General features: G+C 44.4%; 5 protein-coding genes across 5 annotated transcripts in view; 3 read left to right on the top strand and 2 right to left on the bottom strand.

Moving 5' to 3' along the window:
- Positions 1-3,660: 3,660 nt before the first annotated feature.
- LOC129698543 (gamma-crystallin S-1-like) lies at positions 3,661-7,550 on the bottom strand (the record flags this gene model as incomplete). Its single annotated transcript, XM_055637623.1, has 2 exons — positions 3,661-3,936; positions 7,281-7,550. Coding segments are annotated over 2 exons (546 nt in total), but the record flags the coding sequence as incomplete, so codon positions are not given.
- A 15,357-nt stretch (positions 7,551-22,907) lies between these two features.
- On the bottom strand, positions 22,908-29,236 carry LOC129698542 (gamma-crystallin S-1-like; the record flags this gene model as incomplete). The annotated part of the gene is made up of 2 exons (XM_055637622.1): positions 22,908-23,524; positions 28,957-29,236. Coding segments are annotated over 2 exons (549 nt in total), but the record flags the coding sequence as incomplete, so codon positions are not given.
- Positions 29,237-36,112: 6,876 nt separating this feature from the next.
- LOC129698541 (gamma-crystallin S-1-like) lies at positions 36,113-38,963 on the top strand. The gene is made up of 4 exons (XM_055637620.1): positions 36,113-36,208; positions 36,935-37,256; positions 37,587-37,591; positions 38,671-38,963. Exons 1-4 carry the CDS (start codon positions 36,113-36,115, stop codon positions 38,944-38,946), a joined length of 699 nt encoding a protein of 232 aa, XP_055493595.1. The 3' UTR covers positions 38,947-38,963.
- An 8,204-nt stretch (positions 38,964-47,167) lies between these two features.
- LOC129698540 (gamma-crystallin S-1-like) lies at positions 47,168-50,119 on the top strand. Its single transcript, XM_055637619.1, has 4 exons — positions 47,168-47,267; positions 48,000-48,311; positions 48,642-48,646; positions 49,801-50,119. Exons 1-4 carry the CDS (start codon positions 47,168-47,170, stop codon positions 50,074-50,076), a joined length of 693 nt encoding a protein of 230 aa, XP_055493594.1. The 3' UTR covers positions 50,077-50,119.
- Positions 50,120-62,487: 12,368 nt separating this feature from the next.
- LOC129698567 (gamma-crystallin S-1-like) overlaps positions 62,488-63,290 on the top strand; it is a 2,566-nt gene continuing 1,763 nt past the window's right edge. The window contains exons 1-3 of the mRNA XM_055637651.1: positions 62,488-62,496; positions 62,596-62,838; positions 63,198-63,290. The exon at positions 63,198-63,290 is cut by the window's right edge and continues 1,763 nt beyond it. Coding sequence (XP_055493626.1) covers positions 62,488-62,496; positions 62,596-62,838; positions 63,198-63,290 — 345 coding nt within the window. The remainder of the gene's footprint in view (positions 62,497-62,595; positions 62,839-63,197) is intronic.

Genomic DNA, 63,290 nt, shown 5'->3' with positions numbered 1-63,290 from the left:
AGTGGCGTTCACTGGATTGATAGTCTTCCAGCAGCACACTGCCTGTTTCACAATACTGTATGTCCCTGCGACCAATCTGTATGTCAGGGTCCTCTGTTACACAGCTGCTTGGGATGAACAGTGACAAAGATCCTTGCATCTAACCACACCCTCTTAGGGTCAAGTACAACAGCCCTGAGAGCATCTCATACCTGATGACAATGTTTTTACGGTTATTGATGGGAGCGCTGCTCCCACTCTACAAATTTTGTTTGACCTTGGCAATCTGCTGCAGCTAATTATTGTTGTACGCTTTAAGCCCTCCGAACCCGATCCCGACACCTTCAGGTAGTCAGACCTGACTTTAGACTTTGGAGATTCAGTGTGGATGTAGGCCGGGCAGACCAGCGACCACCCCGTAAACTAAAGGGCCTCTCCCACTTGGGCGTCCCTTGCGCGTCATGCAGATGTACATCCCCAAATCCTGGGGCGTCACTGACTACGTGCATGCGTAATGCGCACCATGTGCACATCACGTGCACGGCACAATGTGCGCGTAAATGAGGTAGCGTAAATGACGTGCAAATGACGCCCAAGCGGGACAGGCCCTTAACACTCTCCTACACACTAGGGACAATTTACAATTTTACCTAGAGTGGGTAATCCTGCCTGACTCCAGCCATGACGGGGGAAGCTATCCCTTTCCGACTCATTGATTTGGACTGCATTATGGATATCTGTGTAGAGCAGTGGGATCCAGTTCCTGATTCACACCCCAGAGCCCAGTGTGGAGAACACTCCATCATGTATGTGTGCAATACATACGCGGGACTGTCAAAGGCCTTCTCCTGATCCAAGCTGACCAGACAGGTTTCCATCCCTCAGTCCTGCATGTGGGCTATGGTGTCCCTGGCGGCACAGGCAAGAGCATCACAGGTTTATTTTCCAGGTAGATCGTCTCTCTCAGAGCAGAGTTGACCCGGTTGACAATGGATCTTTGACAGCATTATATAGTCCACGTGCAGCAGTGAGATGGGTCTACAATTCCTGATGTCCTTCTTCTACTTATAGATTACCATCCGGTTTGGGAATTGCTCTGCCAAGGACAAAAAGGCTCTGCAGAGAGTAGTGCGTTCGGCCGAACACACTATGGGAACTTCACTCGCCCCCCTGCAGGAACTATACATCAGGAGGTGCAACTCCAGAGCAAATAAAATCATGGGAGACCCCTTCCACCCCTGCAACGGACTGTACCAGCTGCTACGATCAGGCAAACGCCTCTGTTGCCATGCGGTGAGAACGGAGAGGTTGAGAAGGAGTTTCTTCCCAGAGGCAATTCGGACTGTAAATGCCTATCTCACCAGGGACTAACTCTACAGAACCTTTTTCCTTCCATTATTTAGTATGTAAAAGAATATGTGTGTTATGATTGTGTTTATAATTTGTTTGGTTGTTTTGTTGTTTGTTTTTTGCACAAAAGTCCGCGAGCATTGCCACTTTCATTTCACTGCACATCTCGTATGTGTATGTGACAAATAAACTTGACTTGACTTGACTTGACTTGACTTGAGATCAGGGTGATGATGATACCCTTTTTCAGGGAGTCTTGCCAGACATTTTGCCAGAACAGTCTGCAGTTCAGTAGAACCTTTGACTGTGTTGATGATGGTCAAAGGATAGAATTACGTTAGCTCAGATGCCCAGTTTATGACACTGACTACAATGTCAATGGTGAGGGTTTTTTGACAAGTAGATGTATAGACTCCCTCAAAAACTATCCAAAAACACAAGGATGTGGGTGTGCACACACACATACTTTCACTGCATCACATCAAGAACCACCATGCATTCAAGAAAGCTCATCAACGCCTCTGCTTACGCAGAGGGCTTGGGAAGTACAGCATGTCCCCTACAACTCTCACCAACTTCTATAGATGCGCCGTGGAAATAATTTATTCGGGGTGCATCACAATTGAGAACAGCTCCATTCCGCAAGAAATTGCAGAGACTTGTGGATGTAGCCCAGACCATAAACCAACCTCCCCTCCATTGACTCCACCTACATTCCACGCTATCTCAGCAAGGCCGCAAACATAATCAAGCGCCGGCCTCACCCCAGTCACCCCATCTTCTCCCCTCAGGCAAGAGGTACAGAAGTTTGAAAACGTGCACCTCCAGAATCAGTGACAGTTTCTTCCCAGCTGTTATCAGGTGACTGAACCATCCTCCCATCAGCTAGCGTGTGGTCCTGACCTCCCATCTATCCATTGGAGACATTTGAACTGTAGTCGGACTTCAATGCCATATCTTGCACTAAATATCTTACCCTTATCCTACCCTTTATCCGTGCACTGTGGGCAGCTTGACTGTGTTCATGTATTGCAGCAATTCTACCGCTGCGCCACTCTGACAGGAAGTGCACGGAAGATCAGTCCGGCCAGTTGCCAAAGAGCATGGACTCACCCTTCATGCAGTTTATTCTGGATCTCTACACCACCTGAAACTGGTCGGAGATGCTGATCAACCTGTGACCGACCGTGGATCCAAGTAGAGTTCAGCGACATCATTCATGTGCAGGTTGGTTCTGTTCTGAGAACTCCCACTGCCTGGCAATGCCACCTTTCTTAAGCTCCCATCCTTCCTGGGTAGCATGACTGGGTAGCATGGCTGGGTAGCACGGCTGGGTCATATGACTAAGTAGCATGACTTGATTTGAGTATAGGAGCAGGGAGGATTTGAGTATAGGGCCAGGGAGGTTCTACTGCAGTTGCACAGGGTCTTGGTGAGACCACACCTGGAGTATTGCATACAGTTTTGGTCTCCTAATCTGAGGAAAGACATTCTTGCCATAGAGGGACAGAGAAGGTTCACCAGACTGATTCCTGGGATGGCAGGACTTTCATATGAAGAAAGACTGGATAGACTCGGCTTGTACTCGCTAGAATTTAGAAGATTGAGGGGGGGATCTTATCAAAACTTACAAAATTCTCAAGGGGTTGTACAGGCTAGATGCAGGAAGATTATTCCCGATGTTGGGGAAGTCCAGAACAAGGGGTCACACTTTAACGATAAGGGGGGAAGTCTTTTAGGACCGAGATGGGAAAAACATTTTTCACACAGAGTGGTGAATCTGTGGAATTCTCAGAAGCTAGTTGAGGCTAGTTCATTGGCTATATTTAAGAGGGAGTTAGATGTGGCCCTTGTGGATAAAGGGATCAAGGGGTATGGAGAGAAGGCAGGTACGGGATACTGAGTTGGATGATCAGCCATGATCATATTGAATGGCGGTGCAGGCTCGAAGGGCCAAATGGCCTACTCCTGCCCTATTTTCTATGTTTCTATGTTTTTATGGCTGGGTAGTAGGCAAACAAAAAGTACACGTGTCTATAATCTAAACTAAACAAATACAATTCCCCTCTGAAAGGTGTAATTCAGATTTAATTACACACCCGTGACCAATGCGGCCATTGAAATGGAGGAGAGGGGGGTATGAAATGGGTGGCAGGAAGCATAATCTATCTGGCAGGATATGCAACTTCCTATTAGGATTATCATTTTCACCACTTTTCATGGAAATCGAGTTATAAATGAGGCGATTACCAAAATAAAATCAAGGGAGTAGCATTTTATTTTTTTTTCAGAAATGATTCAACATGACAAATTCATATTTTCAGCAACAATCTAGAAGTCCCTCATGCGCCTGAAAGACCCGATGGTGGAGTTGTAGCCGCCCCAGTCATTGTATTTCCTGTACTCCCCTGGTCTCATGAAGTACTGTCGGCCTTTGTAGTTGGCTTGTTCATAGAAGATCCAGTGACCATCCATCACGTGGCAGGAGTGAATGTCACGGTTACGGAAACGATCGTAGACGGAGGGACAGTCGTCCATGAATTCCATCATCTGTCCTCCAAAGTCAGGCCTCTCGTAAATCTTCATCCTGTAGTTGCCTCCTCGGTTCTGGAATAGAAAGATAACAAATCAAAGCATTCAGCAAAATATATATTTTTTTATGCTCATTAATGTATCTACCTCCATTAGGTTATTGCAATTGCAGGTGAGATCTTAGCCCAAGAGCATTCAATAAGTGGATACTTCAGATTAATGATACATCGATGAAGATAAAGGCTAAGTTGAATTTGACAATGGATTATTATTAATTTATTAAACGCGAAACCTCTAAGATAAAATTGAAAAAAAACTCAAAACGTTAGAAACCATAATTGTTTTCTCAATAGTGCGTAGATTATCGGCAAGATTACAACTAGAAATACTATTTTTTTTTTTTTTTTTAAATGTTATTAGAAGTTAATACAGTACAAAACAGTACAGTGGAACCTAATTTTAGGTGCCAACTAAAATTAGGTTCCACTGTACTGTTTTGTACTGTATTAACTTCTAATTAAAAAAAAAATAAATAAAATAAAATAGTATTTCTAGAAATACTATTAACGGGTCTCAGCTTGTAATGTCAAAATATTTGAAAATGCTTTGGCGAGCTTTCAGAAAAAAATGGAAGCTTTCATTGCCGAACCAAGGTATGAAGAAAGGTATCCCAAAATCGAATATAGAAATAAATGACTTATTCTAGCTTTAAATGATCAATCATGAGTCATGAGTCACGAGTGTTTTATTGTCATGTGTCCCAGATAGAACAATGACAATCTTACTTGCTGCAGCACAACAGAATATGCAAACATAGTATAATATGACAAACGAGAGAGAGAAAAGCAAAGCCCAGTGTGTATATGTACACATACTCACAACATACCCACAAACAGAACAGTGCAACAATAATAATAATAGTCTATTGTAGTTCAGAGCCGATATGAGGTTGTAGTGCATAATAGTCCTGATGGCTGTAGGGAAGAAGCTGTTCCTAAACCTGGTCGTTATAGTTTTCCTGCTCCTGTACCTTTTTCCCAATGGCAGTGGTGAAATGAGTGAGTGGTCAGGGTGGTGTTGCTCTCTGATGATGTTGGCTACCTTTTTGAGTCAACGACTCTGGTAAATCCCTTTGATGGTGGGGAGGTCAGAGCCAGTGATGGACTGGGCAGTGGTCACAACTTTTTGCAGTCTTTTCCGCTCCTGGACATTCAAGTTGCCGAACCAGGCAATGATGCAATCAGTCAATATGCTCTCTACTGTGCATGTTAGGAGCGGGAGCAATCACAATGCAACAGTTCACATCAGGTAATATATTTAAAGACAACATAGGCCAACCAAGGGCAACTAGGGTGGTTAATTCAACCTTCATGATATTGCTGTCAAACAAATTTCCAGCAAGTACTGGAAGCTTCTAGCCCAGCCACTTTCAGCACATCCAACACACTGGTCTCCTCAACACTGAGTTGTATTCTGATGTATTCGAGAGAGAGTTAGATATACCTCTTAGGGCTAACGGTATCAAGGGATATGGGGAGAAAGCAGAAACGGGGTACCGAATTTGGATGATCAGACATGGTCACTGCCGCCGTGCTGGCTCGAAGGGCCAAATGGTCTACTCCTGCACCTATTTTCTACGTTTCTATGTTGTGTTGTGCGCTGTAACACTCCTCAACACTCCTGTACACATCCATATATAGGGGCTGTACATAAATCAGGCATTCATAATCTGGGAAGGACATGTATTCCAATATTATCTTGGGAATTGGAGGGTGCCACGGTGGTAGGACTGATCAGCGACAACGATGAGTCAGCCTACATGGAGGAGATCCAGCACCTGACAGCCTGGTGTGCCAACAATAACCTCGTCCTCAACTCCAAGAAGACGAAGGAGATTATTGTTGACTTCAGGCAGACCAGAGGAGGCAGTCATACCCCCATCCATATAAACGGGACTGAGGTGGAGCGCGTCTCCAGCTATAAATTCCTCGGAGTACATATCTCGGAGGATTTGGCCTGGTCCCTCAACACCTCCAAGCTGATCAAAAAGGCACAGCAGCGCCTTTACTTCCTGAGGAGGCTCAAGAAAGCCCACCTGTCCCCCCGGATCCTGACCAACTTTTACCGCTGTACCATAGAGAGTATCCTGACCACCTGCTTCACGGTATGGTACAGCAGCTGCACTGCTGCGGACAGGAAGGCACTACAACGGGTGGTGAAAACCGCGCAGCACATCATCGGTGCCCCGCTCCCTGCCATGGATGCCCTCCACCGAAAACGGAGTCTGAGATTCAGATTCAATTTTTTTTCAGATTCAGATTCAATTTTAATTGTCATTGTCAGTGTACAGTACAGAGACAACTAAATGCATTGAGACGGGCTGGGAAGATCATCAAAGACCCCTCACACCCCAACCATGGACTGTTTGCCCTCCTCCCATCAGGGAGGCGGTACAGGAGCCTCAGGTCACGTACTAGTAGGATGAGGAACAGCTTCTACAATAACACAATCACATTGCTGAACTCGGAGTCCCGACGATAGATTTCTCCGGTCCCTCCGTCCCCATTGTTTAATTATTCTGTATTTTTTGATTATTCTGTATCTTCTCTCTTTCTATTTTTTTTCTTTCTTTATGCACAACTACTACGGACTGACGCAAAACTGCATTTCGTTGTACTCATACTTGTATTTGTGCGATGACATTAAAGTTGAATTGAATTGAATTGAATTGAATTGAATCTGCTATATGATCTATTTTGTGAATAGAAGTTTTGATTTAGTTCCAAGCAGAATGTGCACAAGGGTTGGGTAGGGCAAAGGTAATGATGCCATTACCAGCAAATAATTTCAACACTTTCTAATTCTAAAAGCCCTTCATAAATAGGATTTGTCGGACAATATTTGCAACTCTGCATGTAGATGAGAAGAGTGCAAACCCACTCAGTACTGTCCATGCCAAGGTAAGTGCCATCCCCACTGGTTAAATCTGCCTCAACTTAGAAAACTCCACATGAAAACAATAAACTTTTGTGTAGCTTTTAAAGAGAAGTGTGCAGGAAGGAACTGCAGTTGGCGGTTTAAACCGAAGATAGACACAAAAAGCTGGAATAACTCAGCGGGACAGGCAGCATCTCTGGAGAAAAGGAATAGGTGATGTTTCGGGTCGAGACCCTTCTTCAGAAGAGAAGCTCCATTTAAGAAGCAAGAAGTGTTTTAGCAAAGCCTGCTGTTTCATGTTTCGTTTCAAACTTGAAATAGCACAAAGCAGGAAGATTAAAGTGTGGATTGTCATGAATGACAGAAAAAATGAAGAACAATAAAAATCTTAATATTATATAAAAAAATAGGTTACAAATCTCAAAGAAAGAACATTGTTAACAGTTCCTAACAAAAAGGAGTTACAGTAAATTAAAATTTACGTGTTTTCCACGCACCTGAGGGTAACTGCGGCATGACTTGACACAGTCGTTGAATCCCATCCAGCGCTGGTAGTCAGGATACTCCCCCCTGTTCAGGACATACTGGTACCCCATGTAGTTGGGTCTCTCGTACGCCACCCACCAGTCACTCTCCACACGGATGGAGTTACAGCGGCTGAAGTAAGGGGACAGGTCGGCACAGTCGGTGCTGCACTCATAGTGCCGACCCTGGAAGTTCCTGTCCTCGTAGAAGATGATCTGTGGGGAATTAAACAGGTGAGTTATTATTTTTCATCCGGTTGAAACATTATTTGCAAATTCTGAAAACACGGGGGCTGCCTTGCCTTTCCCATTTTGAGCTTCAGTATGGAATCCCACCTGTATACAACACTGCCTCATTCAGCAGGGTATTTATACGCTGAACCAAAATGCCACCGTAGGAAATACCTTTGTTATTCTAATGGTTTCAGTAGTATATATCAGCAAAAAGACAAAGTTAGAATAAAACCTTCCAGCACGGCAGACAAAGCCGCCTGATTCAGGTTTATAGATGACCTCTTTCTTTTTCATTCTGCTTTGATGCTGTTTAATTGTTCTGGGCCAAATGTTCATGAACAAGTGCTGAAGGTGCATCCATTGGTCAGCCTATTCATGGCTTTATTACCACTTTTTTATTACTTATCTTTTACAGAAGATGAAATGTGACTTTGTCCTGGATATCAAAGATGTCTTAATCCCAATGCACCTTACACTTGCATGCAGCATGTACTGCATACAATACCATGGATAGACGCAAAACACTGGACTAACTCAGTGGGACAGGCAGCATCTCTGGAGAGATGGAATGGGTGACGTTTAGGGTCGAGACTCTTCTTCAGACCCTTCAGAAACTTCAGACATTTCTCGACGCAAAACGCCACCCATTTCATTCTCTCCAGAGATGCTGCCTGTCCCGCTGAGTTACTCCAGCATTTTGTGTCTCTCTTCGGTTTAAATCAGCATTGGTAGTTCCTTCTTATACACTCCCAAAGGTCAATAAACCCTGATTGTGTTTATTTTCTCTGGCAATGTATTCCATATTTTTTATTAAATTAACATCAGTAACTGGTGAAGGGCACACTTGGTTAATGGCTCAGGTCAATACCCAATTCTCAGAACACTTTGCTAAAACAAAACATGAGTCTGGAGACGTTGTAGTAGGGAATTGTTATTTGACACTGTTGAACTATGTGCAAAGTCTAGAAGGCTGTAGTGTCTTTGATGACATGCTATTCCTTGACCTCATTGTCAACCTAACTGGCACAGTGAAAATTGGCTGAGGACGTAGACCTGGTGAGCTTCATGGAGAATGGTCTGAAGAAGGGTCTCGACCCGAAACGTCACCCATTCCTTTTCGCCAGAGATGCTGCCTGTCCTGCTGTTCCTCCAGATTTGTGTGTCTATCTTCAGAGAATTATAGCAACAGGCTCCACCCGTGCAGTCTTGTTTTGCAGACAGAATGGAGGTGTTTTACATGGTGGTCACTTTGTTACATTTGGACACTGTTGTCAAGGGTCCACATTGTGAGTTAAGAATTTATTCAAAAATTAAATGAAAATACACATGATCAGAAAACAAATAAAACTGCAAATGTTGAAAATCTGAATTCAAGGTAGAAAATCTTGAAATTCTCAGCAGATCAGGGGCAATGGCCAGACATGATATAAACTGGACAGGCTGGTTATCTGAAACCGCTGAGTATGTTTTTTTGTGTTAATATCCCAACTCGGAAGATGCGTTTTGGATCCTTTAGCCTGCACTGTGCTTTGTTGGAGCTGTGTAGGAGGCCAAACACAGAAGTCAGACTGAGAATGGAATCGAGAATTAAAAAGAGAGGCAACTGGAAGCCTGCTTTAAAAATGCTGGGAAGAGCATGCAGGGAAGTGTGGCAGTAGAGTTGCTGCCTTACAGCACCTACAGCGCTGGAGACCCGAGTTCGATCCCAACTACGGGTGCTGTCTGTACGGAGTTTTACGTTCTCCCCATGACCTGCGTGGATTTTCTCTGAAATCGTCAGTTTCCTCACACACCCCTAGGACATACATGCTTATATGATAATCGGCTTGGTATAAGTGTAAATTGTCCCTAGTGTGTATAGCCTTGTTTTAATGTGCGGGGATCGCTGTTTTCTTGTGGACTCGGTGGGCCAAAGGACCTGTTCCCGCGCTGTATCTCCAAACTAAACTGAAAAACCACATTGTGAGCAGCAAGTATAACACACTAGGTTGGAAGGAGTGAAGGCGATTTACTGTCTCACATGGAAAGAGTGTTTGGGTCCCAGGGTATTGGGAAGAGAATAGGTCGGTGGATAGGCACTGCATCTCTTGCAGTTGCATGAAAAGGTGCAGTAAGAAGGGGAGTAGGTGTTGCTGGAGTGAAGGAGAGAACCATGGAGTGGCATAGGATTCTGAAAGGGGAAGTAAGGGGAAGATGTGCCTGCTGGTGGCATCACATTGAAAGCTCCAGAAACTGTGAAGAATGAGCTGGGGTGGAAGATTGCAACCTTCACGTGGTCCGCCCTGTTTCGACTAATGCAATCAACTCGACGTGCACAAATGGAAGATTGAATAAATTTTATCCAAACGTCTCTCCCAGATGCGATAAATGTTTGTTTCAAAACGCTAATATAACACATTCATTTGTAGGATGTACAAAGTTGAATAAAGTTTGGAGTGATATATTTGATATATTTACAAAGCTTTTCAAGTCAAGAATAGAGCCCAAAATGGAATATATTATATTTGGAATAATAGGAGAAGATACCAATTTAAATAAAGATCAAAATGTTTTTTTAAATTATGGGTTAATAATTGGAAAGAAATTGATACTTACGTTTTGGAAAAATACAACCATACCAACTGTTAAAATGTGGATTAGGAATATGATGGACATAGCACGCCTTGAAGAAATGAGACTCCGACTAATAGATAAATATGACCAATTCTTAAGGAGTTGGTCTCCTTTCATCGACTTTTTGGAATCATGTGATGCAGCGGTACCGTAAAGATTGCTGATTTCAGTTCATGACGCGGATAGATCTACATCTCCGAATAAAGATTTGAAAAATTCTCTTTTAAGTGGCCTCTTCTATTTCTACTTTCCACTTTCTCTCTTTCTTTTTTATTTTTTATATACACACTTCATGCTTTTCTACTCTCTACCATCTATTTTTCTACTTTTTCCTCTTTCTATTGTTTTCTTTTTCTTGTCTTGCTTACTTCCTTCTCATAACATAAAACTAGAGGTTGTACATAGAATGGATTACGGTATGACATAGTTGGCACCTAAAATTAGTTTCCACTGTACTGTTTTGTACTGTATTAACTTCTAATAAAATAAACAAAAAAAACAAAAAAAACAAAAAAACAAAACAAATGGAAGATCAAATAGAACAAGTTGTCCAACAACTTTAGGCTGTGCAGGCCACATGAAAGAAGAAGAAGAAGAAAGAATATGAAGGCTTGCGGACTAAGGGAATCCTGCCCTTATTCACAAACGGATGTAGTTATGAGCCTTATTGATATGGTGGAGGGGTGACCCCCACAGTTAAAGGAAAAGGAAGACATCAGAGACATTGATATGGAAGGTATTGTGGCGCAGTCTGGTGGTTGAGTCACTTATAGATCGAACCTGATTTATTATTTTTCCAAACTGGGATGAACAATTGTTGTAGTTCATCCATGCAGCCTTTAAATGCCTTCCATTGCATATCCACCGTCAATTCTTTAAGAATCAATTGCCAGTCTATCTTGGCCAATTCATGTCTCATACCCTCAAAGTTACCTTTTTTTAAGTTCAGAACCATTGTATCTGAGTTAATTATGTAACTCTCAATCCTAATGAAGAACTCAACCATATTATGGTCACCCTTGCCCAAGGGGCCACGCACAACAAGACTGCTAACTAACCCTTCCTCATTACTCAATACCCAGTCTAGAATAGCCTGCTCTCTCGTTGGTTCCTCTACATGTTGGTTTAGAAAACTATCCCGCATACATTCCAAGAAATCCTCTTTCTCAGCACCCCTGCCAATTTGATTCACCCAATCTATATGTAGATTGAAGTCACCCATTATACCTGTTTTACCTTTGTTGCACACATTTCTAATTTCCTGTTTGATGCCATCCCCAAATCCACTACTACTGTTAGGTTGCCTGTACACAACTCCCACTAATGTTTTCTGCCCCTTAATGTTTCGCAGCTCTACCCATATCAATTCCACATCCTCCAAGCTAATGTCCTTACATTCTATTGCGTTAATATTGCATACTGCATTTCGTTGTCTCTGTACTGTACACTGACAATGACATTTAAAGTTGAATCTGATCTGAATCTGAATCTAATTAATCTCCTCTCTAACCAGCAACGCTACCCCACCCCCTTTTCCTTTCTGTCTATCCCTCCTGAATATTGAATATCCCTGGATGTTCAGCTCCCAGCCTTGGTTACCCTGGAGCCATGTCTCCGTGATCCCAACTATATCATAGTCATTAATAGCTATCTACACATTCAACATCCTTATTACGAATGCTCCTTGCATTGAGACACAAAGCCTTCAGGCTTGTTTTACAACACTCTTACCCCTTATACAATTGTGTTGAAAAGTGGCCCTTTTTGATTTTTGCCCTGGATTTGTCTGCCTACCACTTTTACTTTTCACCTTGCTACTTATTGCTTCTTCCCTCATTTTACACCCCTCTGTCTCTCTGCTCACACATCTTTCCCCCCTACATGTTGGGTCTGAGTGCTTCCCTTCTCTGCCTCCTGCCTCACACACTGTCTACTAGCTTTCTCTATTTGAGTCCCTCCCCCCAAACCATTCTAGTTTAAAGTCTCCCCAGTAGCCTTTGCAAATCTCCCCGCCAGGATATTGGTCCCCCTCGGTTTCAAGTGCAACCCGTCCTTTTTGTACAGGTCGCACCTTCCCCAAAAGAGGTTCCAATGATCCAGAAACTTGAATCCCTGCCCACTGCACCAGTCCTTCAGCCACACATTTATCCTCCACCTCGCTCCATTCCTACTCTCACTGTCGCGTGGCACAGGCAGTAAGGACTGCACTCTAGCTGATGAGAGGACCATTCAGTGGCCTTAAGGGGCTGTCCCACTTGGGCGACCTAATTGGCAATGTAGAAGACCTCCTTTGACTACGTTGAAGCCTAGCTTCGACTAGCTACGACTAGCTACGACTAACTTCGGAAAAATTGGACACCGAATATTGGAGAGTGATGACTACCTCCTTCGATCTCCTTCGACCTCCCTTGATGAAGACTATCTACAACCACCTTTGACTACCTTTGACTACCCTTGCTTACCTACAACTAACATGCCGACGTACTACAACCTACTGCGACTAAACATACGAGTAAAAAAAGTATAGATTTTTTTTCCATGGCGACCTATTTTTACTCGCGGGCATTTGAAAAAAACACCACGACCTAACTGAGGCCTTGAGTATGCGGAGACCACTCTCGAGCATGAAGGAGAGTTACAAAGACCTCCTACAACCTCGTGTCGACCAAGCTGCGAGTATAAGTCGAGGGCAAACTCACCAGAACCCGCGGATTAGGTCGCCCAAGTGGGATAGGCCCTTTATAACAGATGGGAGGATGTCCCCGGAGGTATGTGTTTTCAAACTTCTTGCCTGATGTGAGAGGGGTAATGAGGGAGTGACCGGGTTGAGACTGGTCCTTAGGAATGCTGCTAAGTTACTGTATGCTGGAGTCAATGGAAATGAGGTTGATTTGCGTCTGGGCTCAGTCCACAACTTTCTGCTATTTCTTGCGGTCTTTGACGGAGATGTTCCCAAGCACTGCTATGATGCATCCTGACAGAATACTTTCGATACGATACGATATGATACGATAAAATGTTATTCATCCCCGGAGGGAAATTGGTCTGCTGACCGTCACAACACACAACGTACACAAAAACTTGAAAACAAAAGTACAGGACAAGCAACTGTTGTCTGGCTGCCATGTACTTAGTGCCTATACCGGAACGAACAACAAACAAACAAACAAATAAACACAGGTTTAAGCCCTGGGCCGAGGATTCTAAAACTAGAATCTGTACAGATTTCAACAGCGTAATGGTAGAAGTTGGTCGTTGGAGGACATGCAATACTTCCTAAAAGCCCTGTCCCACGGTACGAGTTAATTCAAGAGCTCTCCCGAGTTTGCCCTGATTCGAACTTGGAGATTTATGGTAATGGTCGCTCGTCAGTACTCGGGGCTATCGTGAACATGTTGAAAAATCTTCACGAGTCTTCCCATGCTTACCTGCCGTTAGCGAGTCTTCCCGAGTACCTGCCGTTAGCGTTATGAGCCGCTAAGAGACGCCCTCGAGCTCCGACATACCCGCTACATTCATTCCACGTGCTTACCATGAGTTTGATTTATTTTTTAAACTCGGGAGAGCTCTTGAATTAACTCATACAGTGGGACAGGGGCATTAACTTTCTGAGGAAGTTGAGGCATTGGTGTGCTTCAATGTGGCTGGCCCAGAACAAATTGCTGGTGATTCCGAAGAACCTGAAGCTTTCGATCATTTCTACTTCGGCACCATCAATGTACACTGGAGTGTGTGTACTGCTTTGCTTCCTGAATCAGTCATAATCTCCATGTTATGTCTTGCTGACATTGAGGGAGAGGTTGTTGTTTTGGCACCAGGTTGCGAGGTTCTCAATCTCATTCCTGTACTCCATCTCGTCATTATTTGATATCCGGCCCACTATGTTGATGTTGTCTGTGAACTTGTAAATTGAGTTGGATTGGTATTTGACTGCACAGTTATGAATGTACAGGGAATGTAGTCGGGGGCTGAGAAGGCATCCTTGTGGAGCACCCATGTTGAGGAGTATCGTCGAGGATGATTTGTCCTCTATCCTCACTGATCGTGGTCTGTTGGTCAGGAAGTCAAGGATCCAGTTGCAGATCGGAGTGCCGACTCTAAATTCCACAAGTTTAGAGATGAGTTTGATTGGGATGATGGTATTAACAGCAGAGCTGTAGTCTATGAATATGAATCTGATGTAGGTGTCCATCCTACCCAGATGTTCCAGGGATGAGTGCAGGGCCAGGTAAGTGACATCAGTAGGTGAGAATGTGACAGAAGGAACATTATGTGTAATATGTGAAGTTATAGACTTTAATACACATAACAGAATAGAATAGTAAGATTAAACGAGAACTTACCAGTTTGAAGTTTGATCTTTATTTTATGAGGAGGAACGTTGAGGGAATACGTGAAAGAAGCCCGCTACGACGCATGCATGTCATCCTTCAAAACAGCGGTGTGAGGTCACAGATACACTATAATGACCTAAAATAGTAAGATTATTAAAGAGATACCAGTTTAAGATATGACCATTCGAGGGTGGGAGCGGAGGGCACGTATTCCCTCAACGTTCCTCCTCATAAAATAAAGATCAAACTTCAAACTGGTAAGTTCTCGTTTAATCTTACTATTTTACTTCGGAGTCACGTGAGTGACTACGTGAAAGATTTCAAAGCTCTGTGACCTCATGCCGTGGAAACGAGTCCATGCTTCACAACTGCCTTGGTAGTTAGGGAGAAATTGTTAATTATATTCAAAACATTCATACCAATTATTTAATGGAAATGACAAATAATATCGAATTAATTCAAATCATAACACTGTATTCTTCAGGGATAAATTATCATACAGAACTTAAAATGTTCCCCGAAAACGTTCCCATACTGCTAACTGGTTTGTTATAACATTTCTGAAAACGTTTTCTCCGACAACCATCCTGCAATCCTGAGGATTTGGTCCATGGATACATCAAGGCGTTTTGCTGCGGATGTAGCTGCAGCCCTGGTGGAGTGATAATTAAATATGTTATTGTCCACTCCCGCCTATCTTAACCCATATTTCAGCCACCGCGAAATGGTCTGAGTTACACTCTATGGTACAGTTTCTTATAGCTGATTAAAACGCCAATTCCTTGCCTCTGATAGCCTTTGTACTTTCACTGTATAACAAAACGTGCTTCACTATACAGAGGCGTTTGTCCTCCGGGTAGGCCATCAATTCTATGACCTGCCCCGCTGATCCTGGCCTATATTGTTTAATAATACGGTCCTGGATCACAAACCCCAAACTTCCTGCCGCCATAGTGAAGCCATCCAGTCTTACTTTTTGCAATAACTGGAGCTTATGCGCTGTGACTAGCGCCATCAGCATTACCATTTCTAGTTAGTTTATCCAGATTTAATGCTGTAGCCGGCGACCAATTCCTTAGCAAGGTCAAGACCACACTTACATCCCAGATATAGTTGTATCTTATTTTTGGTGGCTTGGTGTTAACATTGCCTCTTAAAATTTTAACTACCAGAGGATGTGATCCCACAGACTGTCTTACTGTTCCTTGCCACCAATAAGTTGACAATGCACTTCTGGCACTATTCACAGTGCTGTAACTCAGTCCTCCATAGTGCAGGCTGGTGAGAAACTCTAGCACCGCCGGAACATCCTTATTTCTGTGGTCCAGAAAGTTATTATGGCAGTAATTAGTCCATTTTTAATATGACCTAAATATTGTTATTGTGTAGACCTTCTTTGTGCTGCTGTGATCATGTCCACAGTTCTTTTTGATAGCCCCATGTCCCGTAGCGGTGTATTAGAGTCTACAACCTACTAAATCAATATATTCTATGACATGGATAGCTATCCTCAGTTACTGGATGCACCAGCAACTTAGGACTATGTCTTACCGTTATACATGGTTCCAGCACCATGTCCTGTACCCCGGAAAAACCATAGTTGGGTAAGCCAATCAGGTACTAAGACATCCCTGATGCAGATTCCTGTTGAATTTCCCTTAGTACCCCAAATTTATAAAGTAGAAAAAGGAGGTAATACATAAATGAAACCCCCTCCCCCTAGTGCAGTGAAACAGCATCTGTAGCTTCTGCCTCAGGATCTGGTACCAATGATACATACCTCGGTAACTGGTGATTTAACCCTGGATGCAATTCTAATATCTGGCCTTACATACTTTACTGATTTTAGCAAATACCGTTCTATCCAACATCCATCAGTACTTTCAATAAATTTTCGTGACCTGGTGTCTGCCACTGAATTAGTATCCCTGGTAGATACGTAGCCGATAACCAAATATTCCTTTGGACACACCATTGCCAAATTGAATTTGCCAATTCATCACAAGATTTTGATATCTTTCCACCCATATGACTTATATATGCCATCACCGAGGTATTATCTATCTACCATCTAACATGCTGCAGTTTCATTCCTGAGCAATAAGATTTTAGCCCATGAAATGCACTTAACATTTCTAACCCTTAGTGTTATGTAGGTTAGCTTCTTATATATTCCATCTCCCCCATAGCTCGAGATGGTATCAGTTGTACCGTAACCAAATGCACTGGCATCTGTTTGTAATAGCACAGACGGGTTGTGAATAACTATTGGGTTTGGAGCAATACTTAACATTGTATTCCCAACATTGTAATTCTTTTATAGCTTCTATCATTAGCTCCATTGGCCAAAATAAATGACCTCTATAATTATGAGCCCTTTGAACTCTATGGCTTTCCATATTAGTAAAGTCATTAACATATTAAATGTGTTAATGGTGTCAATTTTGACTTAAGTGGATGGACAATGAATCCCAGCTGTTCAAACAATTGTTTAGTGGCAACCACTGCCTAACATGCCGATTCATAAGTTTTCCCCCAATAAGGATATCATCCAACTATACCATTACTCTATGATTTTTGGTGTTGCAGCAGTCCCAACGCTGGTTTAAAATTCTTCCCCCTGTTGGATATTGAATAGCAAGGATCTTAAAGATTAATACTTGCCATACAGTAGCCTGCTGAAAACTAAGTCTTTAGCACTGCTAAAAGTATCCATCTTTAAAATGAATATATTGCACAACATTGTGAAGCATTGATAATCCATAATAATACGGCAACCCCCATCTTTCTTATTTTTAATAAAGATGTTTGAGACAAATCCTGTTGTTCAGGTTTGGTTTATTCCATTACCAGCATGTATATCTGTCCGGTTTATGTTGTACTGGAGGGTTTTGTTTGAGTAGAAACTCTATCAGATATCCCTTAAAACTGCTAAGGATGTATCTGTCCATAGATATATTACACCAAGCTTCAACATGAAGTTGCAATGTCCCTCCAACTTCCGTGCTCCCTATTAATGCTGGAGCCCCAAATTCACCTACCTCCATGGTTATTGGTGGTAACCAAGTTATTTTTCTTGGTTTCATACGCGGTTGTGGAGAGCCTAAAGGTTAATGTTACTTTTGCATCTTCCACAGTGGTCGTCCCGGGCCAAACCCTAAACAGGACGCTGCTGCTGGGTACCTCTGCCCAATTCTTTGTAGTATAATTACAAAAACACTACCTCTCTTAGGATGCACATAAGGTTAATGTCTTCCCCAGATATCCTTTGGATGCTTTAATCAGCCCCAAAGTCAAGCCTCCTCGCCAATTCTTTTACCTGTTTAGACAGGTCTCCCCCCCCAAATAACGGGGTCTCCGATGTCGGCTCTCTCTCTTCCGGGTGGATGCAGCCGCTTCGGGATGTGTTGCTTCGCTTCCCGCCCGGCAGCAGTCAATCTTGCCGGTGCGGGGAGCGACGTCGGGCACAGCTGTTCTGCTGCTAAAAATAGCTTTTAGGAATCCTCTCCGGAGGATTCGCGTGCTATCGGCTGCTGCTGGCTGCTGGCTGCGCTGTTTCTGCAGTTCTCCCCTCCAGCTCCCGCAGCTTCTTGTATTTCCTACCTGCAAGGTAAGTGGGAAAAATTTTGCAGTCTCTTACCTGCTTCTTTGCATTTCCCTCTAGGGAGACGTCGTCTCCCACGTCTGACTCGTTCAATGCGTGTATGCGATATGACACGCATGCGTCGTAGCGGGCTTCTTTCACGTAGTCACTCACGTGACTCCGAAGTAAAATATAATAGAATAGAATGCCTTTTATTGTCATTCACACAGACAAGGTTTGAACAAAATTTCATTCCTACAGTCATGACATTACAAAAAAAAAACCAAGGCACACACTTAACACAATTTACATAAACATTCATCACAGTGAATCTCCAACACCTCCTCACTGTGATGGAAGGCAAAAGTCTTATCTCTTCCCTTTGTTCTTCTCCCGCGGTCCAGCAGTCCAACTGTAGCGTTGAGGCGCCTGGGGCTCACGATGTTAAAGCCCCTAGTGGTTGATGGTAAGTCCTGTGGCCGTTTAAGCCATGCCGGGCGATATTAGGCCCCGCTCCGAGTCCTTTAAACCCCGCAATTCCGGCAGGAGAATTTGCCGTTGCGGGAGCTCCGAAAAACGGTCTCCCACCAGGTACCTGTGAGCTCCCGATGTTCCTGTCCACCGAGTCTGTGGCCGGAGCCTCCGAAGCTCCGAAGTATGGTCGCAGCCGTGCGCCACCACAGCTGTCCCCACTTCGAAGTCCGCAGGCTCCGCGACTGGAGCCCTCAGGTTGGTTCCGGTTGGAGGCAGCCGCCAGCTCCACGATGTTAGGCCCAACGACACCGGAGACCCAACAGGGAAAGAGTCGGGTCCCTGTACAGGGAAGAGGATGGATCAGTGGATCTGTTACATAGTGAGAGAATGGAGAGGGGTGTTCAAAAGGATCTGGGTATGCTTGTACAGGAGTCAACAAAGGTTACTGTGCAGGTGCAGTGAGCAATTAAAAAGATAAATGGTATGTTACCTTGATTATTAGAAGGTTTGAGTACAGGAGCAAGGAAATCTAAATGATAATCTCCGGTAGGCGGCGCGGCTCTGGCCAGCAGCGGCCTCTGCAGCCTGTCCGCGTTTTATTATTTTTTGTCTGTGTTTTTTGTGTAGTTTTTGTTAGGGGGGTGTGTGTGTGGGGGGTGGGGCCCTGGGAGGTTGGGGGAAACTTTTGAATCTCTCCCTGCACTGGAGACCCGACCTTTTCCGTCGAGGTGTTAGGCCGCAACGACACCGGCCTCCCAACAGGAAAAGCCGGGGACTCTGGTGCCGACTCACCGTTGCCGTCGCGGAGCTGGCCGAGAGGAGCGGGTGGATCGGTGGAGGAGCTGTTACTGCCGATAGCTGAGAGAATGCTGAGTCGGAGGCTTCTAAAGGGGTCTGGGTATGCTCGGACAGCGCGGCTCCAAAGGGAGACTGCTTTTCGGTCCTGCAACGGCGAATTCTCCCGCCCGTTTGCGGGGTTGAAGAGGTCCTGGAGCGGGGCCTAACCTTGCCCCGCGCGGCTGGAACGAAGGGACTTTGCGAGCACACACCGGGGGCAACACCAAGATCCGACCTCGCACCATCTGGCTTCATGGCCGCGGGACAATCGCCATCACACTTGAAATTTGTGGAGATATAAAACATTGCAGATGCTGGAATCGTGAGAGAAAAACAAACTGCTGGACACAATGTGATGGGTTTAAAATGTTAGTTGTGTCAGGGTCTATTGTGTGTATGGACTGCAGAACGACTCGTTTGGAAGGGGTCGCAATGACAATTAAATGAACTCTGACTCTGACTCTGACTCTGATACTTTATAGGGTCTTGGTCAGACTTGAAATATTGTGGAGATATAAAACATTGCAGATGCTGGAATCGGGAGACAAAAACAAACTGCTGGACAAACTCGGCAAGTTAGACAGGGTCTGTGGGATGGACAGATGACTCATGAAGGGTCGCAACCTGAAACATCATCTGTAGGAAGGGAATGGCAGATGCTGGTTTAAACCGAAGAGAGACACAAAATGCTGGAGTAACTTAGCGGGACAGGCAGCTTCTCTGGAGCGAAGGAATGGGTGGCTTTTGGGTCGAGACCCTTCTTCAGACTTCTGAAGATGGGTCTTGACCCAAAACGTCACCCATTCTTTCCCTCCAGAGATGCTGCCTGTCCCGCTGAAGCATCATCCGTTCATTTCCCTTCACAGACACTGCCTGGTCTGCAGAGTTTCTGAAATATTGTGTACAATTTTGGTTTCGTAACCTAAGAAAGAATGTACTTGCCATCGGGGGAGTGTAGGTTTTAGGGAGAGCAGAATTGCGATATGAGAAAATAGTCAATTAATTTCAAGAGTTTAGGGATCGACAGGCATCCTCATCAACGCATACCAAATTTAGGACTCAAATGAGAGATCTCTTCACCCAGAGAGTGGTGGACCCTTGGCATTCTCTACCCTAGAGGCTAATGCAAGCTTATACCAGGTGTTCATTCAAGCCACATTTCGATAGAATATTAAGGGAGTTAAGCAGTAGGAAAATAGTGCTGAAGTATCATATCGGTCCAAGGTCCTAATGAATGTTGGAGGTGACTTGGAAATCTGAAGAAGGGTCTCAACCCGAAACATCACCGATTCCTTCTCTCCAGAGATGCTGCCTGTCCCGCTGACTTACTCCAGCATTTTGTGTCTATCTTCAGATTTCCAAAACTGCTCCACCATTAATTAAGATCTTAGACTGATCTTATCTAATTAGACTAAACTAATCAGAACTTTCCAGTATGACGTGCTCTGATTATACTATGACACGGGTCTATTTTGGCCTATGATAGAAGGAAGGCTCACTGATGATGTCTGAAGAGCTCCCGTAGTGATGTTCTGGAATGATTGACCAATGTAATGCATCTGCAAGGTATGTCTTCAGCCCTGCGAGTGTTTTCTCTTTGACTTCATTGTTAGCAGGGTCCTTGGTGCTCCACTCTCTCAAGCATTGCCTGTATGTCAAGGGCAATCATTCTCACCACCGCTAAAGTTCACTCTTTACCCCACATTTGGATGAAGGCTATAGTGAGGCATAGAGCTGAGTGGTCCTGGCAAAAGCCAGACTGGCCATTAGGAAGTAGGTTATTGCTGTATGATAGCTTTGTCAATAATACCTTATTTGTTATTGATGATTGGGTTTGGACTGGTTAACCAGATCGATCTTGTGCTGCTTTATCTGTACGGGGTATACCTGGCAAAGTTTCCATATATTTGTTTTAATGCCATTTTTGTGAATATACTGGAATATTTAGGCAATAGTTGTAGCTAGTTCAGATGTGTTGGTCTTTAGTATTCAGTATCGAGTAATGTGTTGACTCCAGGAATGAGTGAGTTAGCACATGATGAACATTTGACAGCACTGGGCCTCTGCTCGCTGGAGTTTGGAAGAATGAGGGGGAACCTCATTGAAACTTATTGAATAGTGGAAGGCTTGGATAGAGTGAATGTGGAGTGGATGTTTCCACTGGTGGGAGAGTCAAGGACCAGAGGTCGTAGCCTCAGAATTAAAGGACGCTCTTTTAGAAAGGAGGTGAGGAGGAACTTCTTTAGTCGGTGGTTAATCAGTGGAATTCATTGCCACAGCGGGCTGTGGAGGCCAAGTCAGTGGATACTTTCTAAGGCAGATGAAGACAAATTCTTGATTAGAATGGGTGTCAAGGGATATAGTGAGAAGGCAGTAAAATTAGGAAGATTAGGAGGCAGAGATCAGCCATGATTAAAAGGCGGAGTAGACTCAACAGGCTGAATGGCCTAATTCTACTCCTATAACTTGTGAACTCGTGACTGGTGTTCTCTGTTCTATGTTCTCTGTTCTGCTCTTACATTCCACAGCTGCCATGCTGGGATGTGAATCTGGGTCTGTGGATTCCTACTTCAGCCAAGGATTTGACAGAACTGCACCTCATTTCAGGCTGGAATACTTGTCTCTGCACCCTCTGCCTTTCTGCGGCATCCTGCAAGGCAAATGGCTAAAGTCTGGGCGTGACAAGACGTGACAAGACCGAGAAACGCTCCGAAACCCAGATCTACATCACCATCGCTTATGGACACAGAGTCTTCGGGTCATCGAGTCGTACAGCACGGAAACAGGCCCTTCGGCCCAACTTGTCCATGCCAACCAAGATGGCCCGTTTAAGCTTGTTTACAAAGGGGAATGGATACAGGGGATTAGTGGTCTCGGGCCAGAGGCCATAACCTCAGAATAAAACGACATTCCTTTAGAAAGGAGATGAGGAAGAATTTCCTTAGTCAGATGGTGGTGAATCTGTGGAATTCTTTGCCTCAGAAGGCTGTGCAAACCAACTCAATTGATATTTTTAAGGTAGAGATAGATAGATTCTTAATTATTATGTGTGTCAGGGGTTATGGGGAGAAGGCAGGAGAATGGGGTTGAGAGGGAAAGAGAGATCAGACGTGGTTGAATGGCAGAGTAGACTTGATGAGCCGAATGGCCTGATTCTGCTCCTATCACTTATGAATTGTAAATCCATCTATCAGGTCATCCCCTCAAACTCCAGAGAAAACAATCCAAGTCTGTCCAACTTTTCCTTATAGATAATAGATAATAATCTAGTTAATATCCTGCTTCCCCTTTTGCATCATGTCCAAAGCTCCCACATCCTTCCTGTAATGCGATGACTGGATGTGGAGAGGATGTTTCCACTAGTGGGAGAGTCTAGGACTAAAGGTTATAACCTCAGATTTGAAGGACGTTCCTTTAGGAAGGACATTCCCATCCCTTATGACCTTATGACTGGAACTGCACGTAAAACTCCAAATTTGGCTTACCCAATGCTTTATACAGCTGCAACATAACTTCCCTAATGTTAAGGGCAAGGGCCTATGTGATCAAACTATGTTCTTCATATTTACTCATACAATTGCTTAATTTGTGATCTACCAGCTACTTTACATTAAAAGGGCTGGGAAGCATCCAAATGAACAGCTGACTGAGTTACATAAGGATTTTGGTGTGAAATCGTTTGTTTGGTGCATTCTCTCGTTCTCCAAGATAATCTAAACATCTTTTACCCATTCCGTAATGTGCATCTTCAGAGGAGTAGTGGAAGTGACACAAAAGCACGTCAAAATATAACAGTTAGCATGTTTTATTATATTCTGAAATCTGTCATTGTGACAAAATCTATTTTGCAAAGAGGAATTAGAAGTCCCTCATGCGCCTGAAAGACCCGATGGTGGAGTTGTATCCGCCCCAGTCATTGTATTTCCTGTACTCCCCGGGTCTCATGAAGTACTGTCGGCCTCTGTAGTTGGCTTGTTCATAGAAGATCCAGTAACCATCCATCACGTGGCAGGAGTGAATGTCACGGTTACGGAAACGATCGTAGACGGAGGGACAGTCGTCCATGAATTCCATCATCTGTCCTCCAAAGTCAGGCCTCTCGTAAATTTTCATCCTGTAGTTGCCTCCTCGGTACTGGAATGGAAAGCATACAGTCATCAGGTGTTGGAACAACTGTGTGTGTGAGTTGCAGTTATTACAATTCCATGGTTGCCCAAAAAGAAATTTGAAATACATCAACATAAATCTATCAGCAACCTTTGAAGTATAAAAAAAAAACAGAATGAGGAAAGGAAATGAATAGTTGCCTAGTCACTGGATGCATTCAAATGCTGAGAATGTTATCTGAGAACAGGAGAGAAACAGGTCAACTAATTCAGTGTACATCTCCAAATGAAGAAAGATGACTTGAACTGAAAAAGCAGGATGAAATATTTCCTGCTTTTAAATATTTCCATTTAAGTCACGCAGGCAACTTGGTTTTAACTGTGTAATTTTTATATTTTTGAAATTAAAGTCCTCTTTGAAAAATAAGTAGTGGAGTCAGAGAGACTGTCAGGGAAATCGGTTAAATCTAGTGTAATACACGCATGGATTGTACCGCGTAGAACCAGGCCCTTGGCCTACCACATCTATACTGCCCTTCATTCCTATCTGCACTAATCCTACTAGCCGACTGTATTCCTTTACAGCCTGTCCATTCAAGTACGGCCAGAAGCCTCTTAAATGTTGTTACTGCTCCTGGCTCCACTACTTCCTCTGGCTGCCTATTCCTGATACCAGCAAGTCTGTGTGAAAAATTTACCCCTCAGATCTCCTTTAACCTGTGATGAGCGTTTGTCGACACTGGACCTGTACTCGCTGGAGTTTAGAAGGATGAGGGGACACCTCATTGAAACATACCGAACAGTGAAAGGCCTGGATAGAGTCTTGATCCAAGAGGATGTTTCCAATAGTGGGAGAGTCGAGGACTAGTGGTCATACTCAGAATTAAAGGACGTTCCTTTAGGAAGGAGATGAGGAGGAATTTCATCAGTCAGAGGGTGGTGAATCTGTGGATTTTTTGCTATTGATGGCTGTGGAAGCCAAGTCAATGGATATTTTTAAAGCAGAGATAGATAGATAGATTCTTGATCAGTACAGGTGTCAGGGGTTATAGGGAGAAGGCAGGAGAATGGGGTTAGGAGGGAGAGATAGATCAGCCATGATTGAATGGTGGATAGACTTGATAAGCCGAATGGCCTAATTCTACTCCATTCACTCATGACCTTATGACCTAAACCACTTCTCTCTCAGCTTAAACCTGTTTTCATCAACTCCCGAATTGTCATCAAAGTCATCAACTCCCGAATTGGCAAAGCTGCATCAGTCTTCAGAAGAATGCAGCCAATATGGTCTTGTGGCGGGATATCCAAGATGCTAAAAGTCAAGCTCCTCCATTCCGTAGTCCTCCCTACAGCCCTCTATGCCAGTGAGACATGGAAAATCAATTTGAAGATGAAAAATAAATTGGATGCATTCCAACAACACTGCTTGAGGAAGATCCTGAAGACTAGCTACAGAGCCCACATCACAAACGAGGCGATCTACCGTGAAACTGCAACAAAGCCTCTCAGCCAGGACATAGAGGGACGTAGGATGAAATCTGCAGGACATGTATTCAGAATGTCACCAGAACATGCAGCTAAGATAGCAACGACATGGCAAGCTGACGGAAGAAGGAAGAGACGCCGACCAATTCTCACATGGAGGCGAACATTCCAGGAGGATTTGGAAGCCCGGGACGCAAACCTATCGAGGGTGGAAGACGTCGCACATGACCGAACAGAATGGCCAAAGCTTGCTGCCCAATGCACTCAACAGTGTGGGAGGAACTAAGTCTAAGTAAGTCCATTGGAAAGGGACTTTGGTATCAAGCCTATTCATGCCTCTTATGATTTTATAAACCTCTGTTATATCACTACTCAGCCTCCGTTGGTCCAGGGGAAACAGACCAGTCTATCCACTCTCTCCTAATGTAGACTCCATCTTTGTGAATCTTGACCTGCACTCCTTCTAGCTTAATATCATCTTTTCTATAGCATAGTGACCACAACTGGTGGCACAGCGACTGAATTGCTGCTTTACAGCGGCAGAGATCTGGGTTAGATTCCGACTACTGGTGTTGCCTGTACGGTGTTTGTACTAAAGCCTAAGGTAAAATACTAACATTTTGCCTGGAACTACATGGGTTTTCTCCGGGGTGCTCCGGTTTACTCCCAGATTCCAAAGACGTGCAGGTTTGCAGGTTAATTGACTTCTGAAAATTGTCCCTAGTATGTTGGGTAGAACAAGTGTAGAGGTGATTGATTTATTGGCCTGGACTCAGAGGGCCAAAGGGTCTGTATCCAAACTAAACTAAACTAAACTAAAAGCTAAAACTTTCTCTGTAAACTAAACTAAAATCTCCTCTGTAAACTGCACATAATCATGTTTAACCCACTTTCTGTAACTTAGTTGCTTAAACAACAGGTCAACAGGATAATTCTAAAAAAACCATACTCCAGAATTTGGCCCAATGTACAGCATGTAGAATTGATTTATTGGCCTGGACTCAGAGGGCCAAAGGGTCTGTATCCAAACTAAACTAAACTAAACTAAACTAAACTAAAGTAAAGTAAACTGCACATAATATTCCAAGTACAGCATAGAAACACGTTGTACAACTATAACATGACATTTCAACTCTTTCCTCCGTGCCTCAGCCGATGAAGGCAAGCTTGCCGTATGCATTCTTCACCTCTGTTTACCTCCATTGCCAACTTTAGGGAACTGTGTATTTTTGTACCCCAAGGGTTCACTGTTCCACCACAATCTGTAAGGCCCTGTCATTTAGTGTGAACGCTGGGCTGATTTAACTTCCCAAAATGTATCACATTGCCCTTGTCTGAGTTGGATTCCATCTGCCTTTCCTTTGCCCACTTTCCTAGTTAATCAAAATCCTGTTGTAACACTGGACAATATTCTTCACTGTCCAGCAACTTTGGGATTCATTTGCACACTCACTAATCATGCCACCACCATTCAGTAGTCTGAAGAACTACACCCATTCTTCTCTCCAGAGATGCTACCTGTCCCGCCGAGTTACTCCAGCATATTGTGTCTATCTTCAGTGTAAACCAGCATCTGCAGTTCCTTCCTACACATTCTCAACCAAATCATTAATTGACAAGTAACAGTGGGTCCTACACTACACCACTCGTTACTGACACTGTCCTGAACCAACTTTCCATTAGCACACTTTGCCTCCTACAAACAAGCCAATTTCGTATCCAATTGCTCACTCTGGATTCCATGTGTTATAAGCTTACAATAGACCATAGACAATAGGTACAGGAGTAGGCCATTCGGTCCTTTGGGCCAGCACCACGATTCAATGTGATCATGGCTGATCATCCCCAATCAGTACCCCGTTCCTGCCTTCTCTCCATATCCCCATATTTACAAACAATGTAAAAACCTTGTCAAAGGCCTTGTTAAAGTCCATGTGGACATCTCATATAGTCTATCAATACTCTTCAAAACACTCAATCAAATTAGAGAGACATGATCTCCGAACAAAGTCCAGCTGACAAATCCTAATCAGACCTCAACTTTCCAAATGCAAGTACATTCCTTTCCCTCAGAATTCCTTCCAATACACTTCCCGAAAATGATGAATAGCTCACTGGCCTGTACTTCCCTAGCTTCTTCATAGTGCCTTCCTTAAATATAGGCACAATATTAGCTATCCTCCAGTTTTCTGGCAGAACATCTGTGGCTGACAAAAATACAGGAATGTGTATTTTTCATTTTTTAATTTAGTTTAGATACAGCTCGGAAATAGGCCCTTCGGCTCACCAAGTCTGCATCGACCAGTGATCCCCGCACATTAACACTATCCTACACACTCTAGGCACGGTTTTACAATTTTAACAAGGCAATTAACCTACAAACCAGTAGGTCTTTGGAGTATGTGAGGAAACTGAAGATCTTGGAGAAAACCCACGCGGTCATGGGGAGAAGGTACAAACTCCGTACAGACAGCACCCGTGGTCGGGATCAAACCCGGGTCTCTGGCGCAGAAAGCGCTGTAAGGCAGCAACTCTATTGCTGCGCCACGTGTCGCCCTTTCCATAACATCCAAGGAGGCAGCTAATGGGGATCTAGAGATGCATCCATCCTTGTGCTTTTGATGACCCCCAACATCAGCTCCATCGCAGTGTTAATATATTCCGGGATTTCACTGTCTCCTCCCCTGGATAGTTTCAGCAGCTTCACCACAGATAATACAGATGAGAAATATTCATAGTCGACTGTGTTGACATTCAAGGGATCTCTTTTCTTCCAGGATATTATTTTTCTCTTAAAATGCCTTTTCACCATATCTGCCAAGAATATCCCAGGGCCCCTTTTTAACTTTCCTAATTTCCTTCGTAATTTCACTGCCTCATCCTTTATACTCCTCAGGAGATTCCATAAATGATCCCAATTCCTTTGTGTAGGAAGGAATTGCAGATGCTGGTTTAAATCAAAGATAGACACAAAAAGCTGGAGTAACACAACGCGTCAGGCAGCATCTCTGGAGAGAAGGAATAGGTGACGTTTTGGGTCGAGATCTGAAATCCAGAGACCTGTACATCTTGAAAATTAATAACTGCTGTGGGAAATTCCAATACACTATAGAATTTAAAAAAAAAATTTATACCAGTGGCAATTCCTGCTTTATGTCAGTCTTACAATCCAAATTTGAAATTTCACAAAGCAGAATGATTAAGGTGGATTTATCACCACAAGAGGAAAACAAAGATCAAGAAAAATCTTCAAATCAATATAAGAAGCTTTTCAGCAATACATCAATTGCCTGAGGCTGAATGCAAGATAGACACAAAAAGCTGGAGTAACTCAGTCAGATTTAGATTCAGATTCAACTTTAATTGTCATTGTCAGTGTACAGTACAGAGACAACGAAATGCAATCTCAGTGGGACAGACAGCACACTCCGTGGCGTTTCGGGTCGAGACCCTTATTCAGACTGAGAGCCAGGGGAGAGGGAGACAGAGATAAGGAAGTGCAAGGTGTGAAAATGAGACATCAAAAAGGAATGCAGCTCAAGGAAAATGTATAGTAGATCATTGTTAACTAGGAGAAAGTGACAATGAAGCATATGGAGATGAAATTAAATCAGAGGGAAAGACATACTGGTCGGAGAACTAGGAAGGAGGAGTGATGGGGAGAGAGGGCAAGGAAAGGTTACTTGAAGTCTGAGAAGTCAATGTTCATACTGCTAGTGTGTAAGCTTCCCAAGCGAAATATGAGGTGGTATTTCTCCAATTTGTGCTGGGCCTCACTCTGATAATGGAGGAGGCCCAGGACAGAAAGGTCGGTGTGGGAATGGGAGGGGGAGTTAAAGTGTTTAGCAACCAGGTGATCAGGTAGGTTTTGGCGGACTGAATTATATAAAGTGACATTACATGTTTACAGAACCCGACAAAATGAGAAATGCTCCAGAATTTCACAAAGGTTAGCAAGTGTCTTCCACGCACCTGAGGGTAACTGCGGCATGACTTGACACAGTCGTTGAATCCCATCCAGCGCTGGTAGTCAGGATACTCCCCCCTGTTCAGGACATACTGGTACCCCATGTAGTTGGGTCTCTCGTACGCCACCCACCAGTCACTGTCCACACGGATGGAGTTACAGCGGCTGAAGTAAGGGGACAGGTCGGCACAGTCGGTGCTGCACTCATAGTGCCGACCCTGGAAGTTCCTGTCCTCGTAGAAGATGATCTGTGGGGAATTAAACAGGTGAGTTATTATTTTTCATCCGGCTGAAACATTAATAGCAGATTCTGAAAACACGAGGGCTGCCTTGCCTTTCCCATTTTGAGCTTCAGTATGGAATCCCACCTGTATACAACACTGCCTCATTCAGCAGGGTATTTATACGCTGAACCAAAATGCCACCGTAGGAAATACCTTTGTTATTCTAATGGTTTCAGTAGTATATATCAGCAAAAAGACAAAGTTAGAATAAAACCTTCCAGCACGGCAGACAAAGCCGCCTGATTCAGGTTTATAGATGACCTCTGATTCTTTTTCATTCTGCTTTGATGCTGTTTAATTGTTCTGGGCCAAATGTTCATGAACAAGCGCTGAAGGTGCATCCATTGGTCAGCCTATTCATAGCTTTGCTACTACTATTTTTTAAATCTTCTTTGTATCTAATATTGATTTATTTTTCTCTTCTTAGCTATCAAATGATTATGTTATCCAATGGCCGCAGATCAGTATGTGATAGCTGCCTGTAACTGAGGAGCTAAACTCAGTTGTAGTTGCTACTTTTCAGATGAGGCACTCAACTTCTCTCTAAGATAGCCACAGAAGTCCTTATTCAAGAAAGTGTGGCAGGGTTATCCACAGTTCCCTGGTCAAGACTTATCTATTCAGCAACTTCATTAAAATGCTGCTGTTTGTGGGAGTTTCCTGTATCTAAATTTAGTTTAGTTTAGTTCAGAGATACAGCAGGGAAACAGGCCCTTTGACCAATTGAGTCTGCATCGATCAGCGATCCCCGCACATTAACACTATCCCACACTCACGGGAAACAATGTACATTTATACCAAGCCAATTAACCTACAAATCTCAAGTCAAGTCAAGTCAAGTCAAGTTTATTTGTCACATACACATACGAGATGTGCAGTGAAATGAAAGTGGCAATGCTCGCGGACTTTTGTGCAAAAGCCAAACAACAAAACAACTAAACAAATTATAAACACTTATACAACTTAAACACTTATACAACAAAACAACCAAACAAATTATAAACACTTATACAAACAATTATAATCTGTACGTCTTTGGAGTGAAAGGAAACCGGAGATCCCGGAGAAAACTCACGCAGATCACGGGGAGAATGTCCAATCTCCGTACAGATAGTACCCGTAGTAGGGATCGAACCTGGGTCTCTGTCACTGTATGGCAGCAACTCTACCGCTGCGCCACCATGCCAATTGGATGCCTTCTTTGCTGTTTTACACCTGATAAAGTACTTCATTGACTGTTTTGGGACATGCTGAGGTGCTGAAAGGTGAACAAAGAACAGCTATTCCTGTTTTAAATTAGTATTTGTGCTGCTTGAGGTTGGAATGGCTATGGAAGTGATCCTCAGGAAAGGGAGACAATAAGGAATTTGAAACTTTTTTTTTATAGTGGTATCACAGTCTACCCAGATGTTTGACAAAAGTGGATTTCCAATTGGAAAAGATTCCCATTTGTAATATCAGGATCCAAGGTTTCACTTTGGCCCTGGTCCTTTATTCAGCTGGCAGTAGTACTCTACAATTTGGACAAAAACTGCATATGATGGAAATCCGAAACAAAAAAACTGAAAAGCTGGAACCACTCAGCCGATCATGCAGCAGCTGGAGGTGGAAACAAAGTCAATGTTTTGGTTCAAGAGCCTTGCATGGAGCTGCGAAAATGAGAAGAATAATGTGGTTTATGTTGTAATTTGTAATTTGTTATTTTATTTTATTTAGGGGACAGTGCATATTAATAAACATTTACATGTTGCAGAGAGCGGGATTAGAACAAAGGAAAAATCCACAATAGGATGTTGAGAGGATGTTTCCACTACTGGGAGAGTCTAGGACTAGAGGTCATAGCCTCAGAATTAAAGGATGTTCTTTTAGGAAGGAGATGAGGAGAAATTTCTTTAGTCAGAGGGTGGTGAATCTGTGGAATTCATTGCCACAGAAAAGGCTGTAGAGGACGTCAGTGGATATTTTTAAGGCAGAGATAGATAGATTCTTGATTCGTATAGGTGTCAGGGGTTATGGGGAGAAGGCAGGAGAATGGGCTAAAGCTCAAGGCTGAGGATACTTTAACAGCTCCTTCTGGTGTTACTAAATCTGCTCAACAATCTTTTAACAATGTAATTGGGTTCTTCCCTTATGTTTATTTTTGGGTGGTGAATCTGTGTAATTCATTGCCGCAGAAGGCCGTGGAGGCCAACCAACGGATATTTTTAAGGCAGAGATGGATAGATTCTTGATCAGTACGGGTGTTAGAGGTTATAGGGAGAAGGCAGGAGAATGGGGTTAGGAGGGAGAGATGATTGATGAATGGCGGAGTAGACTTGATGGGCCGAATGAACTAATTCTAGTCCTATACAAGTTAAGATTGCTTCTCAACCAACAAACAGGGAACCTTCTTAATGTTGACATTAAAGAATGGCTTCTTAAACTGCACTTATTTCAAACAGGTTTAATCCTGGACAGGTACACAAAAAGCTGGAGAAACTCAGCGGGTGCGGCAGCATCTATGGAGTGGACGGGTCTGGGTGGGCGGCGCGACTCACGTCGCAGCGGCCTCTGCAGTCCGTCTGTCGTTTTTTTTTTGTCTGTCTTGTATGTATGTAGTTTTTTTTTTTTTTTAAACTGGGTATGTGTGTGGGGGGCAGGGGGTGGGGGGGAAACTTTTTAAAATCTTTCCCCTGCACGGAGAACCCGACCTTTTCCCTGTCGGGTCTCCGTTGTCGTTGGGGCCGAGCACCGTGGAGCGGCCTCCAACCGGAACCACCTGGGGCTCCAGTCGCGGAGCTGCGGACCTACTCACCATCGTGGAGCTGGCCGAGTTCGGAGCGGGAGGAGCAGTGGTGGCGCACTGCTGCGGCCCGACCCAGGAGATTCGGAGGCTTACCGCAGGTCTGGTGGACAGTGACACCGGGAGCCCGCGGGTCCCTGCTGGGAGACCGCTTTCCGGGGCTTCCGCAACGGCGACTTCTCCAGCCCGAGTTGCGGGGTCGAGGATGACCTGGAGCAGGGCCTTACATCGCCTGGCGAGGCTTTATAATTGCCGTGAGATTTGTTAGCGCACGCCGGGGGCTCTAACACCAAGACCCGGAGCGCGGCCTTGCATCACCTGGCGCGGCTTTATTATATCATCCGGCGCGGCTTTATAAAAGCCGCGGGACTTATTTACCATCGCCCGCCGGGGGCTTTGACTCTGACATCGGGAGGAGAACGAGGAGTGCAGGGGAGAGATAAGACTTTGCCTTCCATCACAGTGAGGAGGAGATTCACTGTGATGGATGTTCATGTAAATTGTGTTGTGTCTTGGTCCTTCATTGTGTTGATATGTGTCTTGGTTCTTTTCTTGTATGGCTGCAGAAACCAAATTTTGTTTGAACCTCATGTGAGGTTCAAATGACAAATAAATGGTATTGTATGGTATTGTATTGAGCGAAGGAAATAGGCAACGTTTCGGGCCGAAACCCTTCTTCAGACCCTGGACAGATCCTGGACAAATTGGATCCATTTCCTCCTCTCTGTTCACAGCTGAATGTTTTTCTTCCATGGTTGTCAGCAAGAACAGTTTTTCTTTCCCATCACTAGTTTAGTTTAGTTTAGAAATACAGGCCCTTGGGCCCACTGACTCTGCACCCGCACACTAACACTATCCTGCACACACATTAGGAACAATTTACACTTACGCCAAGCCAATTGACCTACAAACCCTGTATGTCGTTGGATTGTGGTAGGAAACCGAAGCTCCCAGAGAAAACTCACGCTGGTCACGGGGAGAACGTACAAACACAGTACAGACAGCACCCATAGTCGGGATTGAACCCGGTTCTCTGGTGCTGTAAGCGCTGTAAGGCAGCAACTCTACCGCTGCACCACCATGTCGGTCTTTGTCCTTGAGCTTATAGTATGCCCCATCTTTAACCATTGCAGCTGCTGTGGTGATCATACTTCCACAATCTTGTAGAGTAGAGAGTTCCTGGATTTAGACCCATTGACTTAGAGGGAGCACTGATATAATTTCCAGCACATGACTTGGATGGAAGCATGGAATTGGTGGAGTCCCCATGTATCTGATGCCCCTGCCACTAATGACAGAGATTGTGCGTTTGGGAGGTTCTGTCAAACCTACCATGCATGTCGATCATTCACAAACCAATGGTGCGCCAAGGGTATAAATATTCCGTCTAAGGGAGAGAAGAATAATGAACATAACGTTATGTGATGTTCAAGAAATTGCAGACATTACACACTTGTAATTCATTCTGGAGTTTAGAAGGATGAGACGGGATCTTATTGAAATATATGATTATTAAGGCTTTGGACACGCTAGAGGCAGGAAACATGTTCCCGATGTTGGGGGAGTCGAGAATCAGGGGTCACAGTTTAAGAATAAGAGGTAAGCCATTTAGAACGGAGATGAGGAAACACTTTTTCACCTAATGAACAAACACCATTCAGACAGCACCCGTAGTCGGGATGGAACCTAGGTCTCTGGCGCTGCAAGCGGTGTAAGGCAGCAGCTCTACCACTGCGCTACCATGCCTGTGGGAGGTGTTCACATGGGTGTTGCTTATAAAGACCCAGGAGTTTGGTTGAGCCAGGGTGAAAGATGCACAATTTAAATTGAAGCCATCACTACATGAGACTTGGTGGAGAAAATGCTGATGGCTGCTTCCCCAGGGGCCTGCACATTTTGGTCAGTGACATTATAAAGAAGCCAATGGCCATTTTTTCACACAGAAAGTAGCAATGTTACAAAATTTTGAGATTTAAAAAATCAAGTCTGTAATTTATCCCATCAGATAAAGCATAAAAATAAGTTTAATTTGACACCTAATTCACTTTCATATCTCAAGTATTTAAAAAGTTATGGCCATTTTCATACTCAGAAATTAGCATCTTGTTCCCTATTGATTTTCTATGGACATAACAAAAAAGCTGTGATCGTGTGCTGTCAAAAGCCCATAACCTTCTTAAAAATTAAGAGAACTGAATGAAATTTTCAGTTATCATAGATTGAACCATTCTGAAACAAATATAAAATAATTTTACTTGGATGACCTGAAATTAAAGCATATAATTAGTTAGTTACCCAAGTGTAGCTAATTTCAAACTTCAATTACTAGATCTAAACATCTATCCATTTCTTAATAAATGATTAACATTTTTAAATAGCCTAAGAGTCCAAATAATATTCATAAATAATTCACAATAAAACATGATTTTAAAATCTCATTTACATTAATTTATAGGCCAAACGGAAGGAATTTAGTGTTCAATTGCTGTAAATTAAAGTCCATTTTAAATCAGCTTTCCAGTGGGATCCTGTGAACGCGCTGGTTTAGAACGTTCACATTGCAGTAGATTTGTGCCTCAAATGCCCAGAAAAATATTGTGGGATATAAAGAACCCAAAATTAGCTACTCGCAATAGTAAACTTTGTATAAAGGGTTCTTGAGAAGCCCTTTTTAATGTAAAAATAAGCTACATACCTTCTGTATACAGCTCCATGCGGCCCTGTGGTTGCGTGGTCCCGGGTTTAGAGAGTGATTTTTAAACTATTATAACTATTATACAAGGCCATAAAAACTAATAATACCTTTTGCGACGGGGTCTTTCAGCGATTTTTCGTTAATGATTTACTAGGCTGAACATCTTCGATTGGAACAGCCTAGTGAAAATCGCGTTTTAAACCCGCCCCCTCTAAACGGCGCCAAAATCGCGCACACCCGCAGCGCCAGATTTTCAGCGACGCTTCAGGTAGGCTTTGTAACATACCTACAGAAAGTTGTGAGTGTGGAATTTTTTGCCTCACGATGGTTTCAAGAGAGAGCTAGATAGGGCTCTTAAACATAGCGGAGTCAGGGGATATGGGGAGAAGGCAGGAATGGGGCACTGATTGGGGATGATCAGCCATGATCACAAAGGGCTGAATGGCCTACTCCTGCACCTATTGTCTATTGTCTACACTTGTTCCGACTGCCTGCATCTCCCTCCAAACCTGTCCTATCCATATATCTGTCTAACTGTTTCTTAAACGTTTCTTCTCTCCCAGCCTCAACTACCTCCTCTGGCAGCTTGTTCCATACACCCATCACCCTTTGTGTGAAAAAAATGACACCTCAGATTCCTATTAAATCTTTTCCCCTTCACCTTAAACCTATGTCCTCTGGTCCTCGATTCACCTACTCTGGGCAAGAGAATCTGTGCATCTACCCGCTCTATTCCTCTCATGATTATATACACAATGTTGGTCATGGGATGCTAATCAAGGATACTGTTTTGTCCCAGATGTTTAGGAAGGAACTGCAGATGCTGGTTTAAACAGAAGATAGACACAGAAAGCTGGAGTAACTCAGCGGGTCACACAGTATCTCTGGAGAAAAGGAATCTGAAGAAGGGCCTCAACCCAAAACGTCACCTATTCCTTTTCTCCAGAGATGCAGTGGCCCCGTAGCAGAAGAGTCCACGTCGCGGGGCCCCTCCACCCCCCAAATCTTTGCACATCCCCAATCCTTTCCACTCATCACTTTAATTTCATGTATCATGTCACTTGCGTTTTTGTGTTTTTATGATTATTGGCAGATCAATTTCCCTCCTGGAATAAACCTATCATATCGTATCGTATCGTACCGTATCGTATCGTACTGTACAACCTCCCTCTGCACTGCATTGAAGGCTCAGCCAGGGTTCTGCTCAGTGGAGATCGACACAAAATGCCGAGTAACTCAGCGGGACAGTCTGAAGAAGGGTCTCGACCCGAAATGTCACATATTCCTTCTCTCCAGAGATGTTACCTGAGTTACTCCAGCATTTTGAGCCTTACTGATGTGCATTTGTTGAGAGGTCTAAATTTCCATGGTCAGGAATAACTGGATTATATCAAAGATGCCTCCAGCCTACATGGGAGGCCCTCATGTTCTGCGAGATCTTTGGAAGATCTCGCCGATAAATCCCACCACCTCACACTTTACCTACATACTGGTAAGTAGATTGTAAGGACTTGTAAGTAGATTGCACGCTCTCCCTCCTTCCCGCATATGTTTTCTCCAAGTTCTCCAGTTTCCTTTCATGTCCAAAAGACATGCGGGTTGGTCGGGTTAATTGGCCACTATATATTGTCCTTTATGTGTAGGGAGTTGTAGAATGTGGGAGAGTTGATGAGTATCTCGGAACAATGAATAGAAGAAGTGTCACGAACCGAAACGTCACCCATTCCTTCTATCCAGCGATACCGCCTGACCCGCTGAGTTACTACAGCATTTCCTGTCTATCTTCACAATAACATGAGATAAATGCAGGTTTAGTGTAAAGGAGTGATTGATGGCCAGTATGGACATGATGGGCTGAAGGGCCAGTTTCCGTGCTGATCTTCTATGAACATATGACACATCTCCGCACAGTGCCTTTTTTATTGAAAATCTAAAATGATTCAAGTGTCAAAAGATAAAGGCTTATTTAAAATGACGTGGCTGCAATTTTTTTTAAAAAGATAATTGACGCATCAGATACTCTCAGGTGCCTTTTCAGCATTCATGGTTTGTATGTTGTTCTTTTTCTGCTGTCTCTGTGTTCTGAATCATTTACATTACAAACACATTTCTGGAAAAGCCTTCCTGTCCAATATATAAAGGGCAAATTGTAGCTACAGGTAGACCACAGATTGGTGTTGACTGTGAACTAAAATGGGAAAGGCAAGATTAAATCTGATTTGGGGAAGTACACTTTAAACATCGTGCGCCTCCTAATCTGACCCAAACTATTTATTTCTCTCCACAGATCATCTTCTACGAGGACAGGAACTTCCAGGGTCGGCACTATGAGTGCAGCACCGACTGTGCCGACCTGTCCCCTTACTTCAGCCGCTGTAACTCCATCCGTGTGGAGAGTGACTGGTGGGTGGCGTACGAGAAACCAAACTACATGGGGTACCAGTATGTCCTGAACAGGGGGGAGTATCCTGACTACCAGCGCTGGATGGGATTCAATGACAACATCAGGTCCTGTCGTAGCTACCCACACGTGAGTTCCAGTCTATGATTATTGTTGCAGGTCACTTGAAACAGTGCTCCCACTTCACCAGCATTTGCTAGAACTGGACTTGCCAGCAATCTTTAGGGAAATGTTTCTCTTTGTCTAATTTGTTATGCTGATAACAATTGTTAGCCAGATTTAATTGCTTGCATTTTCAGCATCAGTGGATGTTTGGCTGTTAAAGGCTGTGAGATTAGCGTAGGAAGGTGGTGAATCTGATACAGGTGATTCTAGTGGGCCTGTTTCTTTGGTTGTGAGGGGTTTGGGTAAAGATGGTTATTGGAAGCATTGAACGGGTACTGAGGAAATACTTGTCATCTATCTACAGTGGAGGTTTGAGACTTTAGTTTAGCTTTGAGATACAGCGCGGGTCTACACACTAACACACTCTAGGGACAATTTTTCCAATTACCAAGCCAATTAACCTACAAACAAGCACGTCTTTGGAGTGTGGGAGGAAACTGAAGATCTCGGAGAAAGCACACGCTAGTCACGGGGTGAACCTGCAGTCGGGATCGAACTCGGATCTCCGGCGCTGCAACGTGGCCGCCCTTGTGACTGCCTTTGTGACAGAGATAGCGACAGAAGCTTTCACTGCATTCAAATGAGCACTGAAAACACAGAGAGCAGGGAAATGGAATTGGGCAGTGAAGGATGTTGACTGGCAAGGACTCAACAGGATGAATGGCTTCCTTCGTGAATATCTGCAGAATTTGGTTAATGTTAAAAGATTGGCATAACTTAGTGGAGCGGTCGAGTTGCTGCCTGACATCGCCAGAGACCAGGGGTAGATCCTGACTACCAGTGCTTGTCTGTACAGAGTTTGTTCATTCTCCGCCTGACCTGCATGTGTTTTCTCTGAGAGCTGCGGTTTCTACCCTCACTCCAAAGACGTACAGGTAAACACCAGGTGTGCTTGGATGGCAGCCTCGCCAAAGGTCTGTCTGCCTTTTCGTCTGTTTTTTGTTATTTTTAGTTTGTTTTAAATGTTCTATGGTTTGTTTTATGTGGGGGATGGGCGGGCGAAACATTTATTTCAAATGTTATCGTTCGATCGTATCTCCGGCGGGACTTACCATCGGAGATGATTCCTTGATACATTTTATCTCTGTCCCGCCCACTCCCCTGACTCTCAGTCTTCAATGCTTCCACTAACAATCTCAACCCAAACGTCACCCATCCTTCTCTCCAGAGATGCTGCCTGTCCCGTTGAGTTACTCCAACATTTTGCGTCTATTTAAACCAGCATCTGCAGTTCTTTCCTAAAATACACTTTGACTTCTTTGACTTCATTAACGCTAGATTGGAAATGTAATTTATAATTGATCATTACTGAGGCTTGCTACTACTTGCTTGGTATAATCTCTTTATTAATGTAGGCACCTTTGACATGTTTATATCCTTTATTCCAGTACCGAGGTGGAAACTACAGGATGAAGATTTACGAGAGGCCTGACTTTGGAGGACAGACGATGGAATTCATGGAAGACTGTCCCTCCGTCTACGATCGTTTCCGTTACCATGACATTCACTCCTGCCACGTGATGGATGGTTACTGGATCTTCTATGAACAAGCCAACTACAGAGGCCGACAGTACTTCATGAGACCCGGGGAGTACAGGAGATACAATGACTGGGGCGGATACAACTCCACCATCGGGTCTTTCAGGCGCATGAGGGACTTCTAGATTATTCTCAATATGCACAATATTATTCTGAGGAAATACTTCTGAAAATAAAATACCCTTTTCAAGACAATTGTCTAAATAATTCATTTATTTTCACTCTATCTATCTATCTATCTATCTATCTATCTATCTATCTATCTATCTATCTATCTATCTATCTATCTATCTATCTATCTATCTATCTATCTATCTATCTATCTATCTATCTAAAACTCAAATCCGTCCGTCCGCCTGCAGTACGGATCCCTTCCTGCCTTTCGATTCGTGCCCGATACTCGCAGATGTCCAATCGGAATGGCCGATGCTCGCAGATGTCCAATCGGAATGGATTCATTTGCATGTACGGCTGCCGGCTGCATTTCTTCCTTTGATTCATTGCCACGCCCAATCCAGATGCTCAATCTCCGAGATATTTTCCATTTCGGTAGAGATTTCGCTTTTCTTTCTAAGTATCCGCTCCTCATTTCATTTCGTCATGTTGAAGTACATGTTTTTAATCAAATCCTTCTCCCACCCACCCCCAAGTATTTCAAAAATAAACAGGCTTCTCCATTTACATGTCAGCTTCCAACACACTTCGAAACAAAGTTGCAAGAGAGGAACACTGAACTTTTCACTGCTGCAGCAGGCAGGGGAGGGCTGCAATCTTACATTTGGGAACGGGCTCAGTTCCAATGGAGGAGACGGGTGCATGGCGGAATATTGGGTTGGGGGATCACACCATTGGGGGAGCAGACCCAACGGGTCTGCACTTGGTCTAGTATATATATAAAACTGTGTGTGTGTCTGGCTACGTGGCTGTGTGTGTTTCTGACGTGCCTGCCAGCCTTTGATTCGTTGCCACGCCAACACTCGACCCACAAACGCCCTGATTTTTTCCATTTCGGTAGAGATTTCACATTTCATTCCAAGTATCCACTCATTAAATTTTGTCGTGTTTATGTACACATTTTTAATAACATTCTTCTCCCCCCCCCACTCACTCATTTTGACGCCTCCTGCTGGCCAGCGACCATAATGGCTGCTGGCGCCCGCTTCTCGCCTCAAAGATGCCATTTAAAAACAGCCGAACTGCTGATTCCTGAGCTGCTTGAGTTGGAGGACCATGCCTCCCGTGGGGGCTATGGGTAGGGAATGGCTGCATTGGGGGAGCAGACCCAACGGGTCTGCACTTGGTCTAGTAACTATTAAAACGCTGATCTTGGATGTGTGTGTGTGTGTGTGCGTGCGTGCGTGTGTGTGTGTGTGTGTGTTTTCACATGTGATTCACATCTCCTCGAAAACCCGACGCGGTAACAGTGATTTTTTTACATATTCCGGTAGAGGTTTACCTTATGATTTCGAAAAGCCCCTCATTTGAAAATATGATTCATTATTCTTTTCAATCTTTCCTCATATGGCAGTCCCGCCATCCCAGAGATCAATCACGTGAACCTACGCTGCCCTGCCTCAATCACAAGGATGCCCTTCCTCAAATTAGGAGGCTAAAACTGCACACAATACTCCAGATGTGGTCTTACCAAAGCCCTATAGATGAGGCCCTTGTGGCTAAAAGGATTAGGGGGTATGGAGAGAAGGCAGGTACGGGATACTGAGTTGGATGATCAGCCATCATCATATTGAATGGCGGTGCAGGCTCGAAGGGCCGAATGGTCTACTCCTGCACCTATGTTCTATGTATCTATACAACTGCAGAAGGACCTCTTTACACTTATACTGAAATCCTCTTGTTATGAAGGCCAACATTCCATTAGCTTTCTTCACTGCCTGAATACATATGTTCCATTCTTTAATCAATGCCTGAGATAAATTTCTAGAATAAAGACTAAAGCCCCAGAATAAGGCCATTGTTATTAGCCTGAGATAGGCTAATCCTATTTGCTTTCGCTTGACCCATTTGATTAGTGCGGGTGTCAGGGGTTATGGGGAGAAGGCAGGAGAATGGGGTTAGGAGGGAGAAATGGATCAGCCATGGTTGAATGGCGGAGACTTGATGTGCCAAATAGACTTGATGGGCTGAATATCTCCTCATCTGTTGCAAAGTCTCAGAAATATTGACTATCCCTTTGCCTCTGTACATCCTGCTTGAATATCGATTTCTCTAACTTCAAATAACCCGCGCATCTCTCCTCTCTCTCTACCCCCCCTCCCCAATCGTCGTACCAGCTTCAGTCACCTTGTTGAGTCTCATTGTCTGTACACGTTTCCTGGTACACAGCTAACAATGGCCTTTATCATAATTACTTTTATCGCATTCTGTATCTTTCATTCATTTGATCTATATCACTCAATATCACCGTCTATCTCTCGTTTGCCTTTCCCCTGACTCTCAGCCTGAAGAAGGGTCTCCATTCCTTGTCTCCAGAGATGCTGCCTGGCCCGCTGATTTACTCCAGCTTTTTGCATTTATCTCCTGCTTGACCAGCTCAGTTCTTCCAGTAATTTATCTTTTAATCAAAAAAGTAAATGAGTTTCGATGAAGCCAAGAAAGATCAAGGAAGAGTGACATTGGTGGTGGTGATCAAGGCCCCACAAGTGGGAATGATAAAGAAACACACAGCTTGTTAGGAACCTACAAGTGCATTACCTGGACCTTGATAGCTACAATTATTTTTTCCATTCTAGAGGTGTGGGCTTATAGGCTGTCATCAATGATTGCCCATATTGAATTGCCTTTGAGATGGTGGTGGTGAGCAGCTGTCTTGAACCACTACAGCCCTTTAGGTCTGTGTACACCCACAACGTTGTTAGGAGAGATAGTTCCAGGACATTGACCCAGTGATGGGGAAGAATTGTGGATAGATTTCCAAGTCAAAGAAGAACACAAAAAGCTGGGTTGAGGCAGCATCTCTGGAGCGAAGGAATGGGTGACGTTTCGGGCCATGACCCTTCTTCAGACTGCGTCAAGATGGGGTAACCCTTGGAGGACCACTTGCAGTTGATGGTGTTCCTATGTCTTCGACACCCTTGGCCTAAAGGTCATAAATTTTGAAGGAGATATCTAAGGAGTCTACAAGCCTGGGAGAATCACAGGGGAAGGATGACCAAGTTGTCTGACTTTGGAGGGAAAATGGTGGAATGCGAGGACTACTGTCCCTCTCAGTTTATGATCATTTCCGCTCTTGTGACACTACTACTGTTGGTGATGGATGATGTCTAGATCTTCTATGAGCAGCCCATCGACAGAAGCTCTCAGCACTTCCAGAGACCTGAAAAATATAGGGGATACAGTGACTGGGATGGCTGCAACTCCACCACTGGGTTTTACAGACACATTTTTAGTTAAGTTTAGTTTAGTTTAGAGATACAGCACAGAAACAGGCCCTTCGGCCCATCGAGTCCGCACCGACCAGCGATCCTCGCACACTAACACTATCCTACACTATACTAGGGCCAATTTACATTTATACCAAGCCAATTAACCTACAAACCTGTATGTCTTTGTGGAGTGTGGGAGGAAACCGAAGATCCCGGAAATAACCCACATGGTCACATGGAGAACGTACAAACTCCGCAGGTCGGGATCGAACCTGGGTCTCTGGCACTGTAAGCGCTGTGAGGCTGCAACTCTACTGCTGCATCACCGTGCCGTCCCATATGGAGTTCTTCAAAATTCTCCTCACAAATCCTAAATGTTATCATTTGTGAGTTGAAAAAAAATGTCTTTCACTTGATTATTAAGAACCTTGTTGAATTTAATTTCCATGCAATAATCCAATACAAGTTAAAATTGCTTCTTAACCAACAAACAGGGAACCTTCTTAATGTTGACATTAAAGAATGGCTTCTTAAACTGCACTTGTTTCAAACGGGTTTAATCCTGGACAAGTACACAAAAAAGCTGGAGAAACTCAGCGGGTGCGGCAGCATCTATGGAGTGGGTGGGTCTGGGTGGGCGGTGCGACTCACGTCGCAGCGGCCTCTGCAGTCCGTCTGTCGTTTTTTTTTCGTCTCGTTGTATGTAATTTTTTTTTTTTTTAAACTGGGTATGTGTGTGGGGGGCGGGGGGGGGGGAGAACTCTTAAAAATCTTTCCCCTACACGGAGAACCCGACCTTTTCCCTGTCGGGTCTCCATTGTCGTTGGGGCCGAGCACCGTGGAGCGGCCTCCAACCGGAACCACCTGGGGCTCCAGTCGCGGAGCCTGCGGACTTACCCACCATCGTGGAGCTGGCCCAGTTCGGAGCGGGTGGAGTGGTGGTGGCAAGCTGCTGCGGCCCAACCCCGGAGATTCGGAGGCTTAACGCAGGTCTGGTGGACAGTAACACCGGGAGCCCGCGGGTCCCTGCTGGGAGACTGCTTTTCGGGGCTTCCGCAACGGCGACTTCTCCCACCCGAGTTGTGGGGTTGAGGATGACCTGGAACGGGGCCTTACATCGCCTGGCGAGGCTTTATAATTGCCGCGGGACTTGTTAGCGCACGCCGGGGGCTCTAACACCAAGACCCGGAGCGCGGCCTTGCATCACCTGGCGCGGCTTTATAATTGCCGCGGGACTTATTTACCATCGCCCGCCGGGGGCTTTGACTCTGACATCGGGAGGAGAACAAGGAGTGCAGGGGAGAGATAAGACTTTGCCTTCCATCACAGTGAGGAGGAGATTCACTGTGATAGATGTTCATGTAAATTGTGTTGTGTCTTGGTTCTTCATTGTGTTGGTGTGTGTCTTGGTTCTTTTCTTGTATGGCTGCAGAAAACAAATTTTGTTTGAACCTCATGTGAGGTTCAAATGACAAATAAATGGTATTGTATGGTATTGTATTGAGCGAAGGAAATAGGCAACGTTTCGGGCCGAAACCCTTCTTCAGATCCTGGACAGATCCTGGACAAATTGGATCCATTTCCTCCTCTCTGTTCACAGCTGAATGTTTTTCTTCCATGCTTGTCAGCAAGAACAGTTTTTCTTGCCCATCACTAGTTTAGTTTAGTTTAGAAATACAGGCCCTTGGGCCCACTGACTCTGCACCCGCACACTAACACTATCCTGCACACACATTAGGAACAATTTACACTTACGCCAAGCCAATTGACCTACAAACCCTGTATGTCGTTGGACTGTGGTAGGAAACCGAAGCTCCCAGAGAAAACCCACACTGGTCACGGGGAGAACGTACAAACAATGTAAAGACAGCACCCATAGTCGGGATTGAACCCGGTTCTCTGGTGCTGTAAGCGCTGTAAGGCAGCAACTCTACCGCTGCACCACCATGTCGGTCTTTGTCCTTGAGCTTATAGTATGCCCCATCTTTAACCATTGCAGCTGCTGTGGTGATCATACTTCCACAATCTTGTAGAGTAGAGAGTTCCTGGATTTAGACCCATTGACTTAGAGGGAGCACTGATATAATTTCCAACACATGACTTGGATGGAAGCATGGAATTGGTGGAGTCCCCATGTATCTGATGCCTCTGCCACTAGTGACAGAGATTGTGTGTTTGGGAGGTTCTGTCAAACCTACCATGCATGTCGATCATTCACAAACCAATGGTGCGCCAAGGGTATAAATATTCCGTCTAAAGAAGGGAGAGAAGAATAATGAACATAACGTTATTTGATGTTGAAGAAATTGCAGACATTACACACTTGTAATTATATTCTGGAGTTTAGAAGGATGAGACGGGATCTGATTGAAATATATGATTATTAAGGCTTTGGACACGCTAGAGGCAGGAAACATGTTCCCGATGTTGGGGGAGTCGAGAATCAGGGGTCACAGTTTAAGAATAAGAGGTAAGCCATTTAGAACGGAGATGAGGAAACACTTTTTCACCTAACGAACAAACACCATTCAGACAGCACCCGTAGTCGGGATGGAACCTAGGTCTCTGGCGCTGCAAGTGGTGTAAAGCAGCAGCTCTACCACTGCGCTACCATGGCTGTTGGGAGGTGTTCACATGGGTGTTGCTTGTAAGGACCCAGGAGTTTGGTTGAGCCAGGGTGAAAGATGCACAATTTAAATTGAAGCCATCACTATATGAGACTTGGTGGAGAAAATGCTGATGGCTGCTTCCCCAGGGGCCTGCACATTTTGGTCAGTGGCATTATAAAGAAGCCAATGGCCATTTTTTCACACAGAAAGTAGCAATGTTACAAAATTTTGAGATTTAAAAAATCAAGTCTGTAATTTATCCCATCAGATAAAGCATAAAAAGAAGTTTAATTTGACACATAATTCACTTTCATATCTCAGGTATTTAAAAAGTTATGGCCATTTTCATACTCGGAAATAAGCATCTTGTTCCCTATTGATTTTCTATGGACATAACAAAAAAGCTGTGATCGTGTGCAGTCAAAAGCCCATAACCTTCTTAAAAATTAAGAGAACTGAATGAAATTTTCAGTTATCATAGGTTAAACCATTCTGAAACAAATATAAAATAATTTTACTTGGATGACCTGAAATTAAAGCATATAATTAGTTAGTTACCCAAGTGTAACTAATTTCAAACTTCAATTACTAGATCTAAACATCTATCCATTTCTTAATAAATGATTAACGTTTTTAAATATCCTAAGTATCCAAATAATATTCATAAATAAGTCACAATAAAACATGATTTTTAAATCTCATTTACATTAATTTATAGGCCAAATGGAAGGAATTTAGTGTTCAATTGCTGTAAATTAAAGTCCATTTTAAATCAGCTTTCCAGTGGGATCCTGTGAACGCGCTGGTTCAGAACGTTCACATTGCAGTGGATTTGTGCCTCAAATGCCCAGAAAAATACTGCGGGATATAAAGAACCCAAAATTAGCTACTCGCAATAGTAAACTTTGTATAAAGGGTTCTTAAGAAGCCCCATTTAATGTAAAAATAAGCTACATACCTTCTGTAGACAGCTCCATGCGGCCCTGTGGTTGCGTGAGGTCGCGGGTTTAGAGAGTGATTTTTAAACTATTATAACTATTAAACAAGGCTATAAAAACTAATAATACCTTTTGCGACGGGGTCTTTCAGCGATTTTTCGCTAATGATTTACTAGGCTGAACATCTTCGATTGGAACAGCCTAGTGAAAATCACGTTTTAAACCCGCCCCCTCTAAACGGCGCCAAAATCGCGCACACCCGCAGCGCCAGATTTTCAGCGACGCTTCAGGTAGGCTTTGTAACATACCTACAGAAAGTTGTGAGTGTGGAATTTTCTCCCTCAGGATGGTTTCAAGAGAGAGCTAGATAGGGCTCTTAAAGATAGCGGAGTCAGGGGATATGGGGAGAAGGCAGGAATGGGGCACTGATTGGGGATGATCAGCCATGATCACAAAGGGCTGAATGACCTACTCCTGCACCTATTGTCTATTGTCTACACTTGTTCCGACTGCCTGCATCTCCTTCCAAACCTGTCCTATCCATGTATCTGTCTAACTGTTTCTTAAACGTTTCTTCTCTCCCAGCCTCAACTACCTCCTCTGGCAGCTTGTTCCATACACCCATCACCCTTTGTGCGAAACAAATGACACCTCAGATTCCTATTAAATCTTTTCCCCTTCACCTTAAACCTATGTCCTCTGGTTCTCGATTCACCTACTCTGGGCTAGAGAATCTGTGCATCTACCCGCTCTATTCCTCTCATGATTATATACACAATGTTGGTCATGGGATGCTAATCGAGGATACTGTTTTGTCCCAGATGTTTAGGAAGGAACTGCAGATGCTGGTTCAAACTGAAGATAGACACAGAAAGCTGGAGTAACTCAGCGGGTCACACAGTATCTCTGGAGAAAAGGAATCTGAAGAAGGGCCTCAACCCAAAACGTCACCTATTCCTTTTCTCCAGAGATGCAGTGGCCCCATAGCAGAAGAGTCCACGTCGCGGGGCACCTCCCCCCCCCCCCCCCCCCAATCTTTGCACATCCCCAATCCTTTCCACTAGTCACTTTAATTTTACGTATCATGTCTCTTGCGTTTTTGTGTTTTTATGACTGTTGGTAGATCAATTTCCCTCCTGGAATAAACCTATCATATCATGTCGTAACGTATCGTACTGTACAACCTCCCTCTGCACTGCATTGAAGGCTCAGCCAGGGTTCTGCTCAGTGGAGATCGACACAAAATGCCGAGTAACTCAGCGGGACAGTCTGAAGAAGGGTCTCGACCCGAAATGTCACATATTCCTTCTCTCCGGAAATGCTACCTAAGTTACTCCAGCATTTTGAGCCTTACTGATGTGTATTTGTTGAGAGGTCTAAATTTCCATGGTCAGGAATAACTGGATTATATCAAAGATGCCTCCAGTCTACATGGGAGGCCCTCATGTTCTGCGAGCTCTTTGGAAGATCTCGCCGATAAATCCCACCACCTCACACTTTACCTACATACTGGTAAGTAGATTTTAAGGACATGTAAGTAGATTGCACGCTCTCCCTCCTTCCCGCATATGTTTTCTCCAAGTTCTCCAGTTTCCTTTCATGTCCAAAAGACATGCGGGTTGGTCGGTTAATTGGCCACTATATATTGTCCTTTATGTGTAGGGAGTTGTAGAATGTGGGGGAGTTGATGAGTATCTCGGAACAATGAATAGAAGAAGGGTCACGACCCGAAACGTCACCCATTCCTTCTATCCAGCGATACTGCCTGACCCGCTGAGTTACTACAGCATTTCCTGTCTATCTTCACAATAACATGAGATAAATGCAGGTTTAGTGAAAAGGAGTGATTGATGGCCAGTATGGACATGATGGGCTGAAGGGCCACTTTCCGTGCTGATCTTCTATGAACATATGACACATCTCCGCACAGTGCCTTTTTTATTGAAAATCTAAAATGATTCAAGTGTTCAAAAGATAAAAGCTTATTTAAAATGACGTGGCTGCAATTTTTTTTAAAAAGATAATTGACGCATCAGATACTCTCAGGTGCCTTTTCAGCATTCATGGTTTGTATGTTGTTCTTTTTCTGCTGTCTCTGTGTTCTGAATCATTTACATTACAAACACATTTCTGGAAAAGCCTTCCGGACCAATATATAAAGGGCAAGTTGTAGCTACAGGTAGACCACAGATTGGTGTTGACTGTGAACTAAAATGGGAAAGGCAAGATTAAATCTGATTTGGGGAAGTACACTTTAAACATTGTGCGCCTCCTAATCTGACCCAAACTATTTATTTCTCTCCACAGATCATCTTCTACGAGGACAGGAACTTCCAGGGTCGGCACTATGAGTGCAGCACCGACTGTGCCGACCTGTCCCCTTACTTCAGCCGCTGTAACTCCATCCGTGTGGAGAGTGACTGGTGGGTGGCGTACGAGAAACCCAACTACATGGGGTACCAGTATGTCCTGAACAGGGGGGAGTATCCTGACTACCAGCGCTGGATGGGATTCAACGACAACATCAGGTCCTGTCGCAGCTACCCACATGTGAGTTCCAGTGTATGATCATTGTTGCAGGCCACTTGAAACAGTGCTCCCACTTCACCAGCATTTGCTAGAACTGGACTTGCCAGCAATCTTTAGGGAAATGTTTCTCTTTGTCCAATTTGTTATGCTGATAACAATTGTTAACTAGATTTAATTGCTTACATTTTCAGCGTCAGTGGATGTTTGGCTGTTAAAGGCTGTGAGATTAGCGTAGGTAGGTGGTGAATCTGATACAGGTGATTCTAGTGGGCCTGTTTCTTTGGTTGTGAGGGGTTTGGGTAAAGATGGCTATTGGAAGCATTGAACGAGTACTGAGGAAATACTTGTCATCTATCTACAGTGGAGGTTTGAGACTTTAGTTTAGCTTTGAGATACAGCGCGGGTCTACACACTAACACACTCTAGGGACAATTTTTCCAATTGCCAAGCCAATTAACCTACAAACAAGCACGTCTTTGGAGCGTGGGAGGAAACTGAAGATCACGGAGAAAGCACACGCTAGTCACGGGGTGAACCTGCAGTTGGGATCGAACTCGGATCTCTGGCGCTGCAACTTGGCGCCCTTGTGACTGCCTTTGTGACAGAGATAGCGACAGAAGCTTTCTCACTGCATTCAAATGAGCACTTAAAACACAGAGAGCAGGGAAATGGAATTGGGCAGTGAAGGATGTTCTGGGAAGGACTCAACAGGATGAATGGCTTCCTTCGTGAATATCTGCAGAATTTGGTTAATGTTAAAAGATTGGCATAACTTAGTGGAGCGGTCGAGTTGCTGCCTGACAGCGCCAGAGACCTGGGGTTGATCCTGACTACCAGTGCTTGTCTGTACAGAGTTTGTTCATTCTCCGCCTGACCTGCATGTGTTTTCTCTGAGAGCTTTGGTTTCTTCCCTCACTCCAAAGACGTACAGGTAAACACCAGGTGAGCTTAGATGGCAGCCTCGCCAAAGGTCTGTCTGCCTTTTCGTCTGTTTTTTGTTATTTTTAGTTTGTTTTAAATGTTCTATGGTTTGTTTTATGTGGGGGATGGGCGGGCAGGGGAAACATTTATTTCAAATGTTATCGTTCGATCGTATCTCCGGTCGCTCTGCGGCCTAACATCGTGGAGATGGATCCCAGATCCCTTCCTCGGGACTGACTTGGAGCCCCACCGCGGGACTTACCATCGGAGATGATTCCTTGCTACATTTTATCTCTGTCCCGCCCACTCCCCTGACTCTCAGTCTTCAATGCTTCCACTAACAATCTCAACCCAAAACGTCACCCATCCTTCTCTCCAGAGATGCTGCCTGTCCCGTTGAGTTACTCCAACATTTTGCGTCTATTTAAACCAGCATCTGCAGTTCTTTCCTAGAAATACACTTTGCTCCTTTGACTTCATTAACGCTAGATTGGAAATGTAATTTATAATTGATCATTACTGAGGCTTGCTACAACTTGCTTGGTATAATCTCTTTATTAATGTAGGCACCTTTGACATGTTTATATCCTTTATTCCAGTACCGAGGTGGAAACTACAGGATGAAGATTTACGAGAGGCCTGACTTTGGAGGACAGACGATGGAATTCATGGACGACTGTCCCTCCGTCTATGATCGTTTCCGTTACCGTGACATTCACTCCTGCCACGTGATGGATGGTTACTGGATCTTCTATGAACAAGCCAACTACAGAGGCCGACAGTACTTCATGAGACCCGGGGAGTACAGGAGATACAATGACTGGGGCGGATACAACTCCACCATCGGGTCTTTCAGGCGCATGAGGGACTTCTAGATTACTCTCAATATGCACAATATTATTCTGATGAAATACTTCAGAAAATAAAATACCCTTTTCAAGACAATTGTCTAAATAATTCATTTATTTTCACCATATCTATCTATCTATATCTATCTATCTATATCTATCTATCTATTAATATATAAAACTCAAATCCATCCGTCCGCCTGCAGTACGGATCCCTTCCTGCCTTTTGATTCGTTGACGACTGCTCCTTCCTATCAGCTTCCAACACACTTCGAAACAAAGTTGCAAGACAGGAACACTGGACTTTTCACTGCTGCAGCAGGCAGGGGAGGTGCAATTGAGGGAGGCAGGGGAGTGCTGGAATCTTACATTTGGGATCAGCTTCAGTTCCGTTGGAGGAGACGGGTGCATGGTGGAATATTGGGTTGGGGGAATCACACCATTGGGGGAGCAGACCCAACGGGTCTGCACTTGGTCTACTATATCTATAAAACTCTGGGGCTATCCGTCCGGTTGCCGTCCGGATCCCTTTCTGCCTTTTGATTCGTGCCCGATACTCGCAGATGTCCAATCGGAATGGCCGATGCTCACAGATGTCCAATCGGAATGGATCCATTTGCATGTACGGCTGCCGGCTGCATTTCTTCTTTTGATTCATTGCCACGCCCAATCCAGACGCTCAATCTCCGAGATCTTTTCCATTTTGGTAGAGATTTCGCTTTTCTTTCTAAGTATCCGCTCCTCATTACATTTTGTTGTGTTGAAGTACACGTTTTTAATCAAATCCTTCTCCCACCCGCACCCCCAAGTATTTCAAAAATAAACTGGCTTCTCCATTTACATGTCAGCTTCCAACACACTTCGAAACAAAGTTGCAAGACAGGAACACTCTGAACTTTTCACTGCTGCAGCAGGCAGGGAGGTGCCATTGGATTTTTTTTTTAATCCACTGCTGAGGGAGTCAGGGCAGTGCTGGAATCTTACTTTTCAGAACGGCTTCAGTTCCATTTGAGGAGACGGGTGCATGGTGGAATATTGGGTTGGGAGATCACACCTTTGGGGGAGCAGACCCAACGGGTCTGCACTTGGTGTGGTATATATATAAAACTCTGTGTGTGTCTCGCTATGTGGCTGTGTGTGTTTCTGACGTGGTTGCCAGCCTTTGATTAGTTGCCACGCCAACACTCGACCCACAAACGCCCTGATTTTTTCCATTTCGGTAGAGATTTCACGTTTCATTCCAAGTATCCACTCCTCATTAAATTTTGTCGTGTTTATGTACACATTTTTAATAAAATTCTTCTCCCCCCCCCCCCCCCCCCCCCACCTCACTCACTCATTTTGTCGCCTCCTGCCTCGACCATAATGGCTGCTGGCGCCCGCATCTCACCTCAAAGACGCCATTTAAAAACAGCCGCACTGCTGATTCCTGAGCTGCTTAAGTCGGAGGACCACGCCTCTCGTGGAGGCTACGGGTAGGGAACGGCTGTGTTGGGGGAGCAGACCCAACGGGTCTGCACTTGGTCTAGTAACTATTAAAACGCTGATCTTGGATGTGTGTGTCTGTGCGTGCGTGTGTGTGTGTGTGTGTTTTCACATGTGATTCACATCTGATCCTCGAAAACCCGACGCGGTAACAGTGATTTTTTTACATATTCCGGCAGAGGTTTACCTTATGATTTCGAAAAGCCCCTCATTTGAAAATGCGATTCATTATTCTTTTCAATCTTTCCTCATATGGCAGTCCCGCCATCCCAGGGATCAATCTCCTGAACCTACGCTGCCCTGCCTCAATCACAAGGATGCCCTTCCTCAAATTTGGAGGCTAAAACTGCACACAATACTCCAGATGTGGTCTTACCAGAGCCCTATAGATGAGGCCCTTGTGGCTAAAGGGATTAGGGGGTATGGAGAGAAGGCAGGTACGGGATACTGAGTTGGATGATCAGCCATCATCATATTGAATGGCGGTGCAGGCTCGAAGGGCCGAATGGTCTACTCATGCACCTATGTTCTATGTATCTATGTATCTATACAACTGCAGAAGAACCTCTTTACACTTATACTGAAATCCTCTTGTTATGAAGGCCAACATTCCATTAGCTTTCTTCACTGCCTGAATACATATGTTCCATTCTTTAATCAATGCTTGAGATAAACTTCTAGAATAAAGACTAAAGCTCCAGAATAAGGCCATTGTTATTAGCCTGAGATAGGCTAATCCTATTTGAATTCGCTTGACCCATTTGATTAGTGCGAGTGTCAGGGGTTATGGGGAGAAGGCAGGAGAATGGGGTTAGGAGGGAGAGATAGATCAACCATGATTGAATAGCAGAGACTTGATGGGCCAAATAGACTTGATGGGCTGAATATCTCCTCATCTGTTGCAAAGTCTCAGAAATATTGACTATCCCTTTGCCTCTGTACAACCTGCTTGAATATCAATTTCTCTAACTTCAAATAACCTGCGCATCTCTCCTCTCTCTCTACCCTCCCCCCCCCCCCCAATCGTCATACCAGCTTCAAAGTCATCTTGTTGAGTCTCATTGTCTGTACACGTTTCCTGGCACACAGCTAACAATGGCCTTTATCATCATTACTTTTATCGCATTCTGTATCTTTCATTCACTTGATCTATATCACTCAATATCACCGTCTCTATCTCTCGTTTGCCTTTCCCCTGACTCTCAGCCTGAAGAAGGGTCTCCATTTCTTGTCTCCAGAGATGCTGCCTGGCCCGCTGATTTACTCCAGCTTTTTGCGTTTATATCCTGCTTGACCTGCTCAGTTCTTCCAGTAATTTATCTTTTAATCAAAAAAGTAAATGAGTTTCGATGAAGCCAAGAAAGATTAAGGAAGAGTGACATTGGTGGGGGTGATCAAGGCCCCACAAGTGGGAATGATAAAAAAAAAACACACAGCTTGTTAGGAACCTACAAGTGCATTATCTGGACCTTGATAGCTACAATTAATTTTCCATTCTAGAGGTGCGGGCTTATAGGCTGTCAGCAATGATTGCCCATAGTGAATTGCCTTTGAGGTGGTGGTGGTGAGCAGCTGTCTTGAACCACTACAGCCCTTCAGGTCTGTGTACACCCACAACGTTGTTAGGAGAGATAGTTCCAGGACATTGACCCAGTGATGGGGAAGAATTGTGGATAGATTTCCAAGTCAAAGAAGAACACAAAAAGCTGGGTTGAGGCAGCATCTCTGGAGCGAAGGAATGGGTGACGTTTCTGGCCATGACCCTTCTTCAGACTGCGTCAAGATGGGGTAACCCTTGGAGGACCACTTGCAGTTGATGGTGTTCCTATGTCTTCGACACCCTTGGCCTAAAGGTCATAAATTTTGTAGGAGCTATCTAAGGAGTCTACAAGCCTGGGAGAATCACAGGGGAAGGATAACCAAGTTGTCTGACTTTGGAGGGGAAATGGTGGAGTGCGAGGACTACTGTCCCTCTCAGTTTATGATCATTTCCGCTCTTGTGACACTACTACTGATGGTGATGGATGATGTCTAGATCTTCTATGAGCAGCCCATCGACAGAAGCTCTCAGCACTTCCAGAGACCTGAAAAATATAGGGGATACAGTGACTGGGATGGCTGCAACTCCACCACTGGGTTTTACAGCCACATTTTTAGTTAAGTTTAGTTTAGAGATACAGCACAGAAACAGGCCCTTCGGCCCATCGAGTCCGCACCGACCAGCGATCCTCGCACACTAACACTATCCTACACTATACTATATTATCTAAATGGTGGCCGATTGGGAAAGGGGGAGATGCAGCGAGACCTGGGTGTCATGGTACACCAGTCATTGAAGGTAGGCATGCAGGTGCAGCAGGCAGTAAAGAAAGCGAATGGTATGTTAGCTTTCATTGCAAAAGGATTTGAGTATAGGAGCAGAGAGGTTCTACTGCAGTTGTACAGGGTCTTGGTGAGACCACACCTGGAGTATTGCGTACAGTTTTGGTCTCCAAATCTGAGGAAGGACATTATTGCCATAGAGGGAGTGCAGAGACGGTTCACCAGACTGATTCCTGGGATGTCAGGACTGTCTTATGAAGAAAGACTGGATAGACTTGGTTTATACTCTCTAGAATTTAGGAGATTGAGAGGGGATCTTATAGAAACTTACAAAATTCTTAAGGGGTTGGACAGGCTAGATGCAGGAAGATTGTTCCCGAATTGTTAGGGAAGTCCAGGACAAGGGGTCACAGCTTAAGGATAAAGGGGAAATCCTTTAAAAACCGAGATGAGAATAACTTTTTTCACGCAGAGAGTGGTGAATCTCTGGAACTCTCTGCCACAGAGGGTAGTTGAGGCCAGTTCATTGGCTATATTTAAGAGGGAGTTAGATGTGGCCCTTGTGGCTAAGGGGATCAGGGGGTATGGAGAGAAAGCAGGTACGGGATACTGAGTTGGATGATCAGCCCTGATCATATTGAATGGCGGTGCAGGCTCGAAGGGCCGAATGGCCTACTCCTGCACCTAATTTCTATGTTTCTATGTTTCTATGTATACTAGGGCCAATTTACATTTATACCAAGCCAATTAACCTACAAACCTGTATGTCTTTGGAGTGTGGGAGGAAACCGAAGATCCCGGAAATAACCCACATGGTCACATGGAGAAGGTACAAACTCCGCAAGTCGGGATCGAACCTGGGTCTCTGGCACTGTAAGCGATGTGAGGCTGCAACTCTACTGCTGCATCACCGTGCCGTCCCATATGGAGTTCTTCAAAATTCTTCTCACAAATCCGAATGTTATTGGGTAGAATCATTTGTGAGTTGAAAAAAAATGTCTTTCACTTGATTATTAAGAACCTTGTTGAATTTAATTTCCATGCAATAATCCAGAGTAGTAATGGACACCTAACGTGGAGTATTTAAGAAGGTATTTCAGCTAATCCTGTTTTCTTTCTAGGATGAAATGTCGGCCTCTGACTGATCTCTCAAAACTTCTGAGTAGCCTTATGAAGCAAAGATCCTATAGCGGAGCAAGATAGGCCACTCCTGCGAAATGCAATGGGCTGACGTGTAGTACGCTACGGAGGGGATCCTGGGCATTTTTCCCCACCCATTTTAGTAACCGGAACCGACCCGACTCGCAGGGTAATCAACATTGCGGGGGAACAGTTTTTGTGCGTGATATAGGGTTAGATTCATAATTCTGTTAGTTAATAATTCTATTAATTCTTGTTAAAGAATAAAATGTTTATAAACACACATACATGAATGTGATATAAATGTATATAATCATATTACACACACAATTATATTTCTTCTGATTTTTATATCCAATGATGAACTTTATTTCAGACTAGACAAGGGACATTAAATAATAAACATTGTAAACCTCCGCGCAACTTCACACACACTAGGCCCTATCCCACCCCAATCAATTCAATTCCCCCCCCCCCCCCCCCCCCCCCCCCCCCCCCCCCCCCCCCCCCCCCCCCGGCACTCCCTCCCCTCCTCCACACTGCAATGTGTCCCCCCCTCCTATGCTGTAGTCCCCTTAACCCACCAGCCCCCAACCCCACATCTCTCCCCATGCTCTCTGCACCCCGGCCCTTACCTCACCTCTCTCTCCCATAGATCATATAGCGGAGCTCCGCTATGATATTTTTGCTCTCTCCCTCCCCTGGCCCTACCCAACCCTCCTGCACCACCACTACACCACTTGCACTACTCCTCTCCTCTCTCCCCGCTGCCCCAGGGCCTGCACCCCCCTCTCCCCGTGTACGCCCCTGGCCTCCCCGCTGCCCTGGGCCGCGCACACCCCTTCTCCCCGCCTAGGCCCTAGGCCACCCTGCTGCCCCAGTCTGCGCACCCCTTCTCACACCTAGGCCCCGGGCCGCGCACCCCCCTCTCCCCGCCCAAGTCAAAGACCAAAGCGATGATACGGGAGCAGAGGTGGAAGCAAAGATGCGATCTTTGGCTGGAAGCAAGATGGCGGAACAAGATGGCGGAACAAGATGGCGGAGGCTGGTTGCTAAAATGGGTCCTATAATCACCCATGAATCAGCCCATGACCGTACCATGTGTTTTGCGTAGGAAAAGGCCATCTTGCTCCGCTATAAGATCTTTGCTATGAAGCACACTGAACTTATCCATGGGTCTAAATGTGTTAATGACAGAGGTCACGGACTCAGTGGGTTGAAGGGTCTGTTGCCGCCCTGCGTCTCTACAGATAAAGACTAAAGTAAAGTAAAAGTTTGCGATGATGATGATGAGTAAATGATGATAGAAACCTGCACCACCAGGTGGCGCCAGCAATGGCTGCCTCTTCCTTCTTTGTTGTTTATTTAAATATGTGTTAAATGCATGTTTTATTGTTCTTTAGCTTGTTTTATGGGGGTGGGGTGTTGGAGGAAACTTTTTTTAATCTCTTACCTCGAAGGAGATGCGATTTATTTCCGTATCGTATCTGTCCGCACTGCCTAACATCGTGGAGTTGGTGGCCTCTGCTGTAGACTGACTTCGGGAACATCAACCGCGGGAGCCTGCAGGACTTAACATCATGGAGCTCGCGGTCTCTGGTTAGAGACCAACTTCGGGAACTTTGACCACCCCGATCGCGGGAACATCAATCAGAGGCTTCGATCGCCTGGTGCGGGTGGTTCGACTGCCCCGACCATGGGAGAATGAAAAGGGAAGAAGATTAGACTGTGTTGCCTTCCATCACAGTGAGGAATGTGGGGAATCCGCTGTGGTGGATGTTTATGTGTAGTTACATGTAGTTGCGTGTTGCTTTTTTTTAACATGGCTGTATGGTAATTCGAGTTTTACTGTACCTTAATTGGTACATGTGACGATAAGCAGACGTTTGAACCTTTGATCCTTTGTAGCCTGTGCACCCAGAGAAAACCCACGCAGTCACAGGGAGAACTGTGCAAATTCCTACAGTCAGCACCTGTAGTCAGGATTGAACCCGGTTCTCTGTCGCTGTGAGGCATCAACTCTACTGCTGTGTCACAGTGCCACCTTTTTGACCCATGAAGTTTGTGGAAACACTTGTGGAATGTGAGTGTAAACCTAAGCACTACGATAAACCTACCTGGTTGAAGATGCAGACTCCATATTTACATCATTGGGGCTGAGCTTGGGTTGATGTAGCTGTGGGACACCTGCACTCTCTGCCATGTCACTGCCCTATGACAACAGCATTGCAAACAATTTGCTCATTACAATGCTCATGGAAGCACTGGCTGAGGTTCTGGTCATAAGGTCATGTGACAGGAGCAGAATTAGGCCATTCAACCCATCAAGTCTACTCCACCATTCAATCATGGCTGATCTACCTCTGATCCATCTTTCCCTCTTAACCCCATTTTCCTGTGTTCTCCTCATAACCCCTGACACACGTACTAATCAAGAATCTATCCATCTCTGTCTTAAAAATATCCATTGACTTGGCCTCCACGAGGTGCTTTAAAAGCCAAGGTTTTTCAAATAAACGGGATATAAGCAAAGCCTGAACACATTAACTCAGCTGTTAATGAACAAATTCATTTGATCAAAATGGATGACAGGGGATGTGGCACTCGGCAGCTTGAGGGCCCATTGTGATTGGTGTACTATGAATGAGATTGGGACATCATCAAGTCATGGAAAAAGGCTGTGTGTGAGAACCGTTTTTTGCCTTTTTTTAAACTTGAGTCGTCAATAACATTTGAAATATAGAATGAAATCTTAAGTGAACCTGACTACGGCATAGACGGTAAAAATGTGAGTCAGAATATGTAAAAAATTAAGCGCAAGCACATAGCGTTTTGAGGACGATACAAAGCATACAAAACAATACAGACGACACACATACAGACAAGATTGAGACTTTTATAGGTATATAGATAGATAGATGTACAGGGAACGTTTTTTAACCAGAGGGTGGTGGGTGCCTGGAACATGCTGATAGGAGGCAGGTAGAACAATAGCATTTAAGAGTGCTTTATGTTGGCATATGGATATACAGGGAATACAGGGGTATGCATCGTGTGCAGGCAGATGAGTTTAGTTTATCTTGGCACCATGTTTAGACTTTGGCACTTTTATCTTGGCACCAGACTTTGCGGGGCAAAGAGCCTTTTTCTGTATCTCGTTCTATGCCAACACAGTAGGCATGGAAAGTGTGAGGCTAAATGCAAATTGGAGGAACAGCATTTCATATTTTGCTTGGGCAGCTTCCAACCCAGTGATACGAATATTGATTTCTGTAACTTCAATGAACCCTTGCATCCCCTCTCGCTCCATCCCTCCCCCACCCACGTCGTTGCACCAGTTTCAAAGACGTCTTGTTCAGTCTCATTGTCTGTAATTTATTTTCACCTAACCCATAGCTAACACTGTGCTCTACTGGTCTATGTTCTATATCCTATGCTCCAGGTTGGTATTGAATTTTTACGGCTCTGAAGGTTCTTCAATATCTGGCACTCCACTTTGGCATCTTCACAGACAATCGAAGTGCAGTCACTTCTGTAATTGATGCATATCTGTGTGTATCCCTCTCCCCTGACTGTCAGTCTGTAGAAAGGTCTCGACCCAAAACATCACCCATTCCTTCTCTCCAGAGATGCTGCCCGACCCGCTGAGTTACTCCAGCATTATGTGTCTATCTTTGGTGTAAACCTGCATCTGCAGTTCCTTCTTACACATGGCATTTATTACTGATAAGTTTATGTCCAATTTGAAGGTAGCAGAGATGGACATTTTTACTCTTAATGGCAAAAGAATCACATACCATTAAATCCTTATCTTTGGAATGACTAGCTAGCATTTGAAATTCATTACCTGTTAGGGTGGTAAACCACCTACAATTGTGATTTTCAGTAGGGAGCTGGACTTGTAGGGCCGAATGGCCTACTCCTGCACCTATTATCTATTGTCTATTGTCTATTGTATTTGGAAAATGAACAATTGTGTCTGGGGATGGCAGAAGGGAGTGCTCCAGGAAAGAAGGCATAAATGCAATTAATGCATTTCATTTGAAGAAAATTGGCTCGCTCAAATGACTTGGCCTTCATCAGTCAGAGTATTGAGTATAGAAGTTGCAGTCAAATAAGATGTTGATGGAGCGCATTTAGAGTGTTGTATTCAGTCCTGGGCACCATGTTACAGGAAAGATGTTGTTAAACTGGAAAGGGTACAGAGAAGATTTACGAGGATGTTGCCAGGACTCGAGGGTGTGAGCTATAGGGAGAGGTTGAGTAGGCTGGGACTTTATTCCTTGGAGCACAGAAGATGAGGAGTGATCTTACAATGGTACAATACCATGAGAGGAATAGATCGGGTAGACGCACAGAGTCTCTTGCCCAGTGTAGGGGGATCGAGAACCAGAGGACATAGGTTGAAGGTGAAGTGGAAAAGATTTAATAGGAATATGAGGGTTAACTTTTTCATACAAAGGGTGGTGGGTGTATGGAACGAGCTGCCAGAGGAGGTAGTTGAGGCAGGGACTATTCCAACATTTATGAAACAACTAGACTAAATGGGACGCATTGGGTCCCATGTTCACACAGGAGGGCTGGTCCCCCCAACGCAATATTCCACATCTCCACCAATTCCAATATTGGTGGCCAGTTGGGGGAGGGGGGGGGGGGGGGGGGGGGGGGGGGGGGGAGCGCTAGTATGGGTATGGTGGGCTGAAGGGGCTGGGTTCCAGAGGGCTAGTATGGACATTGTGGGCAGTTCAGTCACTCAAGCCTGATGATTCTTGGGGTGACAGTTCAGTCACTCAAAGCCTGATGTGCTGGAAGCTCACTCATGGCTGGTGGACGAGCAGTTGACTCATGGCCATTCCTTGTAATTCCATTTCAAGCAGGGTGCAAGGCCACCAAATCCAGGTGCAGTTTCTTACCACTTCAAGCAGTATGCAAGGCCACCAAATTCAAGTGCAGTTTCCGACCACTTCAAGCAGGGTGCAAGGCCACCGAATTCAAGCGCAGTTTCAGTTATTGATGCATAGATAGACCAATCCCATTTTAAATTTCTTACTACTTTCTAGAATCTGCCCTTCCTCTTTGATTTAGTTATTGCATCTTTTAGTGAATCCTAATTTTGAAACAGAAAGGGAATGCAGGGACTGTCCAGACAAAGTCTACGAAGCATTTTGATCCTTAAAAACAGAATACAGAAAGAGCTCAGTAGATCAAGCAGCACCCGTGGAGGCAAAAGCTCTAGGAGGCCATTTCATAAAGTCATAAGTGTGGAGCGACTGGGCTTGTATTCACTGGAATTTAGAAGGGGAGGGGATCTTATAGAAACAATTAAAATTATTATGGGATTGGACATCCTAGATGCAGGAAACATGTTCCCGGTGTTGGGTGAGTCCAGAACCAGTGGTCACAATTTAAAAATAAGGCGTAGGCCATTTGGAACTGAGATGATGGAAAACTTTTTGACACAGAGAGTTGTGAATTCTTTGGCTCAGAAGGCAGTGGAGGCCGATTCACTGGATGCATTCAAAAGAGAGTTAGATAGAGCTCTCATGGCTAACGGGATCAAGGGATATAGGGAGAAAGTAGGTCGGGGTACTGATTGTGGATGATCAGCCATGACCACATTGAATGGCGGTGCTGACTTGAAGGGCCTAATGGCTGACTCCTGCACCTATTGCTTATGTATCTATGTAAGTGATAGGAGTAGAATTAGGCCATTCAGCCCATCAAGTCTACTCCGCCATTCAATCATGGCTGATCTATTTCTCCCTCTTAACCCCATTCTCCTGCCTTCTCCCCATAACCTCCGACACCTGTACTAATCAAGAACCTATCTATCTCTGCCTTAAAATATCCACTAACTTTGCCTCCTCAGCCTTCTGTGGCAAAGCATTTTGCAGACTCACCACCCTCTGACTAAAGACATTTACCCTCATCTCCTTCCTCCTCCTTCCAGAGTCAACAACTTGTATCTGAACTGGGAGGGAACAGGGAAGATTGTAGCTTCTTGACCCAAATCGTCAACTTAAACCCTGTGCTGCCACAGATGCTCTTCAAGGGTTCTTCCAGATTTTTGCTAAATGCAGCATCCACAGTTGTCTCTGTACTGTACACTGACAATGACAATGGTAAAAAAGCTGTCATAGAATCTGAATCTGAATCTGATTGCAGAGCAACATGCTTGGAATCCACTGAGAGATTCTATTCCGTGGACTGCTCAAGAGCATCTAACCTGGACCGTCAATGTTTTTCACGTGCGAGGCCAAGAAGCACGTCCAAGGCAGTCTGTGCTTGAAGAGGGCTTCTATTTTTTTCAGATCCGTTCCTGACAATAATTGTCAGATGGTAAAAAAGCTGTCGTATAGATATTCCAAGGGTGAAAAACAAAAAACAGAACGTAATGGACTTCCGGCGCTTCCATTGCAGAGGAAGCAACATTGCCCTATGGAATCCTCTGTGCCAGAGATGCTATTCCGTGGACTGCTCAAGAGCATCTCAAATCTCGGGGTCAACATCAGCCACGACCTGACCTGGACCGTCAACATCACGGCGACGGCCAAGAAAGGACTTCAAAGGGTTCACTTCCTGAGGTGCTTGAAGAGGGCACGTCTCCCACAACAGCTGCTGGTGAGCTTCTACAGGTCAGCTATCGAGTCAGTTCTCACATACTGCATCACAGTATGGTACTCTGGCTGCACTGCAGAGAACAGGAAAGCTCTCCAACGCGTCATTAAGATGCTGAGAGGATCACTGGCACCCAGCTCCCCAGACTGGAGGACATCTACCGGACCCGCTGCATCTGGAGGGTCAAGGGCATCATTAGAGACAGCACACACCCTGGACACTGCCTCTTCACCCCCCTGCCCTCAGGAAGACGATACAGGACACTGAGCACCCGCACGACAAGACTCAAAAACAGCTTCTACCATAGAGCTGTGACACTACTGAACTCTATCCCCCTCCCACACTGATTCCCCCCCTCTCTCTCACACACCCGCCCATACTCCTATATGTTTATAGTCTCATTTTTTTAATAGTTCTTTTTTAAGTTTTTTAAGTTCTTTTTTAAAACGTATTTTATACTCATATTCCTGTGCAGCTGGAGGACTGCTCCAACAAAATTTCGTTGTCTTGGGACAATGACAATAAAGATTATTATTATTATTATTATTATTATTATTATTATTATTATTATAAATCAGCAAAACCAAATCCTTTTCTCTGAGGTTCCAGCAGAATAAGCTGCACAGTTGACGATGTAACATTTAGACACAATTAAAATGATACAAATGCACAAAGGGAAAGAACAAATGACACATCATGTGTCCTTCTGTAGGGTTTCTACAATGTATAGAACATGCATTTTGTTGACTTTTGCTGATTTTCTAGTCGTATCATTACAATAACAAAGGAAAGTTCAGCCAGGGATTTCTGCCCAGCACATAAATACCAAGCGATGCAAAGCTGTGAAGCATTCGGCCAGTTACCAAGGCGAAAATGGGAAAGGTAAAGATAACTGAGCATTTCTACTTACTATTAGAATTTGTCATTGTGTGATTCCTCGCTTCTGAAATGATTTACTGAAAAACCTATTTCTTTCCACAGATCATCTTCTACGAGGACAGGAACTTCCAGGGCCGGCACTATGAGTGCAGCACCGACTGTGCCGACCTGTCCTCTTACTTCAGCCGCTGTAACTCCATCCGTGTGGACAGTGACTGGTGGGTGGCGTACGAGAAACCAAACTACATGGGGTACCAGTATGTCCTGAACAGGGGGGAGTATCCTGACTACCAGCGCTGGATGGGATTCAACGACAACATCAGGTCCTGTCGCAGCTACCCTCATGTAAGTTTCCGTTTTCTTTCTCTCTGGGGATTTAATTTTCTGTATTCAGCATATGATTTGGCTCCATAGATGGAGCTCAGCACAGGGTGGCTGTAAATTGCAGGATTCCTAAGACCGAGCGTATTTTCTCTTGTGTCATTTGAAACAACGCCAATGCCATTTGAAACTTATTTGAGTCAGATGACGAGTGAAGTGATGGAAATGCATCTGATTTTATTTCCCATTGAAGTCAATGACCGATCTAAGAATTGATTCAGCTTTGCTGCACATGTGAATAATCCATCTCCAGCCATTCCTTCCACAAGAGGTAAAACTATCTTTAAAACATCATGGCTAAAGCTGCCTTCTTTCCATTCCAGTACCAGGGAGGCAACTACAGGATGAAGATTTACGAGAGGCCTGACTTTGGAGGACAAACGATGGAATTCATGGACGACTGTCCCTCCGTCTAC

This window comes from Leucoraja erinacea, chromosome 7, assembly GCF_028641065.1.
Source record: "Leucoraja erinacea ecotype New England chromosome 7, Leri_hhj_1, whole genome shotgun sequence".
Classification (NCBI taxonomy): domain Eukaryota; kingdom Metazoa; phylum Chordata; class Chondrichthyes; order Rajiformes; family Rajidae; genus Leucoraja; species Leucoraja erinaceus.
The sequence above is the reverse complement of the archived record's forward strand: the minus strand, read 5'-3'. Positions and strand labels throughout refer to the sequence as shown.

What these genes read in the sequence shown, in the direction of transcription:
- LOC129698541 (XM_055637620.1), top strand. Translation starts at nt 36,113, where the DNA reads ATGCCTCCAGCCTACATGGGAGGCCCTCATGTTCTGCGAGATCTTTGG. An exon ending in CACACTTTACCTACATACTG is followed by an intron (nt 36,209 to 36,934) that starts GTAAGTAGATTG and finishes GATTAAATCTGA; the next exon opens with TTTGGGGAAGTACACTTTAA.
- LOC129698540 (XM_055637619.1), top strand. Translation starts at nt 47,168, where the DNA reads ATGCCTCCAGTCTACATGGGAGGCCCTCATGTTCTGCGAGCTCTTTGG. An exon ending in CTTTACCTACATACTGGTAA is followed by an intron (nt 47,268 to 47,999) that starts GTAGATTTTAAG and finishes GATTTGGGGAAG; the next exon opens with TACACTTTAAACATTGTGCG.